The sequence below is a fragment of the Rhea pennata genome, chromosome 1, assembly GCF_028389875.1.
Source record: "Rhea pennata isolate bPtePen1 chromosome 1, bPtePen1.pri, whole genome shotgun sequence".
Lineage (NCBI taxonomy): Eukaryota > Metazoa > Chordata > Aves > Rheiformes > Rheidae > Rhea > Rhea pennata.
Genome location: NC_084663.1, coordinates 148,663,820 through 148,735,908, shown reverse-complemented (window position 1 = coordinate 148,735,908; position 72,089 = coordinate 148,663,820). Strand labels below are relative to the sequence as shown.

Below are 72,089 nucleotides of genomic sequence, written 5' to 3'. Positions count from 1 at the left end.
ACAGTATACACATACCAGAGGGGTTGCTTCAGTGTTGGTCTTGTCCAAGCCTGTGGTCTGAGCACCCATTAGCAGATAGAATATTTTAGGTGTAGTCCTGGAGTATATCTGATGATTTAGTTTAATCAAAAAGAACTTGTTTCAAATAGTCTGAGATCACTCAGTGATATGAACCAAACTGTGGGAAGTGGAGCCAAGTGGCAGATTGCTTAAAAGCACACTCCTGAGCTGAACAAAAATGTTAACGTGCCACATCCTTGATTGGCTATGAACAGCAAGACAGAGTCAGTCAGAGCAACCTGCCTCTGAAATGGTTTCCTAACTGGAGGGAGTAACAGTAGAGGACTGTGTGGATAAATCACAGCCTTGTCTTCACATTTTCCCATGAATGGCCACTACAAGAAGAAAATATAAATGATCCTTCATCTTTCTGTTGGTCACAGTCATGAAAGAACGATCAGGACCATTGATAATCCAGACAGGGGAGATGGAAAAGAATGGGGAAGTGATCTCCACCACACAGCAAGGCAGACATACTGGTCCTCTGTCACATTTAGGGGCAGGATACAGAGGAAAGTCCTGCTCTCCAATGTATATGTTAATGGATGTTTAATGCATGGCTAATGTGTATTTTCCTGAATATTTTTAATCATCTATCCTTTTATTTTAAAAAATAGAAGCATAAATTGATACCATAGCAAATAGCTAAGCCTGCAAAGTATCTCTTGTGACATGACTTAGCCTCTCTTCCCTATCCTTTTTTTGATTTTTTGATCTTTTTCCACCCATCTCCCTCCAGTAAGGTGCAGGCACTATAACTTCTACATTTAAATTATAGTTGTACCTGGTATCTGAGCAGGTGCAAAACTAAAAAAAAAAAAAAAAAAAAAAAAGCTGACAGTAGAGCTGTCAGCTCTGAAACAGATGTCCATGATCATTCTTCTCTGAATTAAAGAATAGCTTGTCTACAGCTTCTGTTAAAGCTAAGTTTTAGGCATTTTATCCATGAAGCTGCTCTCACAGAAAGCTGCTGTTATTTACATCTGATAAAGATCAGGACTACTAGTTCTGTCAGTATTCTTATTGAAAGAGAAATATTAGATAAATCTTTCATGGTATGCAGGAATTAATCCCCTATTCTGTCTAGTATAGTAGGAAAAATACTCACCTTTGAAAGACCTTTGTACTCCAAACCATAAGGTAAGAATTCAGGGGAAATTTTGGAAGACTCTTATGGAAGATAGATGCTTTTACAATTTGGCCATTGGTACCTGTGCTGGATTTTAGAGTATGACCATCTCTAGTGATGAAACACACTCTGATGTTTCAGTCAGTCAGCACTTGCGGTAGTGATGTTCACTAAATGGACATCTATTCCGTACTTCTCAACCAGCTGTTTGTCTCACACTGGCCATTAGCTCACCATTATTCACTAGAACCAGAGGCCTTCACAGTGTGTCACCTCAGCTCAGTGAGAGGTATGAAGATGGTGAAATATAAAGAAAGTGGATCAGCCAAGAGGTCTTTGCCCTAGGGCTATAAGGTACCCAGCCCCAACAGATATGGGAGTCTATGAGACACTGCACTGACATTTCTAATTCAGAGTTTACAATCACTGGACAAAAAACTGTAACATAAGGGGGGGGGAGGTTTGCATAAAATTGTATTTTCCTGTGGAGGGGCACCAAGCCTTTTTCTAACCTTTCCTGAAAGAGAGTACTGTTGAATGGCAACAACCTGAACATTAAAATTTCCTGTTCAACTTTTTCATCAGCGACCTGGATGAGGGGACAGAGTGCATCCTCAGCAATTTTGCTGATGCTACCTAGCTGGGAGGAGTGGCTGACACACCTGAGGGAGCTGGACAGGCTGGAGAGCTGGACAGAGAGGAACCTCACGAGGTTCAACAAGGGCAAGTGCAGAGTCCTGCACCTAGGGAAAAATAACCCCAGGCACCAGTACAAGCTGGGGGCTGACCTTCTGGAGAGCAGCTCTGCAGAGAAGGACCTCGGAGTGCTGATGGATGACAAGTTGACCATGAGCCAGCAATGTGCCCTTTTGGCCAAGAAGGCCAATGGTATCCTGGGGTGCATTAGGCACAGTGTAGCCAGTAGGTCGAGGGAGGTGATCCTGTCCCTCTACTCAGCCCTGGGGAGGCCTCATCTCGAGTCCTGTGTCCGGTTCTGGGCTCCCCAGTCCAAGAGAGACATGGAGCTACTGGAGAGAGTCCAGCACAGGGCTATACGAAGATGATCCGAGGACTGGATCATCTGCCCTATGAGGAACGGTTGTGAGAGCTGGGCCTCTTATAGCCTGGGGAAGAGAAGACTGAGGGGGGATCTGATCAAAGTGTATAAGTACCTGAAGGGAGGGTGTCAAGGGGACGGGGACAAACTCTTTTCAGTTGTCCCGTGTGACAGGACAAGAGGCAATGGGCAGAAATTGAAGCACAGAAAGCTCCACCTGACCGTGAGGGGGAATTCCTCCCTTGTGAGAGTGACAAGAGCATTGGTGCAGGTTGCCCAGAGAGGCTGTGGAGTCTCCTTCTGTGGAGATATTCAAGGCCCACCTGGATGCAACCCTGTCTAACCTGCTCTAGGTGACCCTGCTGAGCAGGGATGTTGGACTAGATGATCTCCAGAGGTCCCTTCCAACCTTACTGATTCTATGATTCTATAAATATGGTCAAGTCTGATGCCAGTGAATGCACTAAATTATGCTGCATTTTGTACACACATACCAGCACTTCCTACATGAATCTAGAGGTATGACTTCATTTACAGTTCTGTGCAAGGACTGAGACTCATCACCCAATTTTTTGGTTATTATGGGTGTCCAAGGTTAAGAACCATATATCATCGTTTATAGTAATATGTAGAGATTTAGTTATTTAAGATCAAAATAACAAGCCACTAAAAACCAGCTAGTCGAGAGACTGGAGTGAGTGATGAATCTATCTATCTGATGATTTTAACTTCCTTTTTCACAAACCTGCCCATTATTAAAAACGTTTTAAACCCTATGGATTGATTTGAAGCAGAGCTCTGAGGTTATGTGATATCAGATATATTCTCTAGGGGAATTTCTGGACTGCAACATGTTCTGAAAGAGCAATGAACTTGGTACCCCTCTTGATGCTGACGAAAGGAACTGCTATCCTCGAGACAGAGAAGCAGCATCTCAGTAAGAAAAAAAGTTGAGAGCCACAGTTCTGGTCTGAGATGGTAAATTTGAGTGCCTTATTCAGTCATCTTTTTGGTAGGGTTGGGTTCTGCTTCTAGCCATATTTTTCAGGCAAATGAAAAAATCAGTATTTTATTTTCTACTTGTATATTTGTATATTTCAAATTCACTTCTTTTTAAAATTTTTAATATGTAATGTCAGAGAAAAGAGACACCACGGAATACAAGAAATAGATTTCCTGAAATGTGATCATTGTCAGTATGCATGAAATGTTTTTTTACACGCTTGCTTTTGCTTTTTGCTTTGTTTCCATCTGTTATATTTTGTATTATTCCTACATCTCTGATTTATAAAATAATCAAAATCAAAATAATATTTTTAAATAGGTTAGCTAGCCAAACACACTGGCATATATAGAATTTGCCAAAAAACAATCAGAAGGGATTAATAGCCACAAAATATTTTCCTGAATCAGCAATATCATGAAATAAATAGCAATCCTCTTCTGGCTCAGGCAACCAAAGCACTGCACTAAAGCTAAAATCTTACGTGAGGTTTGGTTATCAGAAAGGAGAAAACTTTGATTCTCTGAGTCAGGAGTAAATGAATGCACATCATAGCAACGTTATGACCATTTAATCGTTTTTCCATAAGAAAAGATTAAAATGCCTTAGTTATGCTAGATTAAATGCTCATTCGATAATTGCAATGGACAGTATGCTTTCAGAGTAGGAGAATTAAATTAAAAGAAAGACAACTACAGAAAATGTACTAGTGGTAGAATTAGACAATGTTTCATCAGTCCCCGATGTCTCTACAGTAATGAACCTGTCAAAAGATAATAATATTTTAGTGAAAGGTGTGATTGGATAAGTCACGTTATTTATTAACTGTTACCCTAAAATATCACTTTTGTCTTATTATTAAAGAATGGTTAGAGGGCAGCAGGGATGCCTGACATAAAGCATTAAAATATGGATTATGGCTATAACAGGCCCTGGAGTGTATATGCTATGTTGTAAACTCTGTAGCATAACTTCCTAATACCCAATGACTAGGAGCATTCAGGAAACCATAAACCAGCAGAGACTTTATGCAAGTTCCTTGGATTGATACGGTAATTCAGTAGTGTATTTAGATAGCTCCCTGGAGCTATGTTTGTCAAAACATCTTAACCATCTCCTGTATACATCCTTAGTTTCTGAGCTTGACTTTCAAAGCATTGCAGTTGAATACGTTTTTTTTTATTTTATTTTATTTTATTTTTATGGTGGTAACAGTTGTAGGCAGGATGTATTATGAAAAAGGGAACTGTGCAGCAGCAAACACTGGTGAAACATTGGTCAAGGATGACAACAAGCTCCCTGGTATTCTCACAGCACATGCTTTTCATTGTGAGCCCAGACTGGGTCAGCTAATTGTATGACAAAGACTGGATCTTTGTAAGTCCAATATACAATAATGAAGAGGGAAGAAATAAGCCTATAACGAGGAAAAAGTATACCAAAACCACAGATGATAGGTATACTGAAATGGCTATTCAAAACATTACTTCCTTTGTTTTGGGAAAAGCAGTTGACATGAAAAATCATAAATCCAGATTTTTCAATCACTGCCCAATATTTTCACAAAATAAGACACACATAATTCTGTATTTGTTTTATATAAATATATTTTTGTCTGTATTTCCTCAGTCCAAGACTGGCACTTACTAGTAGGCTTTTGTCATATCATATGTCCCTGTAGCAATTACTGGTTACTCGTGATATTTTGTCTTTCCCACAGCTCACATCACTCTAAAAAATGCAAGATATGGAGCTATATTCACAGAAGCTTTCAAATAGCAAACTGTACCAGCTCTAACTAACCATATGAGATTGCTTAAAACTGTTCCCCAGTTTCATTCTCAAATAAAATTTAGCTTTCCAAAAATTGTTTTGATTAAGAGAGGATGAAAATTTACCAATTACACCAAGAAAAAGCTAACCTTATGTAAGGAGGAATAACTGTAAAAGTGATGCCATCCATTGATAAAAACTCATGTTAGAATGCAACTTGATGTGAAGTGTTAAGTGTAGGTTTACAGTCCCTCATGTTTCTTGCAATATAAGACCTCCAGTAAGTCAGGGCACCCACAGGTTCTTGACTTCTTCCATCATTGCTGGGAGAACTTCTGTTAAATGCATTATTTCAGGGAATGACAGCATAATGCTGAAGAACACCAACTGTCAGAGCTCCAGAAATACACCTAAACCTTTAAGTCTAGTATGAGAGATTGCTCACAGGCAATTCAATCATCCTACAGTAGAATGCATGCAGGATACACGACACGGATACCTGGAGTGTGCACATCACCTCAGCTTCATCAGCACCTTGTGTCCTTGGCCCATGTTCTTACAGGCCAGCCCATCAGATGCTTACAGTTGCTTCTGACACATGCAGCACTTGTGCATGCACACACAAACCTGTGTGGAAAATCAAAATGATATAATGCCATATATGTAATTCTAGTGCTTTGTTCTTAATATTGAAAGTCATGATCCATTAGTACTTTTCACATGAACTGATGTTATCAAAACCAAAGCAGACACAGTTCCTGAGAAAACCCACCCTTAAAGCTGTTTAGTCAAGTATACAGATCTCTTTCGGTTTTCCTTTTTGTAAGAAACTCAAAAACCTGAATAGGTTCCTAGCCTAGATTGCAATTATGAAATTACAGCTGAATTTCTGCACTAGATTTGTGCCATAATCAGATAATCACAAAGGTCTTTTATTCATGGCAAATCAAGGGTCATCTCCGCTGTAGAAATACTGGCAAATATTTTTTACTGTTTGATTCTTTTAAGGATGATTAATGTCAGCCAAATATGTGGGTGGAAACATCAGAAATATGCAGATTAGACAGATTTAAGCCTTATCACAGGGTTATATGAGAGCCCCTATCATCACAGCTTTTGCCATTGACATGACAATAGTGTGATAATGCGGCTGCAGTAACCAAGGACACTGCACCTATCATGATGCACAGCTTCCTAGGAGGGGAGAACAGACAACAGTCAAAGCATACTTATGATTTAATGCAACCTTTGAACCTTTGCCTTGAGCACACACAAAAAAATTACATGCCTTCTTAATGTGCATGTCTGCAAAATACTGTGCACACCACCCCAAATCTGAATTGAAGACTACGTTTCTGAGGCAGGTTTTGGAAGGGGCATTAAGCTGCCTAACTGCACCATCATTGCTAGCAATTCAAAACTGGAAATGATACATACTTGTACACTTTGACACACTTACAGAGATATCCTTGCCCCAAGGAAGTTTCGGACCATGCAGCACCAGCTGGAACAACCACCTTAATGGACAGAATATAAACGGCTCAGGTTCCTAGAAAAGAGTCCACACTAAAAAAATGACAGAGGAAAGATTTATTTTCAGTTCACAATATTAGATGGATACTACTTGCACAACGGCAAACCAAGAGTTAATCTAATTCCCTAAAGCTTCTTATAAGATGACAGTCCTTAACAGGGCCGTACCTATAGTCATAGCTAGCTTGGCAAGATGCAAAGAAGTGGAGAATCAGGCCCATTTGACTCTAATCCTACTGAGTGAAATATATATTTGTACATTAATCACAGTATGCACAGAAATACCTGTATAACAATACATAAGGAGAAGAATGGATTAAAGCACAGAACACTCCAGATGCTGGAAAAGATTTTTCATCCTTATTTTTAGCAGTCAGCATCAGCAAGATTGTCTTTCACAGGACAGAGGGACACTGACTCCAGACAGACACTTGTATTTCAGGTCAGTGGCACTTAGTGAGTATTTCTGTTCTTAGCTGGCTTCTAGAGTATACTTATAAGATGCAAAAAAAAAAAAAAAAAAAAAAAAAAAAAAAGGACCTGTGAGTACTTCTGCACTCACTGTCTTTTAATCTGGACATGTGATTAAAAGGAGTGCCTGTGTTAACAGTCACTAACCAGGCCCATATACTAATAAGTGTCTGAACAACTGCAGTGCCAAAAGGACAGAACATTGTTGGCACCCAAAGCACTGATTGAGAAGCCACAGAAAAAGGGTGAACATATACATCAGCTCTGAGGATCAGATGCAAGTTATTGCCAGTCTCTGTTACTTACTGCTGAAATTCTTAGCACAAACAACAACAATGTACAATGATCTGATAAACCACACTATTTTTTTTTCCTTTCAAGGTCAGTTCCCTTGCTAGATCCTTGCTAGAATCAGCTAATTAATTTTTGGCCTCTTTAACTACAGGGTATTTGAAACCATGCTATGAACCATTTTCAGTTGAGATATTAAAATCAGATTACAAGAGAAAAGGTTTGTAAATATTTGCCTTCAAATGAGGCTAAGAATAAATATATATTCAGTAATTCATCCATATTTAGCAGATATTAAAGAGACAAAGCATAGCTTTAAATTCACTTATCATTTTATACAAAGAGGGGAAATATGAAACTTGGCTTGATTAGCTTGTTTCTTCCAATGCTTTGTAATACCTTATTAAAATTTGAACTTTGAAATTGATATTATCAGTCAAATAATGTCAGCAGAAATATTTAATCTGAGGTTAGAGCTTTATTAATAGAACTTTTATTTGAAGTATTTTATGTCCAAAGAGAAAAAATAATAAAAATGAAAGCCTGAAATGGACTTGGAAGGTTGATTTTCTTCACTGATTCCATTTTAAAACTCTACATAACTTGCTGCTAAAGAAAACTCCCTGAATCTAGTTTCCACACACACACACTTTACATTTATATAAGTACTGTCCTTTCATTTAGAAAACTGCTCCTTTCTGGCTGGGAGATTTCAGGTCTTAATCTGTTGCAAGGTTCTAATGGCCTACTGCATTAAGCAACCAAAGACCGGAGTATTGTTTTCATTGGGAGAGACTCATAAAAGATGTTTCCTCTTTTCCCTCCCTCTGACAATATTTTAGCAATTAAATAAGCCTGCACAGTATAAAAATAAAACAGGAAAATCACTGATTCCTACCTGTTTTTTGACAAATTAGTGGTGTTCATTGATGAAACAACAACTATTTGGTCTCTGAGAAACCAAATCCAAAAACTAATTATTTTTAGGAAAATGAGGATATTACAGAGCCTACAAGGGGATAGTAAAAATGAAAATCACTTCAGAATTTTGGCTATAGAGGAGCTGCATTTATGGAAACCTGGGTGATTGTCCTTCATCGTATTCTATTTTGCGCTATAGGAATGTCATTTCAAATAGATTTCAGTTTCTCTGTAAAGTATCTTTTCATCTCATCTGACACATGCACCAAATACTGCAGAGAGCACCTTATAAAGAGATACATATGAGAGAGAGACCATGGAGTCTTGCTGTGCGTTGTTGTTTTTCCAGTAAATATCCCAGTTGTCAGATCTGTCAGTTATGAATTTGCAAGGACATATTTTCTCTTGAAAAGGGGGAGGGGAGAGAGAGAGAGAGAGAAAGAAAGAAGAAAAAAAAAGAGAGAGAAAGGAGGCAAAAAAGACTGAGAAAGAGAGAGAGCAGGAACAAAGGAGAGGAAGGAAAGAAGGAAGAAGAAAGAAGAAAGAAAGAAAAAGAAGAATGAAAAAGAAAAAAGAAGAAAAAAGAAGAAGAAAAAGAAAAAGAAGATGAAAAAGAAAAAGAAAAGGAAAAGGAAAAAGAAAAAGAAGAAAGAAGAAGAAGAAGAAAAAGAAAAGGAATAAGAAAAAGAAGAATAAGAAGAAGAATAAGAAAAAGAAGAAGAAAAAGAAAAGCAAAAAGGAAGAAGAAGAGAGAAAAAGGAGAAGAAGAAGAGAGAGAAAAAGAAAAAGAAAAAGAAAAAGAAAAAGAAAAAGAAAAAGAAAAAGAAAAAGAAAAAGAAAAAGAAAAAGAAAAAGAAAAAGAAAAAGAAAAAGAAAAAGAAAAAGAAAAAAAGAGAAAGAGAAAGAGAAAGAAAGAGAAAGAGAAAAAGGAGAAGAAGAAGAAAAAGAGAAAAAGAAAAAGAAAAGAAAGAGAAAAAGGAAAAGAAAGAGAAAAAGAAAGAGAAAGAGAAAGAAAAAGAGAAAGAGAAAGAGAAAGAGAAAGAAAAAGAGAAAGAAAAAGAAAAAAAGAAAAAGAGAAAGAGAAAGAAAAAGAAAAAGAAAAAGAAAAAGAAAAAGAAAAAGAAAAAGAAAAAGAAAAAGAAAAAGAAAAAGAAAAAGGAAAAGAAAAAAGAAAGAGAGAAAGAAAGAGAAAGAAAGAGAGAAAAAGGAGAAGAAGAAGAAAAAGAGAAAGAAAGAAAAAGATAGAAAGCAAGCAAGTATAGAACTGTAGGAGAGAGGAGAAATGTGTCCTACTGGGCAAATGTTAATGAGAACTTCAGTTTCTCAGTGTGAGTTTGCAAAGGAAGAAAGATATGAATGTTGATTTTACAGGGAATCTGATTTCAAAAGTGTTCAATAATTTTTAAGTCTTTTAAAAAATATATCCTGATACCTCTATCTATTACTGATTTACTACCAAAATAAGGACAAAACAGAAGAATGCTGCATGTATCAGACTTTCTCTCTTTTTTCTACACATATCAGTCTTACAAATTTGATTCCTAAAAAGCCATAGGTCACAATTCATGGGGATAAAGATGGAAAAGATAACACCTGCCACTTCAGCATGGTCTAGTCTCATTTTCAATAATTAAACAATGTGATTCACCATGCTACTGTACAGTGATCTCTAAAATATTTCAAAATCTTCATTCTGAAAGAAAATGTCAGGTAGAGATTTCAAAGTCCTCTTCTTAGCAGCTGTCTTCATGAAGCTGCTCACACTGGACAATGTTTTAATGTCTATGTGTAACACAGAGCGTGGCCAAAGCCAGATATTCACAAATCAGGAGTGAAGAGTGACCTAACCCGCTTTTTCGCTTTTTGTGTTTTGGTTTTAGTTTTAAGTAAGAATGGTTAGGTCTTTGCAGCTCTCTCTCTCTCTCTCTTTTTTTCTTTCTTTTTTTTTTTTTTTTTTTTTTTTTTTTTAGGCTCTATGAGCCACAGACCAAGCTTAGGGTATAGAGGCGGCTTGTTAAAAGCAAGAAGTATTACAAGACATGTGATAAAATCACCAAAGGCTGCAAGAAGAAAGGTTTTATGCTGGTGCTGTTTCACAGCTGGCTTGCTTGCAGGAAAGGAAAACATTTGGGTCCAACACTGGCACCGCACCTTTAGCAAATCCCCACAGCCATGTTTTGAGGTGCCTCCTGGGTGCCGGCCAAGGTGGGAGGACCCACATGTCGGCTGTGGCACACCTCCCTTGGGACCCCGGAGAATATCCTCATAGAAATGCACTTATATTTTTATTTCAAGCAGCATTAACTCTCATTCCGCTTCCTAACCTCTCCAGTCAGTGACAAAGTCTTTATTCAGGTATGGACCAAAAAAAAAAAAAAAAAAATAATAAAAATAAAAAAAAAATAACATCCAAATCCAAGGAGAATACAGTTTCTGCCAACCAAACACTATTCAGGGGCAGAAGCTTCGGATACAGTTGTCCTTGAATTTACAGAGATAGCTTTTTATGCCAAATAACAAAAATTAGAAAACCAGAAGTTAAGGCTTCTGCTTTTTGGTACTCCAGTCACAGTTTTATTTCCTTTTGTTTCTTGTGTAGTTGCAACACATGCATTACTGGGTGCATATAAGACTGCCTGTAGCATTCAGCCTGCAGGATAGTAGAGTTTATTTCGCTGTGACAATATTAACACTTGCACTTTCTTAGTGGCCTTTAAGTGTGTGATATTACTGGTGTAATAAAGAAGGCTTTTAAATTTTAGTGCATTTATAAATAAAAAAGAGGGAGGCTAGCAACTGTGCAGGTTGGTTAAAACAATGAAGAAAAGGGCAGACAGCTGTGACATTAAATCAACTTTTTTAAAAGCATCCATTACTAATGAACGTACTCCAAATATTTAGACACTATTTAGTTTAATTCATTTCCAGATGCCAAAGAGTGACTATAAAAGGCATTACTGTTTAGTTTAATATCCACAATTCTGTCTTTATTGTTGGAAAATTTAAAAACAACAGTGACGTTAAATGGGAGATTGCCAGAAGGAACCAAGGGGTCAGGAGCAAAAGTCTCACTGCTGTGCAGAGCAACTGCTGCCCCAAAGAGCAGCAGGCGCTTTGCAAAATCCTGCCCCAAACCAGCAATGATTTAAAGGCAACTGGGGCATGATTATATCAGCACTTTTCATATTTCCTATCCAGTACTCCTGCATCCTGCATTAATTCATTTCTTCCCTTGTAATGGAGGCATAAAATACCGTGAAGAGATGCAAAATAACACTCTGTTCTTTCTGGTAGAGGAGATTATTTGCAGTGTTGTGATGTTTCTATAGCAATGTGGTCTCCTCAGGAATCAGAGGGCACAGTCAGTTTACTGGGGTGTGTATGCAGAGATGCCTCTAGTATGCATCTTTTTGGGCAAGGCCACTGGACATTGCAGCTAATCGAATTTTTCAAACTCAAGTACGCATAGGTATTTTCAGACACCTGAAAATTGGCAGAATACTCCTGGTTTATCAGGCACACAGGAAAAAGCACATCCCGCTGGCGGAGGAGAAGCAGGCCAACTGCAAAGGGGGAAAGACCTGACTTGAAAATTACTTTTCTTCCCGCAGGTGCAGGCAGGTAGAGGATGCACCAGGAGCTGGAGGTTTGGAAAGATGCGAGGAGGGAGCAGGGGGAACTGAGTTATAACAGGCAGAGGAGGCTGCTCAGGAGGCAGGGAGAAAGGCAGCAGCCTGTCGGGCTGAGCCTTCTGCGTTTCCGAGGAGGAGCAGAGGCGGCCGTGCGGTTATTCTTCCAGGCGGCGTACCAAGCGTATGATCGCTGCCGATGGAGAGAAGAGTTTCAGCGTGCAAGCACGCTCTTTGTAATGCAAAAGAGGTTTGTTGTTAATAACAAGTTGAGGAGCATTACTGAGGGTCTGCGGATGCGTGAAACGGAAAGGGGGCATCCTGACCCATATGGTGTAACACAGCTGTCAAGGCACCTCGGCTGCACAGGCCAGAAAGCTGGTTTTCTGAAAACAGCACACAGAATCAGCTTCTAGGCTTTTATATTAAAAACCTTGAATTTAAGTGCGTGGCAACTCCCAGCAGGAAAATATACTACAGTTGCTCAGTGTGCGAACATGGCAATGAACCAAGCAATTATAAGTACATCTGAAATATTTTTAAGCAGAAAGTAGCAAAGCCACTCACCTTAGTGTAGCGCTCAGACCGAAAAAACAGACTAACTGGTATCTTTTGGGCTTATAATAAACCACCTAGGAAGCTGCAGCGTGACTCTAACAAAACCCTGCAATGCTTGAGTTGCAAATGCTATTGAGTTTTTTAATTATTAAAAAAAAATATCCAGTACAAATTTTACAGTTTTTTTCCTTTAAAAAATGAAACCAAAGTGTGGGGCCGAATACTTCTGCCAGTCTCCCTACTACAGGAAAACGATATCAACTTGTGTTTCTCACTGCCTCCCCCAGTCACCCAACGGGTGAATTTTGTAGCCTGCCTTGTTAGTGGCACAGTAGGAAGCAAAAATGAAACTCAGTAGTTTGTATAAGATGAGATGTTGGGCTGCCAACTGTTATAAATCTTGTGCTACTTAGAGCTTCAGCTTTTCTTCAAGACTACTCCACCCCCTACTGCGTTTTCAACTATTGGAGCTGCATTAGGAGACACAACTGAAAGCAGTAATATTGGCATTTGGAGAGGAGGGGAGAAAAAGGGAAAGTGTGAGGACGTGGCTACACACAAACGTTTTTTTTTTGGAAGAATTGTATGTACAAGTCCCCTCGCTGCAGAGATTTGGGCACTGTGGCTTTGGGAAGGGGGTTTGCCCCCTGCAGTATTTACCTGCAACCGTACCTATAACTACCAGCTTGTTCTGTAAGTGTAACTGCTTGTAACCTCACACGGGCATTTCCACTGTCATATCATATTAAATGAGCTATAATTGTAGCCTAATAGGGCGCAATAACCTAAAAGTGATAGTGCATGACAGCACCTGTCAACACGTCACAAAGGATTGTATGGAATGCTGAATTATACCCATTTTATACCACATTAATGAGGCAGCTCATTCCTAGCCAGTCGTAAATAAAACAGGTCTCAATTTCTTTGTACACCATGAGAAGCACTGTTTTGCACAGAGACCCACTGAAGGCATGACAAGGTGATCTCTCGTCTGAGAAGAGTATCATAGTGTGGCCGTTAATGATAATGATGATGGTGTTTTTTTCATTATTACGTGCTCAATGAGTTCCTCTTGGTGTGACTCTTTCTTTCCATTTTCTGGAGAAGCAAATGGAGAAAAGCATAAAGAAAAACAAGGCTAGTTGTCCCTAATAAAACTTTAATATAAAATAGATCTATTGTCTAATTGCTTCAGCAGCACCCAAAGGATGCACCGATATGGGCAAAATCCTACTCCCCTTAAGATCAATGGCTGTGCTGGGGCCTGGCCTTCCTTCGTAAATTCTGAAAGTCAGACTTGAAATTCATATGGAAAGGGAAGAAAAGGGGAAATAACAGTAGAAAGAGGAAAGAGAAAGAGAGACTTTCAGCCAAATCAAAAGAAAAGCAAAGGTATCAAAGTACATGTATAGTGCCCATTATTTTCTGTAACCTAACTGGCTCAAGGTGCCTTCATTTGGAATAGCTGCTTAGACCTCAGGAAAGAGAGACATAAATAACTGCCTCTGGTCCTGTGCTGGGTCCACGTGAGGAGAGCTTGATACAGCCACTTGCAAGCGTAGATCTGTGCGCCCCAACCCATGCGGAGGCCCTGCACGCCAAATATACTCTCTTCTCCTACGTAGGGCTCAGGCCTGAGCAGCATCACTTCTTCTTAGTTTAATGTGAAAGATGGGTGTGGGAACAGCAATCATGCTAGACAGTTTCATTCTTTATTCTTGCTCTAAATTACTCCGATAATACAGTACTGATAATACAGCTACTCATTCAGTAACATTTCAGTACGTGCAAAGTCTGACATGCAAAAATAAAACATGCTTCTTGAGGGAGAGAGGGACTGATAAAGAGTGGACTGCATTTAGAGGAAAGGAAATATTTTTACTATAAGGAAAATACAGGGGTTAAGAGGAACGAACCTGATACAGAATGAAACAAGCACTAAATCCTGAACTAAATCTGTTCGTTAAAGAGCCCTAACAGTCACCACCCACATGAAGTGGGTGTCTTTTGGGATCCTGAGAAAATAATCTGTGTTCCTTCTTCAATCTTTCCACTATTACAGAGGAAGGAAGAGCTTGAAACCACAGCCTACGAAATATGCTGCAACTCTTCCCTAATGAGTGAAATCCAGTGATTTAGCCTCTGTAGCTTCCTGCTCCATGTTAACACCTGAGCAGTTGGGGAAATTATACACTTGATTTTGGCTTGTTCAGCTCCACAAAGTAACCAGGAGTCATCCATTGCAGAAATGCTCATTACCAGTTTGCTACACAAATGATGTCTTTATAATTCCAGTGCAAATCTATGAGATTTACCTGAATACTGATACCACACACTGTTTTGTTCTGTTTTAAATTCTGTTTGTAATTTATCAGTAGTGTTTTGAGGGACTGCTTAAGAATAATTACTTTATTTGTCAAGTCTTACTTATGGGTTATTACTTATTTACGTATTACTGTATAAAAACTTATAGAATAACTTCAGCTGAATATTCTCTCCATATACTTGGAGAGGAATGGGCTTAGAATTATGTCCTTCATCTCAAACAGAATTGAGTTAAAAATCCTCATTTAAAAATTATGCAATCATTTTCCTCAGAAGTTCTTTTCAATCTTTCTTCCAAGAATGAACTATCTCATGAAAGCAAAGCTGAAGGATAGATGGAATTAGTGTTCTTATTTACTAGAGAAATGAAACAGGTCAAAATTGTTCATGACTTTAGTTGCTTTAATAGTTTTGACTGAAAAAAAAAGATTATTTCAGAATATTGAAATAAATTATTTTCAAAATTTCAAAATATTTCAACCTTTCTCTTCAAAAGTTAGTGATCTTAAACTTCCCAAAAATAAGATGCACTTAATGAGAATTTGAACTACCCCAGTCAAAGTAAACATTCGTTATCTTCAAGTCCAAGTAATTTTGTCTCTTTTTTTCATTTTGCCAAAAAATCTAGTAAAATTTTGCTTCAGATCAATCCATAATGACTTTTTTTTCCTTCAGTTTGTCCAGTGAAATGAAAAATCAATTAATCACACAGCTCTACTTTAAAATGACTTGGAACTATCTAATAGTGCAAGTAGTCAGTCGCTTACTGTGTGATCTTATTACTACTTTCCTAATTCTTGCTCTTTCCATTCCTAACTGTTGTTATGTTTTGTTCTAAGTGAAACTGTAAACTGTTACGGGCATAAACTTTGCCTCCTATGTCCAAAATGTGTGTGTACAACAATTATCCCTATACCTATACCAAGTACAGGGCTGTGCCCACTACATGTCCGTTAGTCCTCCCTGAAACCTAGACACCTTCCTTGTCACTACAAGGGACATTCCCAGCCTTCAGGATTCATGGCCCTCTATTTTCTCCTGAAAGTAATAATTCAATGTTCTAGATTAATCATTTAACCTTTTGTATTGGGTCCATCTACTGCTGTGTGAATTGGAAGTCAACTCAGGTAAGGAAATACAACAGAAACATGCAAAATCTCCATAGAAGAGGGAAAGCTAAATGTTTGATTTCAAAACTGGAAAGCAGATGAAAGAAGCAGCAAATGACAGAGAAGGTTGGAAGAGTCTAGTTTCTGCCTGCTCGCCAATGTTGGCAAGGGAAGAATAGATAGACGAATGAATGGCTGTTGGTGTACATATAATTACCAGATCATTCAAATACATCTTTATCTTCAACTGTCTCTTCCAGCTTTTTTGTTGTTTAGTTTGTTTGTTTGTTTGTTTTTTCCTTTTAAAAGAAACATGTGGTACCATTTTCTGGTCTCTGCTCAGATTGATGCAAGTTTATTTCAATGTACTTACACCTCATTTGCAGTGCAGCAACAGAGATATCTTTGCATCCCAAGAATTATACTTTATATAATCAAAACTTTACTGTAAAAATGTTTTATTCCTCCTCAGAACCAAATAGATATTTCATCTTGACCCAGACAAACAGCAGATCCTGCTAAAATCTCACTGCAGCAATCAAAGAGAGAGGAGAAAGTAACATTGCATTCATACAGCAGCCCCCAGATTACTCTCAATCAGTCAAAAATAATTCCTGTCTTGTTCTGGGTTTTAATGTCCTTATAAAGTTTTACTGCACCCCTCTTCATCCAATAACTAACAACACAATTATCACAAATCAGCCTTCAAACAGCACGATGCATAGTCTAAAAAACATCTCCAGTAAAAAGGGACTCATCGGCAGCTTCTGAAACAAACCCCTTTGTATTTGCAAAGCCTTTCCCATGAATCCTCTGTACATAGCTCCCTGCCTCTGTGCATGACCAAAGCTGAGGCAGAATCTCTGCATTAGACTACTGCCTAATATTTCAAGGCACTGAACGAGTAACTGGCTCGGTAGAGTACGAACAATTGGCACGAACTTCCACGGAAGTCCACACGCTAGCCTAGAACACTGAAATTCTTACCTTGTCTCCTGCCATTGCATATCTTTTTCAGGATTCTTATTAAGAAGGTAAGTGTTGGCAAAAATACCCCACAAAGGACCGTATCAAGCTCTGACCCAGAAACTAGCAAGACGCTAGTCCAAAAGATAACGTTTTTGGTGCCATTTATGGCATCCACTAGCCCCTGATGCAGACCAAAGTCCTGCACACAGCACTTGGGAAGGAAGCTCTTGGCACTTGAGCCAAGGACCACGAGGAACAACCCTCAGAGCAGTGTCCCGCATCACTGGCAGAAAACTACATGCCATTTTGTATGTAGGGAACATATTATAGAATAAATTGTAGCTGTTTAATTAACTGTACTTTGCAGTTCTATATTATTAGCTGCTGAGGGCAACTGGCTGCTTGGCACTGTAGGCAGTGACGATTACATATGCAGCCTGAACTTGTTAATTGACTAAGAGCAAGTGCACGCAGCTCGACTGGCTGATGTCCCAGACCCTCCTGCATCCGTAGCATAAGCATCTCGGGTTTTTCTGCTGGACGTGGGGTGCAATTATATAAATTAAAGCTGAATCACTTCTCTAACCTACATATAGGAAACAACTTGCAGACCATTTGCTCACTCCATAGTACCAAATTCAGGCCCCAATTTGAAAGGGCTGTTCTGGGAATGGAAGGAGGCTTTCTTCTCCTCAGCTGAATTTCTAAAAGAATCTTTATTTGAAGCCCAAGTACCACCCACATTCACCAGCTGACACCCCGTGTCAGACTGTTCTCCTGGTTTTGTAAATTCCATGAAGACCCCAGGGACAGCTGAAGTGCAACAGTAAGCAGATCTTGGGCCTTTCTTTCCTTTTTTTGCAATTCCTTTTCTATGCCAGTGGAATTTAGAAAGATCAGTGGAAATGATACAGACTTGTGTAATGCTTGACATCGATTTCAGCAACATCTGAGCTCTCTACAAAAGAACTTTGCAGTTTAATTAGAATGGCTTACATCCAGCAACTGTGTTCAGAATAAACAAAAATTAGAGCATAGGGATGACTTTTTTTCCCCCAAACAGTAGCTCAGATAGGGAGAGGGGAGAATTTAATTACACTCATACACTCACCATTTGTTTTAGAAACACTCTGCCAGGTTGCTTTGGTTGGAGGCCAAGAGGAGACCCAACAGGCTAAGTCAGACAGCGTGCATGTTGTCCAGTGGGTGAAAGGAGTGACTGATATTAGGCCTCTGCCCAGGACCTTCTTTTTGTTGTTCTATCTCTGCAAAAGTGCAGGAAATTATATGAGAAGTCTGATTTTCTTCATACATGTTTTCCTATCATTTGAACTCTTTCTCTTACTGAAAATATCATGGATAAAATAGAGCACATTAGCGTTGATCTGAGCCTTTCCCAGCAGCCCATAAAACACAGCTTTGTGCACCAGCGCACGAACGACACCAATAAAAGGGTGCACTTAAGGGCAGGATTTTATGGATCCATCTGCCAAGCATTTCTTTACAAGAGGAGAAACACATCATGAGTCTAAGCAGATGCCAGGACTCACCAAATCATTTATTGCCAGCAAAACATCAAGCCAGTTTGGTGCTCTCTGCAAGCTGTTTGCCAAAGACGCGCATTGCCCTTGATACATTTTTCTTCTACCTTGCAAACAATGGATGAGGACATTTGAGTTTCTCCTAATCGATGCATTCAATTGTATTTATGCTTCGTCTATATGACTAGGTGTGACATGGTGAGCTTGGCCTTGTAGCTTCCCTGTAATTGCCCAGACTGGTTTCTACTCTTCAGAGCAGAGTCTGAAGAAATCACTGAGGCACTGACTCTGAGGGAGCTCTTCAGAGAAAGGAACATGGCAGGAGATGAGGTCAAGGGTACTAAGACACTTTCCCTGTTCACTTTGACCAAGTAGGGTCCTAATTTGTAGATTTATCCGTGTTTCTCTCAGGCTGAGGTAGAGGATTCACAGGACACCAGATCCATAATCAGTTAAGGAGATGTCACATTCAGCCTTCCTACATGGAAGCCCTGAGCTTTGAGAAGGCAGAGTAGAAGAGCAGGCATTGATTGTCACTGCATAAAACTGGTCAATGATATGCAGAAAACAGAAGTGCACTCACTGCTCAAGGACATGCACAGGTAAAAGGGACTCCATTGCCATAGGGCACAGCTATAACATTATAAAATAATTTTGGCTGGAAGGGACATTTGGAGGTCATCTGGTCCAACCACCTGCTCAAAGCTGAGCTAGCTTTGACTTCAGTGAATCAAACCTACCACAGCGAACAGATTCAATCAGTCATGAAGAAGAACATGATTTTCAGAGACTCAGCAACACCTTCTGACACCCTCAGTCTCCTGCAATAGCTAGAAGTTGCCTGAGTCCCTGATGAGGATTTGGAGAGGGACAAGCAGCACAGGTAGCATGCAAGTTGCCAAGTAGCGCTCAGGAAATTTTAGGCTGGAGTAAATCTCTTAGAAATGGATTTTCTCTAATTTTCCCAGCAAGCAAAACAATCCAAGCCAGACCCAGTGTTTGTGCTGCCGATGGATCCAGAGCGTAATGAAAGTTTGCTACACGGTGCTGAATTCCTTTCTGCCTCTTCCACATAGGCTGTGCTTACTGTCACGGACAATATATTGTACAAGAGCACTCTGAGGCCAAAACACACATGAAAAGTCTCTAGATGAGTGTCCTTCCTATTCTTTCCTATTCTCAGTTTTCTTCTCTTTCCCCTTTCCCCATTGCTCTTGCTGATGTGGAGACGTCTCAGTATCACTTGGGAGAGGCAATACCTCCTCCCTAAGCCTCCAAACGCCTTTGCAGCTGCAAACACAAGGGCAGAGCAGAGGTGAGTGCCCGAAAGAAGGGCCCACGCCCTGGGAGAGATGCACTATTTGCACAGAGCAAAGCGCCTCCTGCACACCTAGGCACCAACAAAACCTGACCACCCAAATGTTTGTGCACAGGGAATAAAAGGAGCAGAAACGTGACCAGATGGAATCGCTAGCCAGCTTTAGCAAACATGGGCTCTAATTAATTTTTTCCTCCCATTGTTTACCCAGCTTTGTATGTAACTGCAAGATGAACTGGGCTTATCAGTAATTACCAACAGTTCTGGAAACTTTACACATCATTGTGCTGTGTTACTACGCAAGGTAGTGATCCATGAAGCAGGGTGTCTCTAATTCATTTCTAGGGAATATTTCAAAAAAAATCGTAACACCCCTCACATCCTCTATGAGTGTTGCTGCGGTGGAAGGGGGGGGGGAAAGAAAAGGGGGGCTGGGGGTGGGGTGGGGAGCAGAGGGCAGAATCGCATCTGCTTCAGATCTCGTTATGAAAGTTTCCTGGAGGCAGCGGCCCCGCGCTGCCCTCCCAGCCGCGGCAGCCGCTGCTCCGCCTGCGGTCTGGCTGCGGCGCGGGGCTCCGGCAGCCGCTTTCCCAGCCCGCAGATCGCGTTTCCCCGTTCCATAGTGACACCTGCTGGGAGCAACCGAGCCCGTCAAGCGGAGACTCCCCCGCCCCGGCTCCGCTCAGCCAGGGGCTGCGGCGTGCGAAACCGAGGGTCTCCGGCAGTCAGGCTCTCCCCCTTGCCTTCTCCTTTCCCCCCCCTTATCTGAGGGAAGACGCATTTCTGCGGCACGACTAGCGCTTGGAGAGGCTCTGCAGCCCCTCCGAAGCAGCGCTGGGTGCAGAGGGCCAAATTCAGCCCATGCGGCAAGGAGGTGGAAGCGGGGGTGAATCTTTGTCATGTGGCGGCCCTGAACTGTGGCTTTTTCTGCGTTTTCCACTGCTCCCCTTCGCCAGTTAGATCCCATCGCGCCTGGCATGTGGGCTGTGATCCTGCAACACATGCGTGCAATAACCGGGGAGACTGAAAAATCCTGCCCTCACCCTGCACTTTGCCTTCCCCCGCTCCGAGCTGAAGGGAAAAGACAACTTGGCAGGAAAAGTGCCAAAATGTTTTAGAAATAAACGACAGACATCAGAGTCATCACACATTTTCCGAGGCAGGATAGTAATTTCTGTAATGTATTTTTAACAGTGAGGAGCGATGGGAGGGAAGCCACTTAAACCTAATGCAAACGGAGGATTTGTCAGTTATGCAGTTTGTATAATGTCATACCTAGAAAATGTTATAAAAATTGAGGGATTACGGAAAGAAGAGACATTTCTCAAATTGGAGGCCTCCTTTTAGAGCTTTAACCTCCCCCCCCCCCCCCCACACACACACACTCCTTTTCCACGTCACTGGGAATGCTCTTCTTCAAGGAAGGGCAGGAGCCTATCTCAGAAATTTTGACAGATCTTTATGCTGCACATTACTTAAAAAACTCTCCTCTCCCTCTCACTGTTACCTCTTCCAGTTTTTGCCAACTGCTGTGTCCCTTCATTTGAGCTCTTCAGTGATCCCAAAACATTTTAACCACAGCAGGGCAGTTTCCAAATGCTTTCAGGCTATTTTCTTCCTCCCTTCAAGACTGCAGCAGCTTCTGTGACCAGAAGCCTTATCTAATATGGAGGCTTCCTGCTGTTCTGTTTTTGGTTTTGGCCCTAGCTTAAAGGTGTTGGCAATGGGACCATTTGACCAGCTGATGCACAGTGACAGCAGATATGAACACATCTGGAAATTCTTCACAGCAGTGGTTCGAGAGGGTTAATTGTGCTGACCTCATTTAAAAAGCACTTTGAGCTCTATGGATGAATAAAACTGTACAAAACATGTATTGTTGTTATTAATATGTATATTATGTATTAATATTTACATTATTCTCATGGCTAATTATTTAAGGAAGAAATCATTGAAGCACTCATTTATAGTAAAAAGCAGAGCAGAACCCCAGAAGCAGGAGTCTGGTAGGCCGTAGGTTCTAGCACAACATTTGGGGCTGTCTTGTCCCAGAAATGGCAATCACTGTTATTAAGGTAATTTAAGACTTGCGTTAAGGGTAAATTATGTTTAAACGTATTAGCCTTAGTTGTGTTTAGGCCAACACAATCTAAGCTCTGAAGAGATTTAAATGGATAATATTTGAGCTAAAAGCAAATGCTCCATGAAGGCAAGAGAAAAGCTATGCTATTATTAACAATAATAAAATCTGCAGTGGTCTTTTCTTTGCAAGCAGCTCCAGCTGAGCTTTGCCACAGCCCCATGTGTGCTTGCAGCTCTCCTTCGGAAGGTGCGACGAAGCCCTCCAGCGGCCAGCGGCTCGACACAGCTGCAGGAGCGCTCCGTGCCCCTTTCCCACCCTGCACGGCTGCACCCACGTTCTCCTTGCTGCTCCCTCCGGCCTTCGCTCCCCACATGCCTACCACGAACACAGAGCTTCTGACGCCCATGTGTCTGTGGCAAGCCTCACCGTGGAAATATCCAGCTGTAAACATTCCCCTCTCCAAAAAATCACTGGCTTTCTTCTTCCTCCCTCCTCTGGTCTGCTTTAAGTAAGAATGAATAGTGCCGAGCTGACAAATACAGGCACCAGCTGACAGGATTTCCATTCCATTTAAAATATGTAGGCTATGGCTTACATGAGGTGACGTGCATATTACCTGTATCTCCTTTTATGCTAAAGCATAAAGAGAAATCTCTATAAATGTGATATATGTTGCAGTTCCTCTTTCACAGAGGAAGCAGTAGGCGGGCATCCTTGTCCCACAAGGTTAGTTTAGTTTGTCTTTTGTAAAATTTTATGCTGGAAGAAGTAGTTCAGAAGTCTGCATAGTAAACGTGTCTTTTTTCCACTTAAAACTACATCTTTGGCACTCTTCTTCAGCAGAATCTGGATGTGTTACAAACCTAGCATGGGCCAAATCCTTTTGGTTAAATTGCTCCATCACAGCTCCATCTTTTACCATCATTGAGCTTTTTTAGATATTCTTTAGAAAAGACGTTTAGACGATAACCAAATGGGCACTTCTATTAGAAATCTTCTGGTGATACATGAGACTCTGCAGGGCTTCTACACATTATTATATAAATCTTACTGAAGAGTTGCAATCAATGAGTATCAACTTCTGTTCCCACCAGAATCTTATCCTCAAAAACAGCTAACATTTGGGGAACCTACAAATTAATTGTGTATGGTGCAACTTTAAAAATAAAGCAAGCATTTCCTATAGGCAAAGGTGGAGCCACAGCAATGGGACTGTAATACTGACACAGCTGGCCTTGTCTCTGCAGGTAAGGCAGAGAGCATACTCCGTTCTTCTCTCTCTGGCCAGCTCTGTTGCCCACCACAGTATGGCCTCTATCAGCTGATAGAGTCCAACACTTGCGCTAACTTTTTAGAGTTAAAGATTCGTCTATGCTACATCACGATGCAGACATCTCCGAAGAGTCAGTGCAGAAGCTACAGCTTACAGTGTTAAGCTTTGTCCATACACTCTTGAGGCCGGACCCCTCAGCGGGTCCTGAAGCAGCTCACGTAGTTCTGCACGCTGGTCTAAAAACAACTAACCAGGGGCTGTTGTGTGTGTGGCATATGCACACCCATGCGCTGAAGCACAGACGCTCTCAGAGGGAGCCTTAACACTTCCTTTCATAAAGCCTGCTCCTCGAGAAAGGCTGAAAGCGGTGCTCTTTGCATTGGAGTGTGTGATATACGTGCCAAAGAAACAAGTTATGGTATAACCTCAGCACTAGTCCCAGGAACATACTGGAAAACTGAAGTTGCTATTCAAAGTTCAGAGTAAAGCTTTAAAGCCTGAAGAAGGCTTTTGACTTAGCTGTTGGGAAAAGAAAAAGAGAAAAAAGAAAAGAGAATGGAAGAGGGATTACATTCAAAATTTTAGTTTCCTTATCAATACCCACTGTTTCACTGGTGCTTCTGGGTACAGCACTGTCCTACGTTTCCTGAGAGAGATTAAATGCAATCTGATCACCCCAGCTCTTCAGTTCAGTACATCTATTGGAGTCAACAATGACCTGGGTTTGAGATCAGTTGCTCTACTTCACATGCAAAATTCTCCCATTCTCCATCAATAAAATAATTAAATTCCCTGCAGGGTAAAGCATTTATTGGTTAATTCTTCTTAGGAGTTGCTTGTCTTGACTTTGTTCAGTGTTTTGTAAAATTCAAAATTAGGTTCATTATATTAAGAGCAGGATTCAAATTTATTTCCTATCTCATAATCGCTACCTCTCCTGCTACAAAATCTAGGCCTGGGCTTAATTTGGAAGACAAAATTAGTCCTTTTCAAGAAGCAATCATCAAAGATCAATGACCATCAAAGCACTTTACTTGGGAGGAAGAAAGAAAGATGCCAAATTTCAAGATAGCACAGAGAGTCAGTGAGACTGCAGTGCTTGAAGCTGGTGGAATTTTTTTAAGTCATTCACAAATACTATATCTACCCTTGACAGGTCATTTCATTCTATTTAGCACTTTTTATTCTCTGTGGTTTATAAGCTCTTAAGCAAATGTAAGAGGGAGGAAAAGCTAACGCGTCTGATAATACACTATATCAGGCTGACAACCTAACTGAATTTCCCCTGTGGTGCTAGCAAAACGCTGTACCAAAAAGTAATAATGCACAGGAAAAAAAAAAAAAAAAAGGAAGGAAGAAGAAAAGGAGGGGAAAAGGATCATAGAGATCATGCCGTCACATTTAATTTCAGGGAACAAAACCTGAAGCTGATTTCTCTTTAGATCAGTTGTATACCAGTTGGAACATGGGTGCCTAGCACTGCGACAGAGTAATATGATCTGAGCTTTAAATAGCTGCCAAATAACCATGTGGTGGCTGGCAGCATTAAACGTGTTGCAATGAGAGTGATCTGTTTCAAAGTAAAGCCACATAACAGAGGATAAGTCAATCTGATGTGGGATAGAAGTGGAGGGGGGGAACGTTTTTCATTATCTTGCTAGGTTTCCTTCTGTTTTAAATGTGTTTTCATCCTAAAGAGGCATTAATTTAAGGCCTTCTCCTTAACCAGTTTAATACTCGAATCATATGCAGGTCATTTTGGAGAATGTCTCCGTGGGGATCCAGGGCACAGGGTAGGGAGGAGAGATGTGCCAAATGTGGAGTACCATTGCTGAAACCATCTCCTTCCCGCAGCCTAGGTCAAAGTGGCCGCCTCTCAATGTGAAAGGCACCTTCTGCATGTACATGCTCCCCTGGGTTTGTACAAAAGGCATCCTTGACAGTTTTTAGGATCAGATAAGCTACAGATAGGCTCAGGAGTTTCAATTACAGCAAATAACCTGGTGTGACTTTCCTGTAGGGTCATTGCTCTGCTCCAGGCACTCCCCATTGGAGAGAAATGTGAAGCCTGGCTGCACAGTGTGAGACACATTTGCGCTCTTACAGATGCAGAGAAAAATCAGATGCAGGTGATCCTGCACACAGGAGATCCTACCAACCCTTCATTTCTCCTTTCCTTCATTTCAAATCCGCTAGTCTCCTGTTCACTATTATCCATATGTCCCCTGGGAGGAACAGCAATATTTTGGATTGGTTAGACCAGTTTAAACTGGGAACATGAAGGAAAAGTGGTACTGTAAATACTTGTGATTCTTCATCCCTTGTAACACTTCTGATTACAAATGACTGATTTCTGTTTTCAGTTTCAGTATCTCTACCATCTACAACAAATCCCGATTTACTCTAGGCTAACACAGCAGAATCTCATGTGAACATATTTTTATCTAGTCTTGGAAATCACACTGCCTACAGTATGAACAGGAACAGGAGAGACAGAAGAAAACCCAGGTGCTCTATTAGAACGTAAATCGCTCCTTTAAGAGGTTTGATATGACTTCTTAAAAGATAGTAAGTGCAAGGTACTTTGCAGCCAGTTAGGATTTTCCAAGAATGTGGAAAGCAGCACAGATATTACTTACTATTCTCCTATTAGCAGTTTACTAGCGCATTACAGTTTCAGTTGTAGCAGAGAGGCACCCTGCAGAGAAATACAGCAGGCTTTGTTTTGCATTTCCTCAGAGAAGAACTTTGCTTTACCTCACTAAGGTAAACATTAATAAGCAACCACATATTTCATGAAGATCAGATCCAGTGAGATTTCCAGCAGCCACCCCAGTGTGTAACAAGGATTAACTAAGGGCAAATCCTTTTCTGCCCGTTTTTGTCTGCAGCTGCCCTTGCCACATTGTGTCATTGTATCCCCCTGGAATACACAACAGCTGCACACGGGGGAATGCTTGCCCTCCTTTCTTTCCCTCCTTTCTTTCCCCACCACCTATTTTTCTCACTGCTTCCTTCATAGGCAGTCACAGTCCTCACAGTATCTGCACTGGACAAGTTCGTCGTTGTGCGGGTGGCTGAACTGGTCTTTTTTTTTTTTTTTTTTTTTTTTTTTTTTTTTTTTTTTGGTCACTTTTCCAAACGCATTCCTCAAAAAATCTGTCTTTTTTTTCTGATTTTACCATGGGCTTTTGAGCCAACTGGGCAATTAAAAAAAGAAAACCAAAAGCTCTATATGTCTGTGAGGAACACAGTTCTATGACCAGTTTCACAGAATATTTTGATTATAATATTTAATCCTCTTTACAATCTTTTACTCAGCTCTAATCATGAAAACACCTGCATCACCACCAAGGATTTTCTAGACAAAAGTGTATGTGGCAGAATGCCACAGAGTGAGTTTCTTTAGCTGGTCTGTCTTTCTGGAGACCTTACAAAGCTATTCCAAAATCAGAGGACCAAGTTTTAGACTATGCTTTTAGATAATGTTTATATGGAAATACTTACTCAGCACAATCAACCCAAAATCCTGATCTACAAGAGCTACATGATTTGCCTGACTATATATGTGTACTGAAGTGTGCAAGCAACCTGTCCACCCTCTTTTCAGAAGGAACCTGCCTTTCAGCTCTACCGTTAGGAGAAGGTGATGATAGCCAGTTAAAGTAAATTGACAGAGCTACAGAATATTGTCAGAAGTCTGAATTTGGGTGAAAACTTTATGAGTACTTAGCAATTTCTACTGACACCAGAAAAGCTTCCTGAAGTTTCTAAGGAAACTCTCAGAAACACCTTCGATCTTCCGTGACCATGATGTCTGCAGCCTGACCCAAACGGTTCTCTAAGAGAGAGGTTGCATTGCACATAGAGTGTAGCTAATTTAGATGCATAATAGAAAGAGCTCTGAAGATGCACATGGGCTGAATTAAGGGCTCCATGGGAGCCTTTGCCTCATTCCTTGCAGAGTTTATTAGTTGCCACTGCACACATGGTTAGGTTTGCTGGAAGAAGTCCAGTTCTGAGGCACCTCTCAATTCCTACAACTTCTAAAAGTTGCAAGAAATTGACCTAAGTTCTGATGGAGAAGGACTCTCCCCTGCAGAGAACGAGACAGGGTTTGGGAGGGATACCTAGTCAAATAACTCTTGATTATTGAATTTACCTCTGCATTTGCCAGTGAGTAACCTAGACTGTAAAGGGGGTAAATACCAACAGATTGTATTATTTGAGAAACAGTATGCGATTGTGTAATTAAGGGTAGGAATATAATACCATATGCACAAGGGGCAGGGTTAATTTCAGCATTTCCTGACTAACCAAGCATATTATAGTGTAATCTTAATGTTCTCCGGATGGCTATCATTTATATGGAGTTCATATATATGTTTGTGAATATTTGGTTAAAATTCACCCATCATACTCTCTGACACTGTAATTAAAAACACTATGTTAGCTGCCAATAAAAATATTTTTCTGATTTGGTAATTATTCCAAACCTCATACTCCCTCCCCTTGTTGTCTTCCTGTTCTATAATGCATAGAGCTAATCTTGATGATGGAAAAATAAACAAGTAGCAGGGAACTCTGGAAATCTTCCAATCACAAAAGCTCCTGAAATGGAAGCAACAGCCAATCTAGCCCACCACATCTTCTAGGTGGGCACTCCTTTTCTGCCTTTTAGAGATGCTTTTAGTATTCGTAACGGCTGTGGAATTAAGCATTATGCACAAGAAGAAACCAACATGCAGTCTTTATTTTTCTCCATCTATCCCAAACTACTCTTCATTGAGTTACAAAGTGAAAAACTACACTCTCAGATGGATTTTATTTCAACTTGGGCACAATGCCAAATAACCAAATTGTTAATACATCACCCCTACTTTTCCATACCATGCATATAGTCGCATCTTCACCCCATCTTCCATACATATGCATGTACATACACCAGCCACTACTACAATACAGAATCCAATCTTTCTCCTTCTGCTGTCTTAGCTGTTTTAATTAGTTTCATTGGGATGACCAGTAGGCAAGCAAGATTTGGTCTATAATGCAGATTTTTAATATTTAAGAAAATGAAAGCTACATAAAACATATATATTTTCATGGTCTGGATATTGTTTTCACAATAAATCCTTTTTAATAAAAACATCATTTTGCATTTTCTCCCCTTCTACTTAAATCTACACAACCAAGAAAATATGTATCAGAGAAGTCAATTATTCCATCCAAAAATAGAAGTGTTAAAACTTGATTAAAATATGAACACTATAATTCAAAGAACAATTTTGGCATAACTTTAGCTAGTGCTTTAACTATGGCATTTTGGCTTACAGAATCATGCAACAAACAAACACGGATTTCAGGTTATAAAAGTATACATCTTTCATATGCATACAGAAAAGCATGTAATAGAAGCAGTTATGCTTTTACATGTACAGACTAACACCAAATTGCTGTTCACTGAAACTGTCTTCCTTCTTGCCTTCTTCACATGGATGCCACATGAACAACTGCACTCTATTTTTAAGTGCAGACATGTTTGCTTGTATTAAAGCTAAGGCAAGTAGTGGAAAACAGGAGAGGAGATGGATTGAATTACTGTGTGTGAATATTTTTTTTCTCTCCATCTTGCACCAGTCTCCACAAGCAGAAGTACAAGACAAATACTAAAAAACAAATGTATAAAATCTTTATTTGGCCTGTTTTATGTTGGGCTTTTGGTTGCAGAATATTTTTGCCTTCTTCTGTTTGCAAAATTATCTAATGCTACTAATAGTACTGCATGGAAAACTATGTGTGCATTTTCTAAAGAATTAAAAGAAGCTAGCTAGGGCTGAAGGTTGTTTCTCCCTGTATTGAGCTTTTGTGTCCTTTACCCTTAAACAAGTAACAGAAAAAATTCCAGAAGTGTGCCTGCATACTTAGGATTGCTGTAACGGTAATAATGTATAAAATTCCAGTTTTAAATTGTCATGACGTCTCACTACGATTCCAGTATTCCCTTTAGCTAGGTATGACTAGTCTGAGTGCAAATAAATGGTACGTCCTATTAACAAGAAAAGCATTCCTGCTAATAAAGCAAAAAATACTCCTATAGGAGCCAGCATGAAAGACCAGCCATAGCGTACATAAACTGCAAAGTCTGGGCACTCCATTTTTTTCATATTTATGTAGTTTTCCAAATCAGCCATCGCCTGGACCCAGATGACATACATCACAACTACGAGTGAAAACAAGGTACCTGGAAAAAGAAACACAGAGTTTTAACAACAGAGCATGAGGCAAATACAGGGTGCACTTACTGGTTACAGTAACACCTAGAAACCCACCAAGGTTTGAAGCCCTGACTGCAAGGCACAGTCAACTGTCACTGGATATTTTTTGCCTTTGGCTTCCCTGTAATAAGCTCGCTCTCTATATCATTTCTAATTTGCATTGAAAGACATAAGCCTATGTCCTCTAAGGAGCCCACAACAAAGGACATATCTGGTTTTAATAGGCAGACCAAAACACAGCTGTTTTAAGGCCCAAATTCAGGTAGGTATGTACTGTTCTGAATCTGTTGGAGCAGTGAGGAGCAGGAGGGATCACCCAGGAAAAAAACCTACCTTTTCTTCCTAAACTCTGGAATTGTTTCTATCACGATCTTTTGGATGATATATGAAATGGGGAAAAGAGTGGGAAATCTTTGGAGAATCTTTCTATCATCCTCACCTCCCTACTTTATGCTTATTTTAATTAAAAAGGCTTTGTTTAGAACCTACTATATTCAGATTCTACTCAAACATTTTAGAGACAAATTCAGATGTATTTTATTCAAAATCTTCCACATTCTTTATGAAAGACTGGCATAGCAACAAAACCCAGCAATACTGAAATAATAGCTATGAAGTAGGCTTTTAGTATTAACCTCTGACAGGGTACAACTGTTTCCCGGAATTAATCCACTGCATAATTCACGATGTTTTCCTAACTACTCCTCTGAAAGGCCTTTGGATTGTTTACATATGATAGTAACAGGAGCACATGCCCTTACCAACTCTGTTAATCTCTGTCACCATACACTAGAAGCAAATATAAGGAGAAAGTGCCTTCCAAAGTATCAGTTGCATGCCTAATATTTCATTTTACTTCAGAGGAATGTGGACACTTAAGAAATGCGGGCCTGCAGCACAGATGCTCTAGCAGAAGAGTTGCTGGAAAACTGGGGACACAAGTCTGAATTTTCTGCATGCTTCAGCCTTAACCCACTTGTTCCCTGAGCGCCAGCTGTCATAGTAAAGTTAGGACAGCAGGGCTAGCTATTCAGATATTAAAATATTAGGGAGATACCATCCCATCATGCTTTCATCCTAAGATGCTTATGTTGTTAAAACAACAAGCCAGTGCATACTGCTGAGAACACTTGCTGTCAAAGCTGAGTTAATTGGCTGTAGAGTACAAGTCAGAGGTGTTTGCATTCTCTCCCCAGTCCTGATAAAATCATACTATGTGACCTTACACAACTGTAACATTTTGGCAAAACCCACAATTGCACTTCGTAAGCACCTGTGGATAGCTATTTTCCTCCAGATCTACTTTTGCTGGCCAATGTGGTTACCCTTCCCCACTCCCATCCTGAGGTGCTCCCTCACCTCATCCCCACTGCCATTCCTACCAACCTTCCAGGGAACAACTCTTTGTCTTCACTCCCTCATCCACTTAACACAAAATCAAGCAGGTGAGCTGCAGCACTTTAAATTGGTGATCTGCTGACATTCTTTTTGGTCCTTTATTGTCAATATATAATAGCTTTACATTGTGGATATCATGAACATCAGATAGGCAAGAGCTCCCAATTCCTAATGTTTGTGAATACCAAAAAAAAGAGCAGTTAATGAGTAGTTAATCTGAGGCATAATCAAAATATGACTGAAAACCCCAAGGGATCTGCAATTTTTATGAGGTTGAAAGGAAGGAGAATAACTAAAGACTGAGGCAAGCACACTGCCTGTTTATGAAATACACTTCCAGAATTACACTTTTTGCAAAATTCATAACATTTTGCTCAAATTCATGATGAAGTTAAAATACCTCAACCCTCAACTCTAAGCGGTATAAATTCAATTTTGAAAATGTTTCACCTAAGTAAAATTCAATTTTGATAGAACATATTTCTGAGGTTATTGGAAACAGAACTGGTGAAACAACGAGCGGGAAGGATCACCTCAGAGCCAGACATAAAAAGTCAGAACTTAAGTTGAAGATTCTCTAAATATAAGTCAAATCAAGCAGAAAAATCCTACAATAGAACATCTAACGATAACAGACAGTGTAGACAACTTAGGAAAAATAAAACCAAACTGAGCTAGTAACTTCTTATGGAAAAAAGTGAAAATATTCAGGGCCAAATTCATAAATGGAGTTACTGGAGACATTAAGATAGTTCTTCACAACTTCAATCAAAAAAGTTTTAGCTGACATTACACCAAAATTGGGAAAGATGCATTGACAATATGGCAAAATCCATACGAACTTTGGAATTTATCTCTCTTCAGTTGGCTGTGTCTGTGTATTTTCAGGTGTTTATGGTCTTATATTTATTGTCTACAAAGGGAGCCAAACTTAATCTAAAAAAATAATAAATTTAAAAAGTAGTGATGTACATTTCATTACTATTGTAACAGATAAGCATAACCAGACCTTGCACATCTTGAATGGTTTTGACCTCTACACCCTGGACAGACATAAGCTAAGTAATCCAGCTAGTCAGAAGCTTTTGCCATTAAAATAACACTCTTTCAGAGGGTCTTTAAACTCAAAATTAGTGCCCCTAGCTCTTCGAGTACTTTGGAGCAGCACTTTCTAGGTAGTTTAACTACAGCAAACTCCATGTAGGTGCAAAATAGCAAGCTGGTGCTATGAGTGGTAAAACAACTTCAGCTAAGCTAGAGTCCATCAGGTGATTTCACAGCTAGCTGCTAATACCTGTGTGTGGTAAATTGTTTGGTATGGAAATTTGCTGAAGAAATGTATGTCAAGCAGAGATAAATGTACTTCTTTAAGAGAGAAGAAAAAGAAAGGGAGAATATGCAAACCATCTTAGTTAATTAAGGCACTAGAAGAGTATTTAAGGGTTCTCACAGCTTCAGTCTGGTAATGGAGACTAATTAGTTACTATATTGTTTAGTGTGTTCAAGAAATGTCTTGAACAGTAGAATCAGCCTAAGTAAAAACTAGCCAAGTCCCATTGCCTTCAACACGATTACAATGGTTAGTGTTTTGTAACTCATAATTAAGTGCCTGACTTCCAAAGAGTTATGACTTCATGGAAGTTAAGAGCCTACACAGAAACTTATTGAGGCTCCTGCATGTTACAAATGGTAACATATAGGAAAAAGAAAGAAGCAGCATTTCTTAACAGGTAGGCTCTCTACTTTGCCCATTCAGTATGGTTTCCCAAGATGTTAGAATATACTAGAAGCAGTGGTGGGAGCAGAGAAGCAGATCACATACTTGCGTTATCACTAATACATCTGCTTGAAATGTTTGATGTTTAGAGCTTGAAGCTTTGGTTCTTTCCTCTTCATTAAGCACTTCAAGTTGTGCTTTAATTTAAGCACGTGTTTACGTCTTTCTGACTTTTTCCCTCTGGCATCCACACTGATTGCATCGAATATTTGATTCAAAGGCAAGTTGTGAGCTTAATGAAGGGTTACTAGAGCTTGAACATTTATCTGGTTGTTAGATTCTAAAAGAAGAATGTTTTGTTTCCAGGTGAGATCATTTCACGTATGTTTGCAATGTCTCATTTTAACAAAATGGAGGGATGCTCAGAGTTCAAGTGAGGCTTAAGAGAAAACCAGTAAAAAGAATAGAATACAAACAATTTGTCCAGAGGACTCCATAGCATACAACATTTAGCTACATATAGCATGTGAGGTATTTTTTGTAGACAATATAGTATCAATTGGGATTACACATTATGAATTATAATAATCATGCCAAGTAACAGCTAGCACTTCACATGGTTTTTAGAAAAATACAGATCTAAAGCTGGACTTATCTCCACTTTGTAGAAAGAAAAACAAGGCATGGAAAAAACTAATCTGATATTTAGAGGTTCTGAGCACCTTGCTTTTAATTCTGGTTTTCAAAGGAGTTTTGCTCCTCAGAGTCAAGGCAGATTTGCTTAAGTCACATAACACATTAGTAGCAGAACTGCTAATAAAGAGAGGTCTTCTGTCTCTCCATCCATTTACCTTGTACATACAGCTACACTGTTTCTGCTACATTCATCTTTTGTTATTTGTACCACCTGGTGAAATACATTGGAGTGCACATAAATAAAACGAAGTGTGAAGACAATGCAAAGTCTTAATAAGTAATTGTCTATCTTTGGCTGCTTAGGTTCTTCAGACTATCTCACAGAATCACAGAATGGTTGAGGTTGGAAGGGACCTCTGGAGATCATTTAATCTCCCCATCTCCCATCACTGCAAAATCTGACTGCTTCAATTTATGTGTAAGGAATACATTATTTTTGAAGGAAAATCATATATTGCAGAATGTTCAGAATTAGTTTGTTTCTTTTATTTCCTCAGTCACAAGCTTTGAACTCGATTCCGAAGACAGTTATACTAGTAATTCAGAATCAATGGCAAAGCCAATGTAAAACTGAAGTGAGATCAGAATCAGATCTTTTACTGCTGGAGAATATTTTGTTAGATAAAGTTTATGCTGCTTGTGGAAGATGGCAGGGAGAAGTCTTCTATTTCTATAGCTACATTACTGCTATGCTGTCTTATTTCTGTACCCACAAATTTTCCTCACCAGCCTGTCTCTTTCTTACAAAATATTAGTCATGCCAATAAGAACGAAGAAAGCATCCATTACAAGTGTAATAGGAATACTTGTTCATTATGAAGGAGAATATACCAAAATGAAAATATATTTATTTTAGGAAATCATTCCTGCTCTTAAACTGACTGTCTATTGTGAATGTCATGGACTTCTCCAGCCAAGCTCGCAGACAGAATTACCAAGATTGAAAAAATCTCCACAACTTCAAGAAGCAGATATTTTTAGGAACAGTTTGTACTACGATCTATTTCTACATTTTCAGTATTTAGACCTTTTTCATAGTGTGCGGGCGTCCATTTCCCCTTGCCTTTTAGTGAATATAAAATAAAACAGCAGTTGCATGAATCAGGAATGATGGGGAAAATTATTCCTAGAACATGAAATATGTCTGAGAGAGATTAAGACAATAAATACTTTCCTCCTCCTCTTTTTCTTGTTCTTTTTTTCCCATTTTGCGTTTTTTTAAGAACACACATGTTTGATACACAGCTCTGTGCAGTGTGATAAGACATGGACTTCTCTGAGGTCACTCTTTTCTGCCTTTTGCATTTATTCTTTTGAATTTCTTTCAAATACGTTTGCATATTGCAGAAGAGAAAGAATATAGAACCTTTAGAAATGTCTATGAGTTAAAGAGGCAGTTTGCTGGCCTTTAGTATTTACTCTTCCCACGTAGAAATGCCTTTCACTTGTCAATGGTGAATGGCTGTTTATAGCATGAATCTCTTACTCTGCAGACACGAAGACAACAGGTGCTAGAAAGAATGATGTGAGCTTTTTAATTGTGCCTAGAAGTTTAGAACTCTTTCTCTAATTTGAGGAAACTTGTATGCATGGTTTTATACACACACACACACACACACACACATATATATATTTATGTATATATATATACACACACTCTTTTGGCAGCAAACAAGTCATATATATATTTCCAGTTTTGTTTATTCACAAGGGGAATGATTCTGCAATGTTCTGTCCACCTTCAGGGAGCTTGCTTGTTTGACACCGGTGCAGATGGATAGCTTTAATCACCACTCAGATACTTTGCATGAAGAGGCCCAGGGTCAGTTATGGACTTACTGAAGGCTGCTCTAAGTGATTAGGTTATGGCAACTTTTTGCTTTTTCCCTATGACAGTTGAAGCAACTGTAAAGCTTACAGTTTGTATTACCATACCTGCTCTTCCTCCATTCTCTCATGGTGCAGGCACGGAGGTGAGGCTACATGACAGTGACTGTGATATCTCTGAATTAATATGAACTTTTTCCCCACAGGTCTAGCATCTGTAGTTTCATCGGTAAGCTCTGCAGGTAACGTGGTTTCAAAAGCTTAACATTGAGAGCTGCTAGTCAATAAGTTGCCACAAAAACTGATAATTTTGTGTGCCTTCCCATTTGTGAGTAGTGCAGATGTACCTGCTAAATGAGAGAAGCTTGCACCTTTTCTTAAAGACTGAGATAAACAAAAGGCAGGTCTATGTGACTCTGCCACAGATCAGACATGAGACCTGCTATCTTGGTACATCTGCTGCTTCCCTGTGGCCTAGAATTGGGACACCATGGAAAGACTCCTGAGCCTCCTTTGGTCCTCAGGGTATAACCTTTTGCTGTTCATCCACATGGGCAGTAGTGATGCTGCAAAGAAGACCTTGCATGGATGATTACAGTGCTCTAAGAGTGAAGCATAAGGGCAGGGGGCACAGGTGATGACGGTCTCAAATCTGCTGCTCTGTGGATAAGGTTTGGGCAAAAGTCAGCACACTCTGTGTATCAACTCCTGGCCTTGCAGCCAGTGTCATAAGAAGGCTTTGGCTTCTGTGATCATAGGGCCCTCTTTGAGGTATGAAAAGAGACAAAGTGGGGCAAGAGCAACAGGCTCAGTAGCCTTGTGAGGAGAGCTATAAAAAGGGAGCATTGGGAGATGGAGAGCAAAGCTCCCAGATAACTGGAGGCCAGGAAGAAGAGGGCATATGCATGGGACACAGCAATGAGAGAGGCACCTACACTTCCCTTGAGAAGCAGCACAACTGAATGCTCATCTCAAATGCTTGTATACAAATGAACGTGGCCTTGGATGATGATGGCATTGCAGATGTACATACAGTGGGATGGCTTGCATTACTGGAGTCTTGCAATGAATGGATATAGACTCTTTAAGAAGGTCAGGTAGGTAAGATGGAGTGGGAAGGTTGCAGTCCACCCAAAGAAGTATCTTGAATGCACAGTTTTTTCTAAGGAACAGGGGCTTATAGGTTAAGATCAGAAAGGTGGCCAACAAGGGGGATGTCATGGTGAGTATCTGCTACAGGCTTCCCAACCAAGAAAAGGAACTGGATTGGAAGCAAAGTTATGACTGCAGGTCCAGGTCATCATTAGAAACTTCAGACACTCCAATATCTGCTAGAAGGGGAGTATAGCAGAGTACAAGCAATCTGAGAGACACCAGGACTGCATAAAGAACAATTTTTCAAGATAGGTGTTGGACAAGCCAACTAGGGGAAGTGCTTTACTGAACCTGCTACTCACAAATAAGGAAACCCAGGTCAGAGATATGATGCTAGCCATGTCTATAATGGCTATGAAAAGGTAGAGTTTAGCATTCTAGAAGTAAGGAAGTGAATAGGATATTAAAGATCCAGAACTTCAGGAGAATAGTCTTCAGCCTGTTCAGAGAACTGGTAGGCAGGATTCTAAGGGAGGCTGCCTTGCAATGGAAAGGGTCCCAGAAAAGTTGATTGTTCCTCAAGGGCAACTTTCTTAAAACACAAGAGTGGTCCTTCTCAGTGTGCAAGAAATAAAGCAGGTGTAGCAGAAATGAAGGTTAACTGCATACAGAGCTGCATTAGCAAGAGCATAGCCAACAGGTCAAAAATTATCATTTCTCCTCAGTATCTGTGAGACCATATCTGGAATACTGTGTTCAATTTGAGATGGCACAGACAGATACTGACAAACTGAGGCAATGACACCAAAAAAGGTTAGGGGGATGCAGCACAAAGAGAGGCTGAGGGAACTGGAGTTATTTAGCTTGGTGAGGAAAATAGAAACTCCATCTTTTCAAATGGAATAGAGAAAATGGGGACAGTCTCTTTGGAGAGCTGCAGTGAAAGCATGAGAAACAGTGGTCACAAGCTGTAGCAATGAAAATTTAAGGTGGGTGTAAGAAAAAAATATTTTTCACAGTAAGGGTGGTCAAACACTGGGCAGCTGTTTCACAACAAAGGTGTTGTGAAATAGCAATTATTGGAGATTTTCAAAATTTGACTGGATAAGCCCTGAGCAGCCTGCTCTAACTTTGAAGCCATGGGAAGTGGAACTTGATTGCCACAAGAAGTCCCTTCCTAACTAAATTTATTCTATGACATTCAGGATCAGTTTAGGTTTACTGTTCCTCCAGAATGCAGGTCTATCTGCCCTAACACAGATGGGGTGAACTGTCCTCTGGGAGTGTGTTTCTTAACATTGGTAACAGAAATCTAACCAATTAGTTCAGACAAAATATTTAGCTTTTGGATGGCTAAATAGGTGACTCAAATCCCATTCCTAATAATTTCTTCAGCTGCCATCTAAACCCCAAAATAGGACAGCACATCATGCTACAATTTGTTCTCTTCAGTTGAGGCAGGGCTTTTAGCTGCTACTTAATTCATCAGTTAAGGCAGCAAGAAGATACAGATATACATACTTCTTCAGTTCAGTAACAGGATTTAAAATTGCTTCATCTAGCATTTTCATTTACAGATAAATTCAAAGAAGAAATTGACTGTTCTTCCTATCTTCTACCTTCAACCTTCCATAGAACAACCACGGTGATTAACTTATTTCTCAGAAGCCTACTTGTCCCTCCAGTATAACTCCTAGATGAACCTTGCCACAAGAGAGCATCTAGACCCTTTCAAAACAGTTTCTATGATTTTTTTCTTCAAATCAATTGCTGTTTTTTTGTCTTACAAAAACACAGACTTCACCGATGATCTAAGTCACATTACATCTTTTCATTTTCCCACTAAATCTGTGCTTAAATAGACAGCTTAAATCAGGCTGCATCCTGATTACATGTTGAATGTCAAATATGCACTATCCTTCTTCACTCTCCCCCTCAATGTCCTGTCTTCCTTAGGAAGGCATTACAGGCTCCTGAAGGAGCTAAATAAAGGAAAAGGTCAGGTCAGGAGGCAACACTGCAGAGCACACTGCCCTCATCTTTAGAGGCATGCTAAAACATTCCCCTTCTGCATCAGGCTCTGCCTTGTCTTACTCTGCCCCCAAGTTATCCCAGAGTTAAGATACTACCCATTGTGAGTAATTCTTATTGGAAGAGAAACAGAGAGAGCAATTTCATGCTGTCATATCTTTGGGTCTGAGAATCCTTCTTGCTCTCCATTTAGCATAATGTGCCATTGATTAATAATACCACAGGAAACTGAGTTGTTGTCCAGGGCATCCCACCAGACACAGCTTTAACAACTGACAATGCAAAGTATTTATAAGCTCTTCCTATGTCTGCATGTTCGCTCCCTCCAACATGATTTTAATCTATCCTCTGTAGTCAATGCTATAAAACAAGAAAATTTGTCCTAAAACGATTAAAGCCTCAACTTGGCTATGTGAGCAGATTTGAGGGGGAAAATCTCTTCTTTTTCTTAATGTTTTTGTGAGTAATCTGAAGTGTTGGATTGAACATGGATATTTACATGAAGTACCTTCCCCAACCACTCCAGTACGATTAGGGGTGGATGCAGAAGGAAGGGCTCATTTGGGAACTCTGTACCCCTGCCCAAGACAAAGTATCTTGTACTAGCTGAATGGCTCCACAGTCCTACTGCCAATACTTCCTTTTGACAAATCAAAGCATGATTTTGCTAAATATCCTTGCATTCCAACCACAACAATGGTAATAATAATAACAACACAGCCCTGTTCTGAAGCTCTGAATGAGAATAGTGCTCACTAAGATACTAGGCAAACATACAGCAAAAGTCAAGATTTCTCTTGAAAACCATCTGTTCTGTAGGGATGAAGGATGAGAGGGGCAAAGATACAGGCCCAACATCACACACAAAGATGATAACAGCTCACCTAACTCCAGACACCTAACAAATAGTCTCTCTATTTCCTTTACTGTAAAGGAAAGGAAAGAGAGTAAAGGAAAGTAACAGTAAAGGAAAGAGAGTAAAGGAAAGTAAAGTAAAGGAAAGAGAGATACAGGGCTCCTTTATAGGGTATTCATGTGATCTGTCTTAGGCACCTATTTTAGAATGACATGTATTTCCAGATGGAGGAACTTTTTACATACCATTTTGGCTGTTACAAATGTTACTGCCTCCTGCAGGCCTCCTAGGGAAGCCAAGGATGACTAGCTCATAATTAGGAGTTTAACTTTCACATACCTAAATTAAGACAGATGAATTGACTGAAGAATATATATTCTCACTTCAGACCTCTAGTCACTGGCTCATAGCACCTTCCAAGTGTCTCCAGGTACATACGCTCTTGTTTCCTCTTTAATAGTGTCTGCAGTTGCCTAGTGATAGGTGAGGTTTACTGCAGACTACAAATACAGGAAAAGAGCAGGATTCACAAGGACTTTTAATCTGCAAATCAGTGAAAATTTACACACCTTAGGATTTCCAATAGACTATGGATATTTTTGTATTTCTTTTAAAAGTGTGGAGGAATAATCCTCAGGGGAGTAAATGCAAATATTCAGGAGTTCTTTCCAACAATAACATTATAAAATATTGCCCACTCAAGGCCCTTTAAAAGGGAATAATCATCATCAGCCCATGCAGGCAGAGCTGTGAGGTGAAGTGGGTAAGCAAGGTCAGCAGGTCAGTAACACAGGTAGAAACAGAGCCCAGGCCTTTGAGCCTGACATGAGCACTCTACCTAACACAATACCGCTCTTGCAGAACTGACTCCTACCAGGCCTTATACACAGTAGAAAAGTGATTGAGCATGTACTATCATACGCAGCCTACACAACTGTATTTTACACAGCAGCATAACATCTTCTCACGCTTTTCCAGATTAATAGAACAGTGCCACAGAGCCGTATTGGCCATATCAACTGAATGCTGGGCTGGTGCAGGTAAAGAGGAAGGTAGAAAGTCACTTATTTGTTGTCATTCATAGAGGTTTAGAGCTCCCACTTACTCATATTTGAGCACTATCTCGTGCACTCCATTCCTATTCAAAATATTCTTCCTACGTTGGTCATGTGAATGGGCTGTGTCTTTCAACTTCTGTAGAAAACACTGTAATCATCTTCATTGCTTTTGTTTCACTGATAAAAACCCCTCTTTAACTAAAGCCCTTGGGAATCCTATAAGGCAGCATTACTAAATATCTTTTTTTTTTTTAACTAAAAATGTAGATTGAAATTGCAGTGCAGTTCCACGAATCAGCTTGGACTTTTAATCTTAATTCAAAATTAGCTTTTAGAATAACTTCATGACTAAATAGCTGTGGAAAGAATCATCTCAAAGGCAGGTGCTGCACAAGCCAAATGATAGAAGCATTTTTTTTTTTACCATGCTTAATATAATTTTTGATCAAGGAAAATAGGGAGACAGCCTTTGTATTCTAATAACTTTAATTGACTAAGCAAACAGCATACCCACCAGCAATGATGAAAAGGCCTCCTCCTGCTTTGTACAGGACATGGCTGGCAAAAGGAGCTGCACAGATGATGAAGAAACTAGCCATCACAATAGTGACCACTCCCAGGAGCATAAGAACTGTCCAGAAACCTCGATAAACTGGAGAAAGGGAAGAAGAAAATGAGAAAAAAAGAATACAGTATTTTTTAGAACTTAAAATGTGAAAGAACTTAAATATGTGACTTTAAGTCACATATTTGGCTAACAGATTTTTATTTTCTCATTCTTTTTTTACTTCCCTTATTAATGAACCAAATATTCATTCTATTATGTACATATGTCATACACTATGCAGACCAAATTAGGTTTGAACTAAAGTTCTTATCTGATGATCATGGAAAATAAAAGTTATCAAGAACGAAATCCAGCTGCTTAATAGTTAGACAGTATATGCATGCTTAATATAGTCATTAGCTTGACCAAATTTATGCTCTTTGGAAAATGGTATACCAAAGCCGCAGCAATAATCCTCTAGGATGACTGATTGGACTGAATGGATACAATTGTTTCACCAAAATTAACCAGAAGAAGCAGGAGCTGTAACATCTTGAAATTCTTAGTGCTCAGACCATATCATCAATAACAATCCATAAGTTCTCTCTAATTTAAAAGTGGTAATTCTCCTTCCATATAGTAATATTCAACAGAAGAAAATCTAAAGCAGGAGAAAAGAGAAACTAACAAAAATGTAAACTAGGTTCCTGAAGTTAAGTATTTTAAAGCAGCCGAATCCTGCTGTAAAGCTCTTTGTATTTTATTAAATTTAAAATGTGATGTTTCAGAAGTCCCTGTTAGACACTGCCAAGCAGTGTTGAATTAATGGATGCAGCTGGTGATAAATGAGCCAAGAGTTTTGTGACATACTCTGGCCAAAAGAGTCTTTCTAACAATTATTTTTTAGCTAGTTAATTGCACATCCATTTAACAAAGTCATCATTTTACAAATGCTACAAGAGTGACATAAATTTCTCCCATGAATTTAAAAATTGGTACATTAACACAACCCATTAGTAAAATTATGAGTTGCAAAGCTCTCCATCGTCAGATCTGAAAATCTTGAAGCATTGACAATTCAGTCAGTGAAAAACATTTCCACCCAACTGAGGGAAAGCATATAAGCCAGCTGGCAAGTCAGAAAAAGTGAGTCACAAAAGAAACTGCCACTTACCATTTGACAGCACCTACTTACTGTTAGGGCAAAACACAACAAAGCAACTATTATATTGGGTTCATATCCTGAAAGTTTCAAATCCTTACAGCTTGTTAGAGTCAGCTATTCTGGCATAACTCAGAACCAGAAGGTGCACTAGACGTTATTGGTTAGTGTTTCCCACTAATGTGTTCCATAAATCTATAGTTTTTAGCCTGACCAGCCTAACTCATGGTAAAGTACACACTGTCTTGCTTGTATCAGTCTTGTAAATGTATTAGCTGGATCACATTCACCACATCACATTAGCTGCACTTCTTAAACAACATCCTTTCTAATCTGGGCAAAGATTCAGAGATACAATTTTCTGCCACACTGACCAGCAGACTTGGGATAGGAAAGATGAATGTGCTATCATCTGGCTGGAAAAGGCTGGCAGAAGGGTTAAACCTGTCTTGGTTCATATCCAATACAAGACTTCTTTCCATATAAATAAATATTAATGGAAATAGTAGGTAAGAAACAGGGCTCTGGTTCAGCAAAGCAGTTAAGTGTGCATTCTGCTTTAAGTGTGTAAGTCTTATGGGATTTAGGCACCTGTTTAAAGTTAAACATATAGTTAATGATTCACTTAATGGAAATGGACAGTGAATGGAGATCTAGAAAGGTAAATCTCTCAAGTCCTTCAGTCTTGGGCCTTTGAAGTAATTTCATATTATTTTACCCATGAGGCTACTTTGCTAAGCCTGATCGCAATCCCCAAGTCCATGGGACATTACTTCCTCATTTAAAACCTAATGCTGCTAAATCAGTCTATAACCACCCTACTCTTTTACATGGATGGCGTAAGGTACTTCAAAGTCATGCTACATAATAGGACACATTGGCCAAAATGGACCTTGAAAAATCTTTCTTCAGTAACGTTATGGTCAGTTATCTAAGTCATATGGCAATGTTTCTATTTTCTGAATGGCTGAGGACACAAGCTTCTCCAAAATACAAAATTAGTACACAGTTTCATTACCTACTTTTCACAGAGGAAGCTTTGAAGTCTGCTCCTCAAGCAATGTTACCAGAAAAGTTTGATTTTCTCAAACACTTTTGAAAACTGATTGCAACAGAATATGCTACTTTGAATTACACTTCTTTATATCTTGCAGAAAGGGAAAACTGTCAGCCACTTCTCTCTTTTAAGAAATAAGGGTTCAGTATACCTGTAAAAAGCGTAAGAAAAGTTTGCACTGTTTTAAGTCTTGCTAAGGCAGTTTATAACATAGTCCAGGTCATAGTCTAAATGACAAGGAGTATCCTTGCCTCCTCAAAGGTGGCAGGCAACTAACTAACTTAGTTTCACAGATATTTTTGAGTTAGCTATCTCGAGTGTTTCCTACAGTAAAAGTAGTAAAAGTACAAGGCACTACTGCAGAGTCTGAGGTAACCCTATCCGACTGTTTCTTAGATATCATTGCTGTACGTTGCAAGAATGCTAACAGAAGGTTCTGTAACATGTCTCAGTATGCCAGCCCTTCATAGGAGCACATCTGCAGTGTCAGGCAGGCCTAAAAATAAAATGGTGCTTAAGGGAAAACAGAAATGCATACGGTACTCTTGTCTTTGAGCTCTGCACCATTTAGTATAGCATGGCAACATTACAGCTGCAGTGTATTCTTTCAAATTGCATGACTTGTAATTTTGCCTTGCTGCTTGCTTTTCTTTCAAAAGATCCTAACTTAGATTCCTCTAGAGACTTCTGCACCATTTGAAAACTAGCAGAAATATCTGGTTTTGAGTAATGGACTGAATTTTGGAGAAAAGGCTGAACAATAGCAAAAGCCCCTTTGGCTAGTATAGTAGATCCCAGCCCTGACTATAAACTGAAGCCACAGTTTCATATTTGAAGATGTTAAGAGTGTACAATATGAAGGGGCAGCAGTAGTATATTTGCTAAAGTTACACAGTTGTGCCACCTCAGTGTGTAATTTTATACAGTTTTGGTGCACACCTTAGAAGCTCCATAATGGATTATTCAGGAACAGGTCAGTTAACACCACAATCCAACACTCATTTTCAACTGGAGATGTTAACACCAAGCTCATGAAAACATACCAGATACTTTATTGCTCTGGCTGCAAATGTTTTAAAATCCTGACTGCTTAAAAGATTTGGCCCATGTATTTCCTATGACCTACAAAAAACAACCATTTAATACCAAAGATGAATTATTAAGCACTGTGAAGCTGAAAACTTTTCTGAAGCATATGTGAGTACAGTGCTCTGTAATCATCACTACAGATAAGCAAATATACCTTGGAAAAGCTGCCTTCAATTTTCACCCACAGAGTCAAGTCCTGAAGTGAATTGTTTCTGTTTAGAATTCACCTTTTTATCTCTTTCTGTAATGCAAGAGACATCAAAATGCAAGAGACATCAAAATGCTTTTGATGGGAGGTATCAAAATGCCACCTCTAGTATAAAACACATTGTAAGCAAAGTGCCTGAACTGCTCTAAATCAGAAGTATATTCTTTGCAGAGCAACAGCCATAAATGAGATCACAGAGGTCAGCAGCAGCACATGAGGTGCAACTGGAAACAGAGTAAACCTTGCAAAATTTTTCTCATTGTTTCTCAATACCCTTTACTATCCCTTAGTAGTAATAATCTCTTATTTAAAATGATCTTAACATTAAAACAAATACAATATTCACAGTATGAATACATTGCTTTGTTAAATACTTCTTGCTTTATCACTGCTTGGTGGCTGTGGAGTTTCCCAATAGTAAATGTACTGTATTACAATCTCTTATGGGCAATTATGTGACTGTATTACCTAACAGCATTTTTTGCCCTAGAAATAGGTTACTTCTAACATTTCACTATACATTTATTATTTTCAGATGTCATTGCTGATATTTCCTAGATTACTTTAGGTTAATTTCAGCCCAGTAACAAACCTCCCCATAAATTTGATCACACCATTTTAGATGTAATAGTTGCTGAACAAGAATTTCTCTTCAGTCCAATAAACATTCTGTATTCTACATTATATGAAGCACTACTTTAAATGTTGACAATATGCCCAGTACTGGACAAAATAAGATACTAATGGTCAGGAAAAATAGTACTAGCAGCTACAAATCACAGTATTAAACTAATGGGTCAATGCAGTCCCATTAAATAGCTTCCAATTTGGCTTCAGAAAGCACTAGTGCAATTTACAACAGTTAAGGAACTACTGTTTATTTCAAAAAAAAGCTAAAAGAAGTTAACTCAAAAATAAAACTAACAACTTGACTAAGTGCTGGATCTTGCACTTCTTTTTCTTAGAAATAGTTTCACTAAAGCCAATGAGATTACTTGTGAATGAGGACTTCTATATTTTTCAAAAACAGGCCTAGTATTGTCCTATACTAAAAGGAAAAGCAGCGTTATAAAAATGTGACACTCCTTGAATGTCAGCATTAAGTAACCTAATGACATAATATAATTAATTAATCTAGCTAGTAATGAATTATTATTTCCAAATAGCACAACAGGATGACTCCAACCAATCTGATCATGATTATACAAACATATATAGAAGCATGTTTATTTTAGAATGCAAATGTCACTACTCTAGTGCTTTTTTTGTGGGGCCTAATTTCATTTTTTTTTATTCCTAGCTTGTAATCTGTGGTGCATATGTTTGTGAATCATCATACAAATGAACCTGCTGGCAACACAATGATGTGCTGTATGAGTCTGCTTAATAGTTACACAACACAGTAGCTGTCCCTATAAACCATTGTACCACCATGAAAATTCACTACAGTCAGGCTCCCTCTGACTTCACTTAGATGCCTATTCCAGGTTAAGATAAATGACACAGCCTGAAAATTCCTTTAAGTGCATTAGCATTAACTATAAAAGATAGATAGCACAGCCACAGGCTTCTACACTGCAGTTAAGATGAAGTCCTTTCTCCTGCTCCCAAGATACTTAACAAAACGAGTGAATAAACTAACCCATGATAATTGTGATTAAAAAATACAGCAAGCTACAATTTCAAAGCAGTTCTTTCTAACCCTTCCAAACTGATATGCTGATAGTAGTGATTGAAGGAAATCTTTGACATTAAAACATGCATTCAAAGCCCCACTATAAGCATCACTGTAGGCTTTACATTTCCACCTAAGGTTATAATTCTTGACACATGAAGTGCATAGGCTAGGTTTACACAGCAGGATGAACCAAACCTTTGGTCTAAGGTTTTATAAAGTGTACTAAAACTCTAAACTTCAAAGTCTTCAGTGTCTGAGTATTTTCAGAACTATCACAAAAGCACATACAGATTACAGCTTAAAACTAACTTATGAAAAATCTAAATAAACTAAGAGGGCATGGATTCAGTCTCTTTTAATTATGGCCCAGAAAAGCTTTGAGCCAAATTCTTACTGATACTAAAACCAAAGGAGTTACGTCAACAGAGAACTTGGTCCAGCCACACCACTCAAAAATTATCAGAGATTATATGTTCCTCAGGAGACTTAGTTTTGCCTGAGCTGTTCTAACAGGATGAACTGAAGTAACACAGGACTCCACCAAAAAACCTCACTTGTGTTTCCACTAGGGACTGCAGTTAAACCAAAAATATTCTGATATGATCCCAAAGCCTCTTATGACAAACAGCTTGTAAAAGAACAAGCCATGTGCCTTTGGTTAATTAGAAAGTAACAGTTCTGTTAAAAGAAAGAGATTTTTATAACATTGCATGTTGTACATGCATATTTGATTTTTTTAATTAAGTTTAAAGTTTTTATGTCAGCTGTTTTGTCAGTCCTCAAGTCCTAACAAAAGTAGGATTTTAGGGACTCACCAAAAACACCATAATATATCTTTGTGAAGAGACCAAATGTGGGAGATTTCTTTTTAACTCCCAAAGTGAGCATTGAGAAAGCTTTTCCATGAAATGGAAAAGATTTTATCACCAAACAGTAGAAAAATTGGCAAAAGGAACAATAACCTCAATCTTTTGGTAGCACATTGTTCTATGTACAGTTGACGCAGGTATTAGATGCAGCCAAGTGGATTAGAAATTGTTGATAATTCTCTCTTCTACATGAAATCAAATGCAGCGTTTTCACCACTGGCTTTCACAGAGACAGCATTTCCTTCACTGTGAATCAAAAAGAAGAGGATTCACTTCTTGTATTTCTTAATTTAGTGACTGCAGTTGCAGCAAGGTTTAAAAGTTATTTGCTAAATATCCTGGGCAGAAATATGTCAAATTAGACGAAAGCAGAAATGAGTTTTGAACTAACAGAAGAGAGGATAACATAACCTTCTTCACAAAAAGTTGTGAGAGATTCTTGAACAAACATACCTGCTATAGTAAATAACTCCACTTGAATGCTGAAAATGAACTGGATGCATTAAAAAAAAAAAAATCGGTAGTTTTAATGAGCTCCAAAGCAATCCAATTGTATCTATTTATATAGCAGGAGTGGATCTGAATATACTCTACCTGGGCCATCATCTATAGTACAGTTCAGTCTATTTTAATCTCCTAAAATGAAATATAGATAAGTAAATGTTATTTGAACAGTGGTTCTTTTGGCAAACATTAACTAAAATTAATTAATCTTTTGATGGTATTTCTTCTCCCTTCCTTATTCTTTGTTTGTCCACTTCTGTGTAATCATGCAATATAGTTAGAGGATCCTTTGTGAATGTATGAGTGGGAAACAAACTCTGCCTAGATAAATTAGGTGCTTATGATTCTGTCACTTTTAACTGAAAAGATAAACTTTTCTAGATGTGCTGTGAAGTTACAGATTAGATTCTGACTCTGAATAGGGAGGTTTTAATTCTTCCTGGACAAATAGTTTACAATTTCTAAAGATCAACAGAACTGTTATCAGTCTTTTTTTTTTTTTTCCATGTCTGCAGCATAAAGATTGCATTCTGAAGACACTTCAAAATTAGTAAAGGTGTAATTACAGCTTCAGGACAGGAAATCACAGAATCACAGAATTATTGAGGTTGGAATGGACCTCTGGAGATCATCTAGTCCAACCCCCCTGCTCAAGCAAGGTCACCTCAAGCACATTGCACAGGATTGTGTTCAGGCAGGTTTTCACAGAATCACAGAATCAGTAAGGTTGGAAGGGACCTCTGGAGATCATCTAGTCCAACCTCCCTGCTCACTAGGGTCACCTAGAGCATGTTAGACAAGGTTGCATCCAGGCAGGCCTTGAATAGCTCCAGAGAAGGAGACTCCACAGCCTCTCTGGGCAACCTGTTTCAGTGGTCCATCACTCTCACAGGAAGGAAGTTCTTCCTTATATCCAGGTGGAACTTCCTGTGTTTGTGGAAGTGTTTGTACCCACTGCCTCTTGTTCTATTGTTTGGCCTCATCCTCTTGACACCCTCTCTTCAGGTATTTATAGACATTGATAAGATCTCTCAGTCTTCTCTTTTCTAGGCTAAACAGGCCCAGCTCTTGCAGACTTTCCTTGTAGGGGAGATGCTCCAGCCCTCTGATCATCCTCGTAGCCCTATGCTGCACTCTCTCCAGTAGTTCCCTGTCTCTCTTGTACTGAGGAGTGCAGAATTGGACACAGTACCCCAGATGTGGCCTCCCCAGGGCTGAGCAGAGGGGCAGGATCACCTCCCTCCACCTGCTGGCAACACTCTTCCTAATGCACCCCAGGATACCATTGGCCTTCTTGGCCACAAGTGCACATTGCTGGCTCATGGCCAACTTGTTGTGCATCAAAACTCCCAGATCCCTCTCCGCAGAACTGCTTTCCAGCAGGTCAGCCCCTAGCTTCTACTGGTGCCTAAGGTTATTTCTCCCTAGGTGCAAAACCCTGCACTTGCCCCTGTTGAACCTCATGAGGTTCCTGTCTGCCCAGCTCTCCAGCCTGTCCAGATCTCCCTGAAAGGCAGGCAGCACAGCCTTCTGATGCATCAGCTATTCCTGCCCATTTGGTAGCATCAGCAAACTTGCAGAGAAGGTACTCTGTCCCTTCATCCAGGTCACTGACGAATAAATTGAACAAGACTGGCCCCAGGACTGAGTCCTGGGGGCACCACTAGCTACAGGCCTCCAAGTAGACTCTGCACCACTCTGCACCCCTCTGAGCTCTGTCCTTCAGCCAGCTCTCAAACCACCTCACTGTGCTCTTCTAGCCTGCACTTCCTGAGCTTACCTGTGAGAATGTTATAGGAGACAGTGTCAAAAGCCTTACTGAAGTCAAGGTATACAACACCCACTGCTCTCCCCTCATCTACCAGCCAGTCATTCCATCAGAGAAGACTATCAGATTGAAAGTGATCACTTAAGTCATTGAGCCAGTGGGATAAAAGATACACAGCATCCACACATCACAGGTTATTTTAGAAGTTATATGGAATAGCTATGAGAAGTGATTTCTTCTAAATACAGTTGCAAAAGCCCTTGATGTGATGACATGTGACCAATTTTTAAAGTGAAGTTGTAAAAACAGCTTTCTAGGTAAGAAAAAAAAACAGAAAAGTTTTCAACTACTGTGATGCATTTATTTATTTATATGTATAATGTATATATCTATATCTGTTACTTCACTAGAGTTCTTCAGTATTAATATCTCAGTTTAACATAATACATGTTTCACTGTCTCAGCTCCCTATAGCATCAGCGGAGAGAGACTGGCACTTCCAGCAGTCTGTGCGGTATATTTGAATTAGTTGACTAAACTTAGACAGTTTCAAGGCTCCACTCTCTCCTTCCTCATAAAGCACAAAAGCAATAGAATTCTATATTGGCTTATTAATTCAACAATAAACAGTTTAGTTGGAATATATAGAAAGAAATATGTGTACAGTGCATTCAGCCACGACAAGATACTTTTTATGTTAGATAAAAAGTACTAAAAAGGAAATTTCTCTCTCTTTTTTTTTTGGAAATGATTTCCATTCTGCCCCCATGCTTAATGTGTAGCATTCATTCAAGTGCTTTGCTAAACAGTGACTTAAATATGTATGTTGTAAGTGTGAGAAGTATGAAACACCAGAACTCTATTAATTAAACTGTGTGGAGTGATAACGCTGTTTTATACTGAAGCATCCAAATTGTTTTCATGAAATTATAGGCATTGTACCCACTTGCAGCAAAAAAAAAAAAATACCTACTGATTGCAGAGTCATAGGAGGTTGAGTTGTGTTCATCTCGGATAAGAGGAAATGGTGAGAGGTAAGCATGTGTGCAATTCTTAGAAGGTGACTGGTTGGCTGAAAAAAGAAAAAGAAAGTTAAAGATTAATGTTTTATTGAGTTAATTATAAAATATTTTTTAAATCTTCTTCAAATAGATAAACTGTTTCGCAGGTCAAGATTCCAGGTTCTTTCCCAGGCAGTCACTTCACAGTGTATTTTGCTTTAGTAAGAGATACTAGCCTTGATATCCAGCCAAGCATATTCCTTAAAGGACAACTCGGGCATGGTTTGTGTTACGGGAACAGTAAAGCAGGCTTGCTGGAGGCAAGGATCTGCTACACTGCAATTAATGTGCAATGCATATGTGTGCTTTTGTATGCATATGTGCTTTTCTCTTGTGAGAGATAATTATGTCCCTCTCATTATTGCATGTCCCACAAAAAAAGTCTCCAGGAAATTAATTTTTCTTTTGTGAAAGAATAATGAAAAGTATCAAGCATCTTCAGAAATTTTATAGCCTCAACAAATATGAGTTCAGTCTATGGAATCAATAGCCCCAAAGGAGGATAATTTCACCTTTTATATAAAAAGCATCACCTTCTCCCCTGTGAACGATAAAGGCTGGCTATAGTTTAAACTGCATTTAATTTCCAATTTATGACTGCAGAATTCTCCAGATAAAGAACAAGTGGAAATTAACAACAGCGAGTATTACATTTGTCACCTAAGACTGAGCAACCAATTTAGCAAAATAGTGGTCACTGAAGTCAAATTTGTATGTTGGCACTTGCTTTCCACATGCACTGTAGGAATCCTGCAGTAAGGAAAGGGAGCTCTGTGCCTCAAAGGTAGGGTCAAAGATAAGAAAAAAAGTTTTGTTTGACCTCTTCCTCATGGGAGATTTTGATGGCAAAGTACTCACTATTTTATCTTCTAGAATCCTGGCATGTAGTGAAAGAAAACAGTACTTTGTAGAGGTACAACATCATCCTCTGTTCTGAGATCTTCCAAAGTTCACATATATGTCCAGTCATCCATGAATTCAAGTGGAAGGATTCTTCTGGAGATGAAATGTCCTACACCATTCTTACAGTAGAATTCCCCATGCCCTCCTTAACCCACTGCTAGAACCAGTTGAAGGAACTCTGCAAGCAAAAACTCATAGAATTTCCTATTTCCCTACGAAAACTTCCCTGCTTATTAAGGAAATAAGCAATCTGTTAACAATAAATTGCAAGAGACCATCCTTGTAAGAATGGACTCATGGTTAACATTACAGACACAATACTTAAGGCAGGACTTGGTAGTTAAGAATGTATGATTTTGTTTTGGTGTTCCTTTTAATGTAGATTAAGAAAGTGTTTGTCAAGAATTTATTTTAGGAGAGCTAAAGAACATTATCACCAAAGATGCCGTAAGAACTCAGGTGATCCACAAGAAAAATAAAATCAGCTTTAAGATCAAACCACTGTAGATTATGCAAAAGAAAAAGGTTACTTACTGTACCAGAACTTCCACATGCTAGCATTATTCTCTTCTGCATCTCCACTAAACCAACATCTCCAGAAGAAACCTTCATGATGGAAAGTGGCCTTCTCTTCCTATGAAACAAAATCCATTATCACATCATTGGCATTAATTTGCTGAAAAAATCAAGTCCAACTGAAATTAGATGTTCCAGAAAAAAAGTATCACTACCACAAAGAAATGTATCTTGTCTGAATATAGGTTAGGAATAACATATATCTGCAGCTACAGTTTCTTTGAAAGTATGTCATATTGAAAAAGCAATAACACACAAGACAAATTAATTTTAGAGTTGATTACAACTGGTTACAATAGGCTTTGGATCATCCTTGTAAGCCCCCAGGAGGTCAGGATGAACATGTTCTAAAGTTCATAAAAAAGAATGTTCTTACAAAATAAATATATCCAAGAAACCTACACATATAATTCTTATTATGAATCAAAATACCCATACTAACCCCAGCATCCTCAGGTCCTTTTGAACATCTTCCTATTTCCGTAGCAAGAAGCCAATAGTCAGTTCCAAATGCCACCAAGAAAAGCAAAACCCCCAAAGCTGCAAAGAAGCCTCCAAAAAATATCCCCACACTCAATTTCATTATCAAATTTATCTTCAAACAAATATAAGCACTTTTCTTAATGTCTTAAGAAAAAAAAAAAAAAAAGAAATAAAATTCTTGGGCAAGTGACTAAAAAGCAGTTTGGACAGTACAGCTCATATCTGAAGAAGTTTCTCTTTGCTTGCTTTTCCGTCGGTATTTCCCTACACCCCGTGAGTTGATTTCTGTCCCATGTGGCTGACTCAAGCCTGAGAGATGAAAAGGGCCTTCTATTTTAGGACATGGATGGCAGAGCTTCATTCTGGTTCTCTGTCTGGGCGCGGCCAGTCAGAAATAGCTGACCTTCCCCTAACTAATCAGGGATTGACTTGAAATATTATCGCAGCTGCTGCATCAACACCAGGGGAGATGGAGACGAAGTTGCAATGGCTCTGGCTTTCCATGTAACTGCATTACAGAGCACACACTAGTAGCAAGGACTTCCAAAGTTCAAGCCCAGTGATGAATTCTTCCCTGGCTGCTAGCAGGGAAGGAAACACACACAACACTTCAGAAGTTACTATAAGCCACAGTACTAAATGACGGCTGGGATTTTTTATGGAAGTTTGAAAGCACGATAGTCAAATTTCCCAGATCTCTTTGAAGAATCCTCAACTTTATTGAAAATACAGCTAGCTTTAAAAATATCAAGAGTATTAGCTTAGAGTAGTAGCTTTGACAACAACAAACTGAGCGTTTAAGTGCTTTAGTTGTTCAGATTCAACTTATTTTCATATATCACAAAGGTATGAAATCAAAAGAAAGAATTATGCCTTTAAACTGAAAAACTGAAACCAACTCCTGCACCACACCTCCTAGCACATGATATATAAACATCATTCTTTTCAAGAAGAAATCTTCCCATATGTGTGCTCTGGCCATTTTGGAACATGATGGCAATACACTTAAATTCCAAGCTACCGCTGCAGTTCCTCTTCCCAAGAAAAAGGCTGTTCCAACAACTTCTTCTCATGCCAGGCAGGCCTTCCCTAACATATCTACTGGATTACAGGGCATGCTCCTCTGGAGATTTATTGAGCTGATATTATGCACCAGATCCTGCAGCCCTCACCTAGTAAGATTCCACTGGTATTATCACTGGAGTAAATAGTAACTCCACTGATTTCCCATGCTGGGAAGTGCTGAAGCCAAGATAAAGATGAAGTCAGTTTACTCCAGAAGACATTTGTCACAAATTGTTATCACCACAGACTTTGGTCTCCAGACATAGGAATTTCTACTGCCAATATCTTGGCTTGGACAATGGTGTGCTCAGGGAATGTGACAGAAAGGACTGTTTCTACCACCTCTTCTCATTTCCAGAGATAACCCAGAGCTGTGTCCTCAGTGTTTTTATAATACTGTATTATCTGGCCAATGCCATATTTGCAGCAACACAGTCAATGGAGTCTGAAGAGAGGTTCAGCGCAACCTAAATTAAGACACAGAGGGCCCAATTCAATTACTCCCACCCAGACCCATAGCTCCATTTAGCTCCCAGGGTATCCCACTGGTTTTCAGCTGCCACTCCAGAAGGCCATGTTTCTCTCACAGGTATAACCATATTGCCAGTCCAATACATGGATCTCAGGCATCCTTTACCACCTGAAATGGCACTAGGAGCCTCTGTGAGATTGACTGACTCAAGCCTGGACAGAGGGATTCAGTTGCCTTACAGTTATCTCCTACCACTGTAGATGCTCCAGGATGTTTTGGCAGGCAGGTATAAGAAGGGATTTATAAGAGACCCACACCTTTCTTAAGTGACAGCCAGAGGCCAGGTGGGATATTCACAGTGCCACTAAACACCTCTTTTTAGACAGCTGAAATCAGTCTATATTAGCTAGTCAATTATATTCTGGAGGCAATACTGACTGCATTAACTCGATCTCCATTGACTATAGTGTCAGATTCCTATTTCACCCAGAGAAATCTGAATTTAAACATCTTAACAAGGAACCAAATCCCACTCAATGGGTCTGAGTTCCCAAGAATTTTCATGTTGTTTGGGTGACCTTATAAAGCATTGGGCCCAAAGTTCAAGAAATCTTATTCAGTGAAATCAAAAGAGATAGTGAGTCATGACATAAACAAAATCTGTATGTCACAGAGTTCTACACATTAGTAATTTCAAAAATAGAAATAAAATGGAATTATTTTTCATGTGCTGTTCGATATAATGCCATTTGGCTGGCCTTACATAATGTTATTTCTCAGTCTTATAGTATATGTATTTATAACCTCTGAAATACCAGTTTGACGATGCTTTGTGTGAGTACTGCAAAAGGAGATAGAACTGGAATCGGTGGTAAATTCTGACATTCTGACTCTTCTCATGCTTTCATCTACAAATCTCAAAGCTATTTCCAAAGATTGTTATGGTTTGTTATTTATACCTGTAACTAAAGAAATTGTGGTGCACAAAGGTGCATGACTTTTTCAACACTACACCAGAAGTGAAAAAAGAACTCAAGCCTCCTGACTCCGCCACTGAACCACAAATAGTAGAGGAAATGTAATGGTTAGTTCCGTTCCTACAGCACCTGCCTGGCTACAGGTGGCTTCACAAACAGAAAAATAGGAAATACATCTATGACTCCTTGAGCCCATTTCTGCGTGACAGTAACCTTTTCTCCCAAGTACCTCCACTGAAATCAGTTTGTATGAAGTGTTTCACTGAATCCAAATGACAGCTGAACCACTGAATAGGCAGTGCAAGTATTTATTTTTAATACACTGTACATGCACCATTCTGGTCTCCGTTTATAACATTCATCCTGAGAGGATCTAATTTAATTACTCTTTTATATTTATGGCATATTCCCTGGCAGCACTATATTCCAAATACTCTAACATCACCAATATTATGCCTGACTATGTCAGGAATGAATCAGAAGCCATATTAAAACTTGTTCTGTCATCATAAAAATTCACATTCTCCACTACTTGAATACTCATGGAAAGTCTCAGGGTACTTTTTCTTCAATTAAATTAAATTCTGAAAGAATCTCAATAGCAGAGAGAAATTTTCAAGGCAATGAAAATACAGCCAGGTTTATCAAGCCAAAACAATCATGATACTGAATCTCAAACAAGGTCAGTCACGGCTCCCATCCAAAACTCTTAAGTTTCTATAGAAAGGCTGGCATTTTAAAATCAAAGTTACTGAGCCAAATTTATCCCTACCAAAATGACAACACTAAATTAACGAGTTTTAACATACAATCAATTTGGCCAATTATGCCTAGCATTCATTAATTGATTTTGTTGATTCATAGTGTGAAAACTGAAGACCCTCATATAATGGATGGATTCCAATCTCATTCAACAAAGCTGGCAAAAGTTTTAAAATTTTATTTGCATTTGTTTTCCAGATATGCCTACACTAACTCCTAAAAATGCCTATTTCTGTTTGTATTTAAATGGCTCCAGTATCAATATTGTATCTGAGCCCCTCCTTGTATTTAAAATCAGAAAAAAAAATATAAAACAATAGCAAGCTGTTTCTTTCTTCCTTTTCCATCTTAAGAAGAAATAGCTTGATTAGTTTATGGGAGGGGGAGGTTGTTCATTTGCTTGTTTATGTTTGTGTATGATTGAGTAAATGTCGAGTGTGTATGTCTGGAATTGGCAGGCAGCTCCTTATCTGTGCTGGCAGATATGTCCAGGATCTAAAAACAGCCTTTTAGAACTGGCTCTATGTCCCAAGAAGCGCATACTCCAAGAAGTGATTTCAGCAGCTGCCTCAGAGCTGAGTCCTTCTAAGACCTCACTGCTCATTTTTGGGAAAAAAAAAAATATATATATATATATCAGTCATGGAGTATCTCACCCACTGATTCAGATCCTCATCCTGTCCATACTCTCTAGCTGGGGAGTATGTTATCCATTATCTGTAAGATCAATTGCTTGCAGTGAACTGGGCAGACATATAGAGTACAGTACACTTTGTTCACTAAATCTTTGGCTAGAAATCACCTTACTTAACTCTAGACAGCTGCACTGTAGCTGTCTCCAATGAAGCTGGTCACCTCAGGTTTCCTTTACAATCATATAGGCACTTTCAGGACACAGTCCACCTAACCTATTTTTGGATGACTACTTCAACGCGCAGTGAACCACGCCTTAAAAGTACAATTCTTTTTGTTTTTTTTTTACTTCCATTGACCAAAAAGGGAGTCTGGGATAAATAGTCTGATTTCTGTAGAGATAGGACCACTTCAAGCTTAAGAAATACTACAGAAAATTAGGTCACAAATCCATTAAAGAAAATACAAACACTCCATACATGGATGAAATCATGCCATTCTGAATACAGTATCACTAAGTCATTCATTCCTCAGCACCCGGTGATGTTTTAAAGGAATGACTTTCCTCTGCCTTTATTTTTCACAGAAATAAGTAAGTTGCCTAATTTTAGGAGGCGTTCTGGGACAGTCTGCTATGGAAACAGAATTATGTGCCTTCATGGCAGCAAAGGTCAGAAATAAAGATTTGCACCTTTCTTCAGCATCTCCTATTGCTATCTTACATGGCTCCCTACACAGCACAAAGCTATTATGAACCTCACTCAGAAGTAGTTAACTCCTCCCACATATTGCACATTCATTTTTGGCACATATTTTTGGATTTTACTCAGGAAGCCATCTTTCTGGGGACCCAGGCTTCAGTCCACACAACAAAACAAAACAGAAAAAAACCCCACAGGCTGGTGGATTAAATAAAGATATTGTAGTATGACAGGAAATGGACTAGAAAGGGGTCACGTAGGCCACTTTCTGCTTCACAGCAGTATATAAACCATTCCTGAAAATTTTATTTATGCTGTTAAATATTAATTGGAAGAAACATAGAAACCTATGCAGCCCTAGTTGTGTTCCCACAGAAAACTGTAGAAGGGGAGAACATGGCCAAATGCCTGCAATAATTCCTTCCTTTATCTAGATCTTTAAAAATGCTTTCCAAGTCACTCTGTCATACCCACCAGTATTTATAGCTTTGAGGCTGGAGTCAATTAAAAGGCTACTTTCTACACTCCTTAAATCTGCAAATCTTTTCAAAGAGATTACACTTCAAAAGTCCTTAATGTTATCACAGTTTCCAAACTTGAGTTCATTTACAGTACCCCTTAAAATGTTCTGGACCAGTGGATTGTAACTTCTACTGGGCTCAATTTGTATATGAAAAGTTGAAATGACTGTTAAATGTTACTCTAATGATCTGAAGCTGTAAACCAGAATGAAATAAGTCATTGTTAGATTTGCTAAATTTGATGACAAATGGTACATTTGGGGGTCTTGACCTTGCCTATTTGTAATGCAGAAATCTAAGAATATGTTCCATTTACCTCAATAAATTGCTGTAGTTGTCTTAGATCTGTCTTTAAAAATGGCTGTAGGAACTTTATTTAAGAATTTATAAGGTTCAAAATTTTCTCCCTTGTTGAAGAAATAAAAGGATCTTTTCTCAAAACTTTGTTAGACTTCAGAAGATACCTTCCATCAGGGTTTTCATTTTGTCATGGCTTGGAGCGCACACAGCTACAGCAATGGCAGGATTCTTCAGCCCCTTCCTTGGCAGCTGACACCAAGCATTTCCCCCAGGAGGTGTTTTTAGCAAAGGGTTGCAGATCCTTCACTCCTTCTCCTCATTAGCAATCTGAACCTCAAGCACAAAGCCTCCCTGACTACTTCTCCTCCCATTCATAATTCAAGACAAGAATACTACACTAGGTGAGCCAGAGGACTCTCCCATCTCTGGCAATCGGACACTGTGAGAAATGTTCTTCCTGTCTGTAAAGGCACTTTTTCAAACCCTCACCATTTATTCAACATTATCCTTGAATTATGATCCTAGAACTAAATGCATTGTTTGAAAACTGATACAGAAATAATAAAGTTTTTTACTTTCCTACTTGAAGTTCCTCTATTACTGAAAGATAGAGTTAGCTTTTTTGGCCACAGAGTAACAGAAACTTATGCTCAACTGATTTTTTACTGTTACTACAAAGTTCATTTCATAGCCACTGATCACCGTAACAGAGGTATGCATCCCCCTAAGTATGGTCTTCATGCTTTGTTTCTAGCTGTGTCTTTATACTTAGAATACTAAAGTATCATGCAAGCTGAGTACTCCAGTGATACAGAGTGCTGTGTATCAGTGGTCTATATAATCTTCCTGGCCTATGTGTCATTCACAATATTAATAATTTTGATTCTCTCTCTTCTTCCAGGTCACGGAAAAAGGGTAAGAAATGACCCCTGGTGGATCACCCATGCATGCCTCTCTTCAAAGAAGATTCTCCATTCACAGTTACAGTCTGGAGACATGCCAGTTAAACAGTTCTGAATCTACTTGATGTTTGCCATTTCTGAGTTTGTATTGCTCTACCGTTTTAAGCAAAGAATCATCCAGTAACTAGTCAAATACCTTACAGTAATGTAAGTATATCATATTAACAATACCACTGTAATTAACTATATAAAAAGATACCAAATTAGTCCAGTTCTATCTTCCTTAAGGCTGTGATAAATGGCCTTAATTATATTTCATTCCTTTAATTCTTTGCTGAGTACCTTATCAGTCATTCCATTACTTTATTCAGGAATCTTTGTCTTAATCTGGGAACCTTAATCTTAAATTTTGTAACTGAAATTAGAGAGCTTCTCTAAGGAAGCAAGAACCATTTGCCTTCAGTTCAAAACAACAGATATTTGCCATTTTACTATATATTAATGCCTTTGTCTTAAATATTATGCAAAAGTAAAAATATAGTATGTGCAAATTTTTAACAAGCTAATCAAATCTGCCAGTACAAAAACACATAGGAATGTGTTAAATGAACAGAAACTTGTGTTTTCTAAATATTTTTTCTTCCCTGAACAACACGCACTGAAAGTGTTACTGAAATACTGAAAAGTTTTGTTACTGTCTACTTTACAAGCCATTCTGCATGGGAATAGCTGGAAATAATAAAACTATGAAGCAGTTCTCATGGTCACAAAATTCAAGGCAGACTACAATATTTTTGTCTCCCTTGTATTTGATAATTTTGATCTTTAAAATCTGAGGAGAATGCAGAATTGCAAAGTCTGGTTTTGGAAACTTACAGTGGAGACTTCAACATTTGCACAGAATCTCAACAATTTCAACTGGGTCACAATAGTCAATCTACATTCAACTCCAAGAACAGAATCTAAATCCTTGCATCATCTTTTAATCTTCCACTTCATAGTTTTCCCCAGTAAGTCTGTTTCTTCTCTCAGAAATAAAATGACCAGTGTTAAAATTAGTGCAGTATTAGGTAGATGGACAACGTAGTGTCAATTCACATAATATTCTAATATTTTAATACCTTCTAACCATTTTGTTCCATTTTGGAGCAAATGTATGTAATTGTGGTCCCCATTAACATTATTCCCAAACTTTTAAAAACAGCTTTATTTCAAGAGGACTTGTTAAAATTACATGGATGGCCTCAGAGGATTAAATTAAGGGGATATATTGGTTAAGGCAACTATAAAATATCACATCCATGAAAATTTTAAATAACTGTTACTCTGGAGACTACAATAACATCCTTTTCCCTATGCATATGCAGGTTATCCTTTGCCTTGGTATCTTATAAAGAAGGCATATGTATCTAGGGATTTGTCTTGTTTTCCAGTGCCTTTTTTTCTTAGGAGCTTAATTCATCTTGACCAAGAGGAAAACCACTTCTCCTGTTTTGTGACCTAATTCTGCTGAAGACTCTCAACCTGTGATATGATTTCTTTGGAAAACATGCAGAACTGAAGATACTCTATTAACCAATCAGTAACTTATTTTTAACAACTGCTCCTAACTTGGGTAAGAGTATAAATTTACCAGTCAAAGAAGAGAAGACCAGAGAAGCCCTTCTGCTATGAGCATACGTACTCCATGTCACTAGAGAAGATTTAGGTGATCAAAGTGTCAGTAGCTTGTTTCTAGACAGTGAATTCTGGAAACTATCAATGAGTCAAAGAAATTTGTTAAGTTTAGCTGCAGCTCAAAGCTCAACTCCTTTAAGATATCCTGGCACATTTTGAGTGGAGTGCTGGCCAGTTTTAAAATTTAAAAATCAATTTCATTTTGAAGACATTCTTCTTAGTGGTACTTAAAAACAAATTAAAAGGCATCTCTTGTTCTGTAGATCAGTTCTCGCTTTTTTTTTCTTTTATGTCTTTAAAACATTTTAAAATGTCTTTTAGTTGATCCCCAGCCAAGCAACTATATAAAAAGACCTCCTCTGGTTACAGTGTAACACTATTTTGGCTATAGTAAGTACTTTTACCTATGCAACACAGAAATTTATAATTGTCTTATTTCTTCAGATGCAAATACCTTAGAAAATAATACCAGGCAGCCCAGACATGAATTAAAATGCAATACAAAAATGCAAAGGCTTAGATGCAACTCGAGTGCACTTCTTCCTTGGATCACTGTCACAGACACCAACTAGTTTACAGGTAGCAGACAGAAACACACTCTACCATCATAAACACTGGCCATGCAAAGGCCAGCTGGGGCGCTTTCAGATACCAAGGACGGCAGGACATGACAGCCTCGCCCTGAAGAAGGCAGACTCAGAGTGTTATAGTTTTAAAAGTCTTTCTTTTTTTTTTGGTGGGGGGGGGCGGAATATATCACAGCGCTCTCCTGAGCATTTTTGGTCTCCCAACTAAAACCTGAAGAGATTTTTTCCTCCTCACCTTAAAGAGAGGGAGCACGCACACATATACAAAAAAACCCAATATAAATAAAATAAGTAAATATGAATAAAATGCCAAGATCTGTTAGATTTTCCCCTGGGGCTGCTGCCACCAGGGCTGCAGAAAGACCCTCAGTCTCTCCCCGCGCTACGGCCTACCCGAGCCGCGCCGCCGGCACCGCGCATGCTCGGCCCTGCCTGGCCCGGCCGCCGCTCCGCCCTGCTCCGCTGCCCCTCGCCGACGCCGCATGGAGGATGAGGGCCGCGGAGCCGCGGGGAGCGCCCCGGCGGCGGCGGCGTCCGACCGCTTCGTGCGGTGCCTTTACGCCGTGGGTTTCCTGGTGAGCGGCGGGCAGGGAGGCGCGGCACGGCACGGCACGGCACGGCGCGGCGGGGACGGGTGGCTGTGCCCGTGGAGGGAACCCCCTTCCACCCGCGCTCACGCACAGCTTCCCGGCCCCGCACGCAGCTGAGTTGCCCCGCTGCGGGCCGTGTCCCCGGGCCGGGCCTGCCGCTGCTGGGCAGGGGAGGGGATGGGAACAGGCCGCCCGCCGCGGCAGCAGCAGCCCCGGCCGGGCCTCGGCGGCGCAGCGCGCGGCGGCCGTTGGAGCGGCCGTTGGAGGGGACCGTGCCTGAGGGGGACCGTGCCTGAGGGGGCGGCGGCGCAACGGCCCCGCAGCCCGCGCCCGTCGGGCGGCTGCGCCAGTTCCGTCGGGGTCAAGAGCCAGGAAGTGCCTCAAAACCAGAGATGAGGCGGAAAAACAACACTCTGACCTGGCCCTCCCTCTTCCGTGACTGCTAAACTGTCCCAAACGAGCAGTCCTGGTGTCAGGTCTGAGGATGCAGTAGGTTTCCCTGTTGCACTCCGAATGAACTACTGTGTTTTAAGATCTATCATTTTAAATATTTTTGGTCTTTGAATGTGTTCTAACAGTGTTTTAAACTGGTTACACACACACACACACACACACACACACATGCATATATATATTTTTCCAATGCAGTCATCCAGTCTGCAGCCTGTTACAAAGGTGTGGCTTTTATCCTGTCAATAAGATAGGGTGAGCGTAGTGCCCTTAAATAACTTTTGCCTTATGTTTTTCATAGTGATGTTCTTCTTTTTTTTTTTTTTTTTTTTTTTTTTTTTTTTGCTTGAAATTCAGGTGCTTAGCATACGCTCAGGTAGCATCTACACTCTTCCTTAAAAAAGCCTTGAAGAACATAGTATATAGTTTTTAAATAAAAATAGGTTTGTGTCTATCATGGCTTTATGAGCCTCAGAAAAAGGGTGGTTTGTTCATTTAAAATTAAGATAATTTAGAAAATGAGTGCAAGTTTGCACTGAGGTGTAGGTTTACTCTGCTCCTTACCTTGGGTTGTAGGTTGAGTATTAGGAGCAATCTAGTTGGTTTCAGTCCTTAAGCTAATACCTCAGGAAAAAGTGCATTAGAAGACTGTTTGCTTCTTAGGTGTTTTGCAACTGTAGATCTGAAGTTGTGTAATATCTTCCTGACATGGAGCATAGATTACACACTGAAATCCACTGAGGAGCGAGTACTGTTTTAAAGAGTGCACAGTATGGTGAAAGATCATAATAAAGAGCTGTTACCTGTCATGCAAGCTTCATGCAACCAAGCAAACACAGCATAGTTATTATTTGACATAGAAATTATAAGTGAAATTAGAAAGAATGAGAGAAGAGTAGTTGGCAGGTTGCATGTCTATGGCAAGTGGAGTACTACTGGGGTATATACTGGGACCTGTCCTCTTTAATGTATTTAATCAAGACATGGAGGAAATGACAGACAACACTGTCTTCAGGTTTGCAAGTGGCAAAGTAGAGGGCGCAGTTGATGTGCTGAAGGGCAGGGCTACCATGCAGGGGGATGCAGACAGTCTGGAGGAATGGACTGTTGGGAGCCTTATCTTATTCAGCAAGGACAAATACAAATTCCTTTGCCCAAGAAGGAAGAAGCCTCTGCAGATGTACAGACTGGGACTGCCTGCCTAGAGAACAGCTCTGCTGAAAGGCCCTGGGGATCCTGGTGGGCAGCATGTTGAACGTAAGTCAACAGTGTGCCCTGACACCCAAGACAGCCAGCGGCATGTTGGCCAGAACAGGGAAGTGCTTGTCTTCCTTTATTTGGCACTCATGAGACTGTTCCTAATGTACTGGTTCCAGTATATTGATATATACTGCCCCCCCCCCCAGTACAAGAAAGACATTGATACACTGGAGTGAATTGAGTGGAGGGCCACCAAGGTGGTCAAGGGAGTGGAGCACTGTCCCTGTGAGGAAAGGCTGAGTGGTGACGTAACAGCAGCCTTCCAGTATGTGCAAGGAGTTTAACAGGAAGATGGAGCTGGGCTCATCACAGTGGTTCACGGCAAGAGGAAGAGAGACAAAGGTCTTAAATTGAAGTGAGAGGCTCTGACTGGATGTAAGGAAAGCACTTTTCACCATGGGAATGGTCAAGCAGTGAGACATGTTGCCAGAGAGATTTCCATCCGTGGGAAATGTTCGAGATCCAACTGGATAGAGCAATCAAGTTTGACTTCAAAGCTGACCCTGCATTGAGCAGGAATTTGGACTAGAAACCTGAGGTCCCTTCCAACCTGAATTATTCTCTTAATCATGATTCTGTATGCAAATGAAGAGAATAGTTTATTGAACCCAGAGATTGTGTTACTAAAGATGTTTATAGGTTGTGACTTATTTACTCAAGCTAATGTATTTAGTAATGCTTCTAACCTTGCAAGTCTCAGTTTTGGCCGTCATAATAAACTTAATGACAGGCTACTTAGTGATGTAGATCATTGCAGTTACTCTAGCTTTGGGCATACTATGAACTGCTAGTTTAGTCCAGCTACAGTCATTGATAGTGATCTCGCTTCAATAGTCCTCTTCTATAAAGTTCTTCTGTGATGTAGGTCTCATATGCCAGCAGCATGGTATAGTAAAAAATAAACTACTACTAGCTCAATAAAAGATTAAAAAGTTTAAAGGACTGAATAGGAGAGCGTTGTACTATTTGGAATAAGCAGTGTACATTGGCCACCTCCTATACCTCAAAAAAACCTATATTTATGTATTGCAGAAATTTTTCACTTTGCTGTGTATTTTTTTCCATACATTTCCATACATTCTGTCTTTTCATTGTATCTCTTAAGTTATGGACAAAACTGGTCTTCTGGTAGATTTAGATACATCTTGAAGCTTTTTTCCCGTTGTGGATGAGAGTTCAACTCGTAAGCTGCACTTTGAAAGTGAAAGAAATACATACTGTAGATTTTGCAAACATTTTTTCTTTGCACAAGTAAAAATTAGTTTTAGGTGATTGAAATAACAGACTAGTTACTTTGTCAAATTAAAAATAATAGTGTCAAGTACATTTCTTTAAGAAAGAAAGACTGTCTTCTTAAGAAGAATGATATTTTTATAGCTTTCACTTCTGTGCAAGATAATTGATTCTTTTGGCTTTTTTTTCAGTTTGTGTTTTGTAGTTTTGTACATATGAATATATTGCAGAGGCTACAACATCACATATATGACCACACAAAACTTTTTTTTTAATCCCATATTGATACAGAAATCATTTAAAATTTTTTAAGTGTTCTTAAGTCAGAGTGCCATCATCTATGTCAATTGTGATCAGTTATTGATGCTTTTTCTGTTTTCTTTTCAGGATTTATTTGGTGTGAGTATGGTTGTTCCTCTACTGAACCTTCACATCAGATCTCTAGGGGCAAGTCCTACACTTGCTGGAATAATAGGTGAGTTGCAATACTTATTTTGATTACTAAAGAATAAGATAATGTGAACTGGAATCTGCATTACTGAAAACTGGATATCATAACAATATTCTGCCTTAGTAGTAGCATAGTAAAAAGTAATGACAAAATTCAAGTAACAACACAGGAACAACCGTGCTGTTTTAGACCCAAAAATCTGTCTTACCTTGCATCCTGACAGTAGCCAAAAGCAGATGCCTGTGAAAATAAAGTAAAAAAAGAAAAAAAAACTTTTAATGATCCTTTTAGAGATGCTTTCCTGGTACCCAAGAACTTGCTGCTTAGCAACTTTAGAAGCCAGAATTATTGCCTTTAGTTTTGTTGTTTGCAAACACTACTTTCTGTAGCCCTTTCTAATGCTCTAGATTGCTCCTAGTTTGATTAAATTCCTTGGGGCTGCCTTTTGGAAAAGTCTTTGTTATCTTTAAAGAGTGTTTACAAGTGAATTCTGAAGGTTTGGTATGAAGTGGTAAGATGAAGCTCTGTGATTCTAAAGTGCTCATTTGTATCTCACAGTGTAGTTTATGGTTCATACTGAAAGGAGCGTGGTATTTTTATAGCTATGCATGGTTGACTTAGGCTCTGTTGTTCAGTTTATTACTCTGCTTTTTTATTTTGGATGAAATCTAGCAGTTTTCATGGAATAGTGCTGGTTCTGCTCTGAGTTGACTGAGTATTATTTTAAGAAGCAATTCATCAAAAATCTGTTTTTATTTCAACGCTCTGCTTTGATTTAAACTTTAAAAGAACCTGGGTTTTGAGGTGTATTCTCACGAATGAAAGAGGCTGGCAGATGTTTCTCTGCTTCTCTTTTCTAACTGTCTTCTGTCGCTAACTGCTGCTAAACTCTTAGCCTCAGAAATGAAAGAGTAGGACCAGTGGTTTCTTCAGGGGTTCTGAGATGCCTCGTAATACGAAAGTAATTAGTGCCTACCAGTAATGAAATTATTAATTTAATACGTCTTGCGCAAAGCAACATCCTTTTACATTACATACTTCTGTAAGTTTGATCTACAGTTGTTTCTCTTCTTTCCCATGTCTGAAACTATTTTCACAGTTTTGTACGGAATTCCATCCTTTTTGTCTTGCTTCTTCTTCCTGTTCATTCACTAAATTATTCCCCAAACTTTTCTATGTTTCCTCATTTAAAATTTTAATCAGTTTTTGTAAACAATGCTTAATTCTTACCGTAGGTATTTTACCTGGCTTTTTTTAGGCTCTCTCTATGGTGTATTGCAGTTCTTTTCAAGCACATTTGTGGTGAGTTTTACAACTGCATTTATAAGTATATTTCAGTGGATTTTTATGGAAAATCAATGAGATTAATACTGTTATCTTGAAATTTTGAAGGTATTTTTAGTGTTTATACAAGCCTTTTTGATTGGAGGACCCAGTTTTTAGTCCATGTGGAACTTCGTTCCAGTTATGGGGAACAGTCAGATCCTTCAGATGATTGTCTAAAGATTGTTCTTACTTAGTAAAAAGTAGAATCCAGGTTTGGAATCAGTCATACATTACTGAGCATGTATCTCTGTCACATGTGGAGCTCTTTAACGTTGTTGCTATTAGAGCAGTTTTCTTCAACACAGCAGCCTGTTTAGAAAGTAGTCTCACAAGTCAGTTCTTCATGAGCTTGTTATCTGGAGTTTGCTTTTGCTGCTTAATGAGCATTCTCTTCTGAGTTACCATATGGCCTTAATTCATGCAACATGTTTTCAAGCTTTGTTTGGTTTTGTTTTCTATTAACTTTCTTACCTCCTAATCTAAGCAAGAGTGCAAAGATTGAACATAAAGGCCAAACTTCCTGAATCATGCTTTACTGATCAATATCTTAGATGTCTATATTTTAGCCAGGAGCTTTAATTTAACCCTGGTACATCTTAGCTCTCAAGAAGACAGATCTGGAGCATCTCCCCAAAAAGCATTTGAGGGTTTATTATGCTGATAACCTGAGACAATTTGCTTTTGTAAGCTTTGTGACATTTTCTTTGAACTGCAAGACCATTGCCTGCTTTCCTAAGAAACCTACTACTGCTCTATTTCCTATAGTAAATCCAGCTGATTTGTAAATATATTGCATGCAAATTTACTGTTGGCTTTTCTTATAACTACTTGCTACTTGTTTGCTCTCAGATGACAAGCTCCTTCTAGCTAAGACTGTTCCTTTTAGGGTGCTCAACAAATGTCTTGTGCACAGTGACCATTGTTGCAAACAAACGGTATTTTTGTAAGGTTGTGATAATACTGTCATTGGGCCACTACTAATAATATTTCATGGTGTTTGTCACGGGATTATATTTTTAAAGGGGAGAAATTAAATAAAGTTTTATCTGTAGATGACATTAAATAGAATCATAGTTTCAGCAGGGGTGCAGGCTGTAGGACAGAACTGTACTCTTCATTTCCAGAATTTGAGCCCTTATGAAAGGTACCTGATAAGCTTGTTAAAGTTATCATTGACAGTTCTTTGATATTTTTTTCTCAGTCTGATTTAGATGTACAGATTGTTCACAGTGGATAGTTAAATGTTTTTAAAAGCTCTAATTTCCTGCTTTCTCAAGGGATGTTGGAGTGATGTAATAGGAAGACGGTACTCCCTGCTTGCTTGCATTCTTCTTAGTGCACTGGGTTACTTCCTTCTTGGAATATCCACCACTGTATTTGTGTTTGCCATTTCTAGAGTCTTTGTAGGTAAGTAACCACTTGGTATTTGGGGGCTTAAATTCTGTGACAGCATTGCCTTTGTCAGGAAGGAACATAAATGATTGCATAATTAGTATCCTGCAGTACACTTACATTTCTGCCACCGACCTGTCTGTCATATGAATCTGTGGTATTGCAATCCTGAAAATGTCCATACACAGCAAAGCTGTCACAGGGATATGTTTGTAATCAGACAAGCCATTCCTATTTCACCACTACCCACTCACAGGATCCCTTTTTTTCTAAGGCTACTTTATTCCTAATGAGATCCAGCACTCAGAATAGTTATTTCTTCCTTTATCAGAGCTGCAGGAGCACTCCTTTGACAAAGCTGCCTAGTCAGTTTTGATTCCAGGGTCCACATCTTTGAATAGGCAGGGAACAGTCATGGCCCAATATGCAGTTTATTCAGCCTGTCTCCTCCATCACATATTCTTGCCAGTATTGAATGATTTGTGGTTTATAGAATATTCTAAAATATTAATCATACAGACTTTGAACATTGATATCCCAGATAGCTGCTGTCATTTGCAATCTTTCTAGATTGAGCAAAGCTTTTTTTTATATTACGTTGCAGGTATTTTCAAGCACACACTCTCCATTTCGAAAGCCCTGCTTTCTGACTTGGTTTCTGAGAGAAACCGTCCTCTAGTAATAGGACGCTTCAATGCAGCCTCTAATGTGGGCTTCATAGTGGGGCCTGTGGTTGGTGGCTACTTTACAGAGCTGGAAGGTGGCTTTTATCAAGCATCTTTCATCTGTGCCTCTATCTTCATTCTGAATGCTGGTAAGTTGTATGCCATATTTTGCATCTCAGGACCCTTTCATTTGCACTTTCGGGTATTTATGCCATTTGCAATACCTTGAATTCGCTGGTGTCTTTTAAGATCTGTGTCATACATGTTTTATAAAGTGATGTCACACTTTGAATTTGAACCTGTGTGGAAGGGAAGGAATTTTGAATTTTGTTGTTGTTGTTGTTGAGGGTTTTTTTGGTGTCCAAATATGAAAACTAGAAATCAGAATTTTGGCTGTGGTTCTTAGATCAGTTTTTATGTTGTGAGTGTGTCACCTCAGTGTTCTCCTTCCTTGCTTTTGCCACATTTAAAATTGAACTGATACTGTGAATAACACTAGACTTTGTAATGTTTTTTTTAGTGAAATGAATGCAAAAGTGTTTTTATTTTTGATTTCTATGTTAAGTAAACTAAAACAAACTTATGTTAGAATGTGTAAAGTTAATGCAATTGAATGAATTAAATAATTCCCTTATCCATATAGGTCTTGTCTGGGTGTTGCCATGGAGTGAAGAAAACAGGAGCAGTAGTGAAGGTGAACAATGCACCAACAGCAACAAAGTTACAGACAATTTCTCAGCAAAAGCAAATCATGACCTGCAGTTAAAATCAGTAACTATGGGAAGTAATAGTCCTCTCCAGTCTTCATGGATCCAGACTGCACTGGTGCTGAAGAGGATGAAAGGCATTGCATGTTCTGATTTGTGGGATATATTTCTGATACGGTTTCTAATGTCTGTCACTATACTGCTATACTACAGTAATTTTGGTCTGGCCTTGGAGGAGAGATTTGGGGTGAAACCCAAGTTCACTGGATACCTAATAAGCTATAGTAGTACTCTTGGAGTCCTTGCTGGTTGTGTGCTTGAGCCAATAACAAGACTCTACCAGCACAATACTTACACAATTTTGTTGCATTCCAGCATTCTTTCTTGCACACTGATTCTTCTGTACTCATTAGCACTTAACATATGGACAGTCATTTTCTCTTGCACATTCTTAGCTTTTTTGACTACTGTAGGCCGTACTTGTATCATTGATCTTGAATTGAGCCTTGGTGGGAATCAGGCCAGTGGTATGCTCCTAGGTGTTGGACAGTCTGTGACATCAGTGGGACGTGTAGTTGCCCCACTCCTTGCAGGAATTGCTCAGGAGTTCAGTCCTTGTGGTCCTCCAAGTCTAGGGTGTGGACTAGCCTTAGTAGCTATTCTGGTAATGATTGTGAACAAACCAAAATACTGTGACAATAGAAATGTTAAGTTAAAAACTCAGTAGTCGCAAATTTGGATTGAGTGGAATATCTCAAAGGAAAGACAAAGTGAATTAAAGAACCTGGGGTAATGGTTATACCTGCCAGACGCATACAGCATCATGTGTTCAGATGGAGGCAAGTAGATATAAATGTCTTCTGCAGTGTTGTTACTCTGGACAGTTCTCTGTGAGCTGGTACTAACAGAACACTTGTGAGAGAGACATATTAATATAAAGTGTTAGCTTTTTAATTTTTTTTTTAAGGATTTTTAACCTTTTGGAGGAAAAAATGATACAAAATAGACAAATACTGTTTGGACATATTTGAAGCAATGTTTACATTGTTAGGCGCAGACGTGAAGAAGCTGATTTTTATTATTTAATCAGAAATGTATTTTTATTACTTAATCAGAAGGAGAATTTTCAGTATAGCTTGTTAGCCTTTATTTCTTATACTGTTATGAATAAGCCATTGGTCTACTGTGATAGTGGCATAATGAACAGGATGTTTCCATATGTGACGTTATGAAGCATGCTTGGCCTGTAATACTTACTGTGTAGCATGATAAGGTATTTTAGAGCAGTCATTTGACTCCTGCTGATTCTTTCCCAGGTAACAGAATTGGTTATGTGCTAACTTCATGTATTAGCAGGCCTAAAATAGTTTTAAAATAATGCAAAGTCTTCAGACTGAAACTGAGAATGTAAACTTTGTTGAAAGTTGCACTAGTGATTTTTGTATTAATTATGACTTCTGGATGAATTTAACATAAATATTTTTTAATATTTCCTGAGCAATTTTTCTACTTTCATTTTAAAAATACATTCCCCTCTTATTTTTTTGGATGACTGTTAAAGGTATGCTGGAGCAAATAGGAGTAGTTTAAAGGGGGCTCTGGATTGTGTTCTCTTTCATCTTTGGAGGCATAAATGACATTTTAGTGACAAGAGAAAAACTATTTATTTGGTATTGTAGTCATCATTTGTCTAGATGGTTTAACTAATGAAAGATTACTCAACTACAGTGAGAGTTGTAGCACTGGCTCGTTACCATTTGTTGTTCAAACCTATGTTACTCAGCAGTCATAACCATTTGGTATTTAATTTGAAACACACAGCAAGCATATTTTGCACTAGTAACATTGATCCCGTGTGTTTTTCCTAGCATTACTTGATGAAGGTAGAAAGTCAGCTATGTATAATGTTGTTTTTTGGTAAAAGCAATGTAGTTACCTCCCTGAAGACAAATGTGCAAATAATGTTGCTACTTCAGGAGAACCACTGGTGTTATGCATTTTTTTTTCTTCCTTTTCCTTTCGCTTTCAAGAGCACCTGATACAGTTAAAGGCCCTTGCTGAAAGCGATTCAGATGGAAGCGTCATGAGAATAGATATAAAACTTCCAATTGTTTTAATGTTTATGTTGAGATAATGAGTATGTCTTATTACTGCTGTCATTCCAGTAGATAGTCTCATTTTCTGTGTGATAGGTAAAGCTCACAGAGAAAAGAGTTCCTATTCTAATTGTCTCATTCACTTGTCCTTATGAACTTGAGGAATTTTCAAGTGTTTTTTGTGCCCTTACTTTGCTCCATGGTTGCCTCAAAGCACTCTATAAATTTCCTATCCTGTTCTTTTCCAGTCATTAGAACAATTTTTTTTCCTCTAAACCCACATTTCTCTAAAACAAGGATTTCTGTTTTGCAGCTACAGCAAGGGGCAAGGGGGGAAGAAGGTAGGGGAAAAAAACCCAAAGATTAATTCAGTATATGTGAAAGATTGAAAAATTTTTACTATTCTTATTATATTAGATAACATTTAACCTTCTAGAGTCAGTGGACTGATTAACGCTAAATTCTATAAACACTATAAAATTCAGTTTAGGCTAAACTATACAACAACCTGAATGTTGTTTCTGCATATAAAACTTCACTATTTTTGTTATGTACAATGAAAAATGTGCTATCCACAATCAGCAAATATTTTTGTTTTATTATGTTGTTTTGAAAAATAGTTCTCCATATGGTCTTAAATAAAAATGGAGTTAAATATTTGAACTGATAAACCTGTGGAAGGCTGTGGTCTCAGGGGCATGTTGTAACTGATGTTACTGAAAAAAAGTTTTTACTTGTTTACCAAGATGATTTCTAAAGTACTGTAGAAATATTTCTTCTTTGTAAAGCTATAGTTACAAAAAAGTTACACTAAAATTGTTTTTAATAAATAGCAATAAAATGGAATGGCATTCCACCTTTATCATTTTGTCACTATGTTTTTTCCCCTTCTGCTGAAACTGTAGTACGAAACATGGGCATCCAAGTCAATATGTTATGTAAGTGCATTTTTTCCCCCCATTCAAGGAAATGATCATTTGAATACAACTATTTTCATTTAAGAGGCAAAGGAGCCTAGGGGTCAGCCAAGGAGTGGATTGACAATTGAACAAGAAAAAATGGAATAGAGAGCTTAGCACTTTTTAGATGATGCATTTAAGGCAATTCTTGTAGTGTCCGGAGACCATATTTGGACCCTCTTGTGTTGGCTCTTCCTTGAACCTTCAGAGAGTGGTGAGTAAACAACATCCTTGGGCAGGAGGGATGTAACTACATGGGGGGAGGGGGAGAAGTAGTCGCAGCAATTTTTGGTTATAGTGTAGTGGGCCTTACTGAATTACTCAGCAATCTGTTGAATCCCATTACGGTGGCTAAAGGCTGTAACAAAACAGATCTGAAAGTGGACTAAAGAAAAACAAAATTTCTACCTGCAAGTGTCCACAAATTAAGACTTTCGCTTACTTGTTTTTACTTTATTT

The 72,089-nt window shown here is 39.1% G+C and overlaps 2 protein-coding genes across 2 annotated transcripts; one reads left to right on the top strand and one right to left on the bottom strand.

Annotated features, from left to right (window-relative positions):
- Nucleotides 1-27,849: 27,849 nt before the first annotated feature.
- Nucleotides 27,850-52,201, bottom strand: TMEM182 (transmembrane protein 182). The gene is made up of 5 exons (XM_062575187.1): nt 51,864-52,201; nt 51,380-51,479; nt 49,855-49,953; nt 40,514-40,651; nt 27,850-29,287 (listed from the first exon to the last, which is right to left on the bottom strand). The coding sequence occupies exons 1-5, from the start codon at nt 52,002-52,004 to the stop codon at nt 29,064-29,066; spliced, it is 702 nt and encodes a 233-aa protein (XP_062431171.1). The 5' UTR covers nt 52,005-52,201; the 3' UTR covers nt 27,850-29,063.
- Nucleotides 52,202-60,984: 8,783 nt separating this feature from the next.
- Nucleotides 60,985-71,533, top strand: MFSD9 (major facilitator superfamily domain containing 9). The gene is made up of 6 exons (XM_062575171.1): nt 60,985-61,076; nt 64,422-64,509; nt 65,744-65,787; nt 67,089-67,218; nt 67,808-68,017; nt 68,512-71,533. Exons 2-6 carry the CDS (start codon nt 64,440-64,442, stop codon nt 69,300-69,302), a joined length of 1,245 nt encoding a protein of 414 aa, XP_062431155.1. The 5' UTR covers nt 60,985-61,076; nt 64,422-64,439; the 3' UTR covers nt 69,303-71,533.
- Nucleotides 71,534-72,089: the final 556 nt, after the last annotated feature.

Excerpts from the sequence above, each read along its gene's own strand:
- TMEM182 (XM_062575187.1), bottom strand. The coding sequence starts at position 52,004 with ATGAAATTGAGTGTGGGGATATTTTTTGGAGGCTTCTTTGCAGCTTTG. Across the intron at positions 40,652-49,854 it reads CTCCTATGACTCTGCAATCA|TTTATCGAGGTTTCTGGACA; the intron begins GTAGGTATTTTT and ends CCCTTTCTCCAG. Across the intron at positions 29,288-40,513 it reads AGGCCTTTTCATCATTGCTG|GTACCTTGTTTTCACTCGTA; the intron begins GTGGGTATGCTG and ends TTCTTTTTCCAG.
- MFSD9 (XM_062575171.1), top strand. The coding sequence starts at position 64,440 with ATGGTTGTTCCTCTACTGAACCTTCACATCAGATCTCTAGGGGCAAGT. Across the intron at positions 67,219-67,807 it reads CATTTCTAGAGTCTTTGTAG|GTATTTTCAAGCACACACTC; the intron begins GTAAGTAACCAC and ends ATTACGTTGCAG. Across the intron at positions 68,018-68,511 it reads TATCTTCATTCTGAATGCTG|GTCTTGTCTGGGTGTTGCCA; the intron begins GTAAGTTGTATG and ends TTATCCATATAG.